The sequence below is a fragment of the Brachycentrus maculatus genome, unplaced genomic scaffold (genome assembly GCF_059751285.1).
Source record: "Brachycentrus maculatus isolate JH-2025_06_01 unplaced genomic scaffold, ASM5975128v1 h1tg000914l, whole genome shotgun sequence".
NCBI classification, from domain to species: Eukaryota; Metazoa; Arthropoda; class Insecta; order Trichoptera; family Brachycentridae; genus Brachycentrus; species Brachycentrus maculatus.
This window is the reverse complement of record NW_028281639.1, coordinates 62086-123033: the sequence shown is the minus strand read 5'-3', so window position 1 is coordinate 123033 and position 60948 is coordinate 62086. Positions and strand designations below refer to the sequence as shown.

Sequence of the window (60948 nt, the reverse complement as noted above, 5' to 3'; positions counted from 1 at the left end):
TGTAGGAGAAAATCACGAGTGGTTTAAATCCAGATTTTTGAATATGCAACCACGTTTCGTTAGCCGCCATTTTATTCAATGAATGAATTAAGTTGATTTTCCACCATGAACTAACACTCCAGATTGTATTCATTGTATTGATCACCTTGCCTTCATGTAAGTAACGATCAGAATAACACTGTGTCAATACGATTCAGTGCCCTACGCACTATTGGATAGGGATAAGGGTATGAAAAAGAAGAATTATTATATCGACCTTAGAAAAAACATAATAAACCTACGTTATTGAAAATCAATTTCCTACATATGAAGTGAATCATTTTCATTCAAAGATGAAAAATGACGTAAATCAAAAGAGAGATAATGTAACAATATATGAAAAGGATGGGATTAAAAACAAATGTAAAGTATTTTGATTTTTTTATTAAAATAAATATTATTTTAAACAGTATAAAAAGTATAGCACACATATGACTCAAGTAAATTAATGACAGCATCTGTTTTAATATTTTTTTTGCATTTACAGTGATTTTTATTGTTTATATAAAGCAATTAATGAGTTTACAAAAAATTAAGTGTTATCGAAAATTCATAAATCACAAACTGTACAAAATATATAACTATATGTTATAGTATGTGCATCACGAATTGTTGATTTTGATAAATCTGACGCAAGACCTAAATGAGAATTTTCAAAAACCATAAGAGTTATGGTTTTGCATTTGTATATACGAAGTATAATATACTTAAAAAATATTCTTCTGCGGTAGGAATGTCAATAAAAAGGGCAAATAACTATAAACATTCATAAGCATTATCATTTCTTTATAAATATATTAGACTTGCACATATTTACTTCATGGGTGCCGATTTTATCTGTACCTACATACAGTAAGTATTATTATTGTTAATGTGTTTTTTTTATGGCCATAAAGAACTCACAATAATTATTGTAATGCTTTGAATTACATCTAATCTAGAATTTTACTCGTAAACAATTTTAAAAAGGAATACTTGTATAAAATTTTTCGAACGAAGTATTTTCATTTATCAAAAAATATTTTAATTGAACCCAAAATAAAGTTGACCTTTTGTAAGACAATAGGCAAGATATTATTATCTTTATCGGAGATCTGTATTTCTTATCGAAAATATATTGTTTCCATTTCGATAAAAATGTGATATCAATTGAACCGTTAATTTTAGCATTTCATTGTATTCCCGAAAACCTTGAAGAACCGGGAGTTACGGCACGTAAACATTCAATTGTTATATTTTTGATTGTCATTCAATAAAACAGTTCAATACACTCGCTTTGTTACGATTAAAAATCCTTATTAGCTTCATAATCTGTGACCTTTTATTGTGAATTTCTTCGTTTATTACACTTTCAAACACTTATATCTTCGGATACTAAAGGAAATGTTCCTCGTATAACAATTATCTTCGCTAATGCTTCGGGTAATTTCCAGGATAGAAGAATTGCTGGTTGTAGTACTGAATGGGCAGCTGCGGCACGAAAAACTGTAAAAATAATGACATCATTATGATTATGTGAAACCGTTAGACCCATTTCAAATTCAGATTTATTTTGATTTTTTTAAGATCGGAAATATTTTTGTCTATTTATTTGTTTTTTTTTTACTTATTTTTTCCTATTAAACATTCGTTTTGATTTAAATTTTTCTATTTTTTCTTTTAATACTTTGTTTGACCCGTGATCTTTTTATAAAGTAATGTTTTTTACAAATAAAAAAATCATTTCTGATTGCATAAGTAGCAAATATGTATCCAAACACACATAATTTCGTACCAAAAAGCGAATCGTACTCGTATGTACAAACCATACGGTCCTATTTACTTTAGATTCGCACGGCGCAAATTCTCAAAGGAAATATTTTATACCGAATGATTTATTTAGTTATGTTGTAGAATTTATAAGGCATACTTATCAGAAGTCAATAAATTCTTATGTCACTATCGACGAATATGAAATATAAGAGTTTTCTACACTATTGCCTATACATGGTCTATTACGTTAACACATTTGGCGCATGTTTTACATTTATTACCTTTCCTCGACGAGTCTCCGTATTCGGCAACGCTACTCACCGATTGCTAATTCTATAAACCTTAACACAGAATGTGAAAAGAAGTTTATTTTCAGTTAACGCGTTTGAATACGGCTGATGAATAGAGGGAAAGCAAGTGAAATATTTTTGAAAAGAAACTCTCATACTCGCAAACACCGCATAATAATATCTACTAGAATGAATCAACAAGCGGGCTAAAAAAGCTTTTGTTGATGAACTTCTTGATCTCTTTAGTATTTTAATGAATAGGATTATGTCAAGCATAATAAGCTTATTAATTCGTCAATTTGTCAAAAGATTGTTAGGATTTTTGAGATGGATGAGAAAATATTGCGTTCGAGTAGTACCTACTTATTTGAAAATTTAGATGCTGCGTTAGTAATGAGTGTCGTGTCTTAAGGACTTATGAATTACATAATACGCGAGGTATTGCAGCAACAACAAAAGATCACATGGACACGTAGAAATACCATTATTAAAATAACGGATGCATAAATATTGCCATGATTATTACAATAAATTGTGTACAATTATTATTTTATTGAAACGTTATTCGCAGACTATTTTATATACGAGTGTTTAAGTATATACGTATTGATTTTTCATCCGCAATAAATTATAAGAAATTGAATTCCTCAATACCTGCGTTGGTGACTTCTTAATTCTCAGAGCCATTTCTTTTTCATAACTCAAATCCAAATCATTCTGGTGCTGTCTCTCGCCAAAAATGTCATTAGAATCCAATGTGTTGTGCTTGTTTCGGATATCGTATGTATAGGATTTGCTATATTTCCTCGGATCTGCGTCTTGTTCTGGAGTGAAGTATTTATATCCAAATCCTGGAATATATCTGACTCCGAGTTGTGGCACTTGGTAACTGCTGCCGAAATAGTTGGAGTCGCTCTTGGATTCCAAGGATTGGTAGTTGGGTTCGGGTCTGTACTCTTCTTGGTTGGTCGGCTGGGCATTGTTGGTCGGAGGTTGGGTGCTCTGCACAGGGGCTTGTTTGGTTGGTTGGGCGTAGGCGTTGACGAACGATTTGAGTGGCGAGAGAGTCGTGGTGGCAGGCTGGGATTGTGTTTTGGGGAGAGGGTTGTACACGATGTGGGTGTATCTGTTCCTCGAGATTGGTTGTGCGGGGGACTGCACGGATGACGGTACATGACTCGGGGCCTTCGTTGTGAAGAAATGAGCGAGTTGCGGCAGAACAGGAGCCCTGAAACAAATGTACCACAAAATTGTAAACATACACTTGTACAATCGATATGAAAATGAATGCACTACTCGTGTTTAATAATAAAAAGGATGATAATTCATATCCTGTAACACAAAGACCTTTTACCACTATAATAAAAGATGATTTTTTTTATTTATATACTTAAAAGAATAATTGAATGAAGTTGATATTCCAGAATTAAACGAATCATCATTGTTTTAAAGCATTCAGGATTACGTATTTTTAAAATTCACAATTTATTCATAAATATCAAATTTACCATGATATTCTGTTTACCATCTTTTACACTATGACACTAAGAAAATCTAGTGGCTTTATAAATTTATGTAAAAAAATATATTTTTCATGAATAAAATTTGTATGTGAAAGTAAAAAATCTAACGCTTTTTAATATGTTGACATATTGTTAAATGAATGAAATCACTTCGTCTAAACTAATTAACACCGAATATGCTGGCATTAAATTGGATTGATCTTTGAACCCTTGTTTTGAGTGATCATCACCAAAAAGTAGCTAAATAAATGATACGTTATTATTTCTTCCAATTTCTAATTACCTGTAGGGATTAGGGTTGGGAATGTCTCCAGACTGGTCCTCCCACGCGGGAGCTGGTGCTCGGTAGGGCGGCTGGGGAGGGGGGGTGGGGGGCGCGGGGGTAGGGGGTACTATGGGACCCCCGCTCGTACCCCACTTCACCGATATCCCCCCCGCCCCTGCTAACCACGATACGGAGATGAGGAGGAATACCAGGTTCTGTGAAAAAAAACTTAAATCAATCATCATACGTATTGAAGGGATTAACACAAAATAACATGTTAATAAATTATGTTACCAAGAAACATAAACAATGATTAATCATAAGAATAAGTGTAAGTCACTCTCCAAACACAACAGCTTAGTCTCTTTATTGGAAAGGACTGCGTTATTAATTTTAAGATTGTAAAAGTAGATATGTGTAAAAAATTCATTAAAATCAGTAAAAAAAAAAACTTTTGTAACCATATTAAATAAATAAAAATATTACATGAAAATAAAAACATAGCATGACCCCAATTAATATGTTTCTAATATATTATTAGATTAAAACCAATATTTTTAGCTTTTCCACTTTATTTTTATTTGACCAGCGACCGGGTTTCGTCGCTGGTCAAATAAAAAAAAGTGGAAAAGCTAAAAATATTGGTTTTAATCTAATAATATATTAAAAATGCAATTCCATCACGAAGTGTCAGTGGATAATATAAATCTAATATGTTTCTTTTTGTTAATGTGTGTGTGTATGATCCTACAAACCGATAAGTACTGAAAAGCTCATATCCATATTTTAAATTTCCTTGAAAGTGTTAGAAAAGAGAAAATATTTTTTAGAATAGTAAATGGTAAAGTGATCACTTAACCAGGTTGTGACAGGATTTAAACCCTGTATACTTCCATATTCTTCTTCTCCTAAGTGGATAAAATCCCAGATTTTTGAACACACTCATAAATGCTGTGAACAAATATAATTTTTTTCGTAGGTCGTTGTAGGTAAGTAATTATGTAGGGGTAGAGTCTACCCAAAACATGAAAATCAGCTAACCACGTGACCACAGCTGAACTCTTAATAAAGTAATCTTTTTTTCATCTTACTATTTACTGTTATTTCGAGAATTCATGCTTCTTTTCAGCTTTTTTAGTATCAAATACTTAATTACGCCAGTGCCAGTGTTAAGATTACATTCTTAATTTTAACAAGCATAACAAGATCTATCCGTGTAGTTACAGACGTGAACATTAATTTATAATGCTACAAATTGTGTACTTAATTTAGATTTGACTGATTTAATTTTTCTCGAAGAATAATCGCTCTCCATTATTTATCTTTAATTAATTTTGATTGCCCAAAGACTTAAATTGGTATTATTTTGTGAAATACTCGCAGTGTCACTCCGATTCAGAGGAGCGTTTGCAAAATCATTATGTATGAAACATCGAGCAATACAAATTTCCATCAAATTATGAGAATTTACCAACGTACAAATTAAATCGTTGTTTATGATTAATGCTAACGTATTTTACAAGATTTGTAAGAACGTCCATTAAATGAATATGCCCATTTTAGTTTGAAATATACCAACATTTATAAGTATAGCCGCAAGAAAGGCTTAAACGTTTATTTATTTATGTAAGTTCCATTGTAATTTATGTTTCGATGAATACGAAAAAAATGTTGACTGCATCAAGTTTTACTGAAAGGTAAATTTTAAAAATGTGCTTATTGATATGTATTTTGTGTCTATACTCAATAAGCCGGTAACGAATGTTTTATCAACTACGACCATTTTTATAAATATAGGTACGATCTCTTTGATTTTTTTTTAATTTTGTGTTTTTACAAATCCTCTACTTTTAAAAGGCATGTTTGCAGGTAGGATAGTAAGTATGGAGAAGGTTAATGTGAAAAATACATCATAAACACCCAGAGCAATCGAAAATAAATATATCTTGAATTTATTTTGCACTTAGCGGGAATCGAACCGGCGACGCCAGTTTCGCAGTCGAGCGTCTACCCAACTACGCCACGGCGCCTGTATAATATTTGTAATTAGCGGATTTTAATTTATCTGTAATTAAATAGATACATTTAAAAAAAAATACAATTAAAAATGATATTTGATTCATGCGACAGTTTCTTTTCATTGTATTTTATTACTACTGATGGTGCATTTAATTTTTAAAGCTTCATAATTACTTTTGATTTATTTAAATAACACAAAATATTACTGAATCAGCGATTCTAATTTACGCTCTTATTTTTTGAAGAGGAGTTTCCCATCGACATAATGTAATCAAATATTCTATTTTATGTTGAATTAATTTCTTTTCTCATAAGATACAATAAGTAAGGTGTTATAAATTACCTGCCGATGGAATGACTACTCCTCCAAAAACCTAGTCGTATAAATGTTAAACAAAATAAATGAATAATATCCTTAGTTTTAAATTAAAGAAAATAGAAAAAAATCTCACTTTTATATTAAAACATTACTATTATTTTATCAAGATTTCAAAACATATATACACAAATACATATTTTACAAGGATATTTCCATACCCTCTATTTTAAGGGAAAGCTAGTCGTTTGGAAAAGTATGAATGGCTTCATATAAATTCTTTATTTTAGTGCGTTCACACATCATGGTTAGATTAACGCAGAGAACATCATAGTCTATGCTTAAATCGAAGGTGCACAAGGTATATTATGAGATAATCAGTATAAAAAAAATAGTTATTAAATAATTTAGATTGATATAAAAATTATTTTACTAGAATACATTTTAAGACATACATTTCAGATTAAATATCATCCTAAGTGGGCCGCGGACTCGTATTCAACTTTTTTTTCAATTCTTTTGTAAGTTATGAATGACGACAAAAAAGCAAAAAGTAGAATAAAAGCAATAACTGGCTATTTAAAAAGCTGTTTTATGCTATCACAAAGAACTTTGAATACCGTTACCGTTTTACTAAATGTGCGTGTTTTTTTGGAATGATTTAAACCCAGATTTTCCGATGTCCGCAGTTTCCGTTGAGTAATCACAAGTTACTATGTAGCTGTTTCGCTTAATTATTTTAGATTACAAAAGAGTAAATAGGTTAGCAAATATCTAACAATGCAAATTAAATTTACGAAATGTAAGTTTGGAAGAAGTCTATGTACCTGCTATTAATTTATTAAGTAGGCGATATAGTTTGTAAGTCATTCGACGGAAATTCTCACGCCGCGCGCTGAACCGTTCACAAAAATGTCAGTTCGTGAATAATGCAACCAAAACAACACAGATGTACGAGTAGAATTATAGTTTCATACTCTTAATCCACTTTTCAAACTTAGATTTTAAAAATTGTTTTATTTTATATATTTTCCTAAATATTTTTTTACATAATTTATATTTGAAGCACTAAGTTTGTGATTTTCCATTTTGTAATTAAAATGTAACTTTGTTTTAAAATCAATTTAAATATTTTATTATGACTAAATTATAATGTCTACCGGTTTCGAAGCTAACCGCTACTTTATCAAGACTGATTTATACTAATTAATTATAAGACTGATTAATCCGTCTTAGTATTGGTAGACATTATAATTAAGTTATAATAAAATATTTATAGTGATTTTAAAACAAAGTTACACTTTAATTATATATAATTTTTTTACATTGCATGTTTTTTTGTTGTTGTTGTTTTTATTTCTTACTTTAAAATTATTCGAATTAGCTTTATTTCACTTGGTATGGGCATGTGGAGCGAATGGATAACGATATATGACTAATAACGTATGTTTAGTGAACGAAAGCCGAATGTGTTCTCCCGAACAGAACGAGGACGGCCGAAAAAAATGTCACGACCTGATCAATCAAAAGTAAAATCTGGTAGTGTCAAAAGTCTGCGTAATCAGAGGGCATGTATGACTAGACATATGCATGTGAAGGAAGCTAGGAGTGTGTTTCAGGACAGAAGAGTGTGGTGTTGAATTGGCGTGATGGTTGTAGTAGTAGTAGCTTTATATGACAGTGTATTTGCATATTGTATACTGGTATACCTACGCACACGCCACATAAAAAATGAAAATCATGTTTTCAGGCTTTTCCCAGTATGTAAAACAATCCGGGGCTTGGATCTTTCACACATCCAAATAAAATGTGTTTAATCCAACAAAGATGGCTGTTTTGAAATCATTTGTACCTACATATTGTGTTAGATTGATTATATATACAAGAGTTCCAAAAAATGTAGTAGTGAAGTTGTCAATTTTCGGTGAAGTGGTTAATGTTGCACGTGTGTAAAGCATAAGGCCTGTAAATACCCACACTTCCATATTCATCTTCATTTATGCTCAGCTGAGATGCAAAAAAAAACTAAAAATTACTCCCAAGTAGAGAAAACCCTGATTTGTGAACAAGTATTTGGACACACTAAAAATGTTGTGAATATATAAAAATGCAATTTTTTTTTTTTTTAAATACAATCTAATAAAACCATTAAGCGCTTCGAATACAAATTATTTAGAATGTACATTTTTTTAATAAAACATTATATACGTACGTATATACTGGTTATATTGTTGTTTTTACTTTAATTTTAATTAATCGTAAATAAAACAAATAACATCTTACGACTATATCGAATACCTACTCAAATTGTTATATACTCGTTTGGAAACGAGTTATTAAAATAATTATTTTACGCGGCAGGTTTTTCAGTAATTAAGTATAATTTACCCATTTGAAGGGATTTTAATTCATCATCTTAACGTTATATTCTCACCCTATTCTATGGTGAAGTATTGCAACATTTTATAATATTAATATTTTAAGGAATTTTAGTTCACAACGAACGTAATTAAATGCATATATATATATATATATATATATATATATATATATATATATATATATATATATATTTATATATATATATATATATATATATATATATATATATATATATATATATATATATATATATATATATATATATATATATATATTTATATATATATATATACATATATATATATATATATAATATATATATATATATATATATATATATGTATATATATATATATATATATATATATATATATATATATATATATATATATATATATATATATATATATATATATATATATATATATATTAACGTTAAAGATTTTCTTATTACAAATTATGTACGGTTAAAGTTAAAACTTAATAATCTTGAGGTAGCATTTTACGAAAGGTGGTCGTAATTCTAATTATCTAAATTAATTATCTTTTTTTTTATCAAAACCAGATCATTTTAACGATGAATCTTTAATATAATTTTATTATTTATTCGTCAATTAATTCAGACGGACCAGCATCGTTGACCTAAGTAAGTTTTTTTAACAAATCCTAAAAATCGAACTAGAATACCATAGTTTTTTTTTACTCAGCGATTCTTTAAAAAATAAATATAATGTCGACGACGTGCTGAATTGTTAAACGTGTAGACGACAATGACTAAGATCGATGGAATCAAACTAAATGTCTGAATCATTTAACATATGATTGGGTTTTCATATCGGATCAGCGGCTCAGTATATCTGAACGAATTGTTAAGATTCGGTCGTTTCCGAACCATATCTATTATGAATAATACTATGAACGTACTATATCTCCTATTGTATTTTCCCTCTTATTAACCAAATTCATTAATATAAATAAAAAAAATAATTCGCCTATCGGGAAAACAGGAATAAAGCCCATAAGCTCCCAATACAGAAGATAAAGCATTTGGCGACAAATACAAATTACCCATCAACAATTTATTTTCAAATGACTGTCTAGATTCCTCAATTATATCTAACCCCTCATTCACTAAAAATAAATTACTAAACGCTTTTTGAATTCTTGGTAGGGATGAGTTACTGGCAATATTTGATTAAAAAATTGGCAGAGTAAATGGTTGGTAACATTGTGTTCTTCTACTCGGTGTTAAAAAATATTTGTAAATTCAAGTTTGGTACGTTTGGTACGAATTTTTATATAGATCGGTTGGATATAAATATTTTAAAATATCATTGTACGAGAATTTGTGTTAGATGTCACTCAAACTATCTTGAAATATAAACCATCCGAATCAAGTTTCGTCTGATAGAATTAGATTAAAATTTAAAAAAAATATATTAATTGAAAACAAAATATATATCTACATATATGTTTAATCTTTTCCATAACTTCATGTAATTAAATCCATTTTAAGATTTAAAATAATGGCAAATGTTGTCAATGGATGACAGAAAATGGTGAAACTTATTTAAGTTATGGTGAAAGTTGCCTTATCGAACGATGATATTATTATGAAGATGGCCTCGACATCGCATTCCTCGGTGCACAAAAAGAGTATTATAATATTATAATACTTAACCTCTTTACATTTTATCCACGGTTCACTTATACATGGTTAGATCGATGGCACATATTTAATTGAATAGACTAATCAGTGTTACAAACATTCAAGGCTTCGATTATCATGAAGATCGTAATTTCTAACCACAATTGTGATTGTTTGGATTAATATTTTAAAAATAATTCATCAATGCTCAATCTCAATTCTAGTTAAAGTTTTTTTATAAATTTGGTTGATGTTATGGTACCCTTATGAATATACTGTTATACAAAATATACCCTTTTGAAATATATGTTGATTTTTTTTAACAGAGGGGAATTGAAACCGCATCGTCATCTCACCAGTTAAATGTCTACCTTTACTCACGTTCCCTTTAAGTATATTACGTAAAAAGTTAATAATGTTCATTGTTTTTAATTAATATACAAAATTAGATATAACGATATATTTTAATGAAAAGTCATAACATGGGAAAATAATTAAATAAGATTTGATTTGAATTCAATGTTAATTATAGAACCAACATAACTAACAAAAAAATTCACAATGGAATCACGTCGGGATATATACCACGACGTAAACATAATTACTTGTAAAACTACCGACTATTCATACCAAAATGACACCATTATATCGGCACTTATACAACTCAAATACCACAACATTAAGAAAACATTTTATAGATAAAATTCGGTACTTTTCTGAGCGGTTGAGTTTATATTACAATATATACCGCGATCCGACTCTACTGTGATTTATCTACACTACGTAGATAGCACGTTTTCCAATACATCCACGGGCAGTATTGGAAAACTTACTATCTACGTAGTGTAGATACATTTAACATTAATTCTGGGTTTTAATTTCTAACGAATTATTCAGGAGTTCATCAAATGAGTTTTTTCTATAACATCATTTCTGGTTGGCAGTACCAAAAATATATTAAAAAAAATAGAATTCACCGAAAGAAGGTAGCATTTATTTTCACTGCGTATACAATGCTTTTGTCGAACCACTCTCTTTACTTATCTTTATGCATATTAAAACTATAAACCTTTCATTTTTATTTTGATGCTTTAAAATTATGTCAGTTCAGAAAATAGTATTTGAAAATATCACTTAGACCTTGAAATTGACAAATCTAAATAATACTTTCAATAGATTGTAGTCTGGTGGTACCTTTACAAAAAAATTGCAAAAATCTTTTTAAAAAAGAAATATGTATATAAATATATATATATATATATATATATATATATATATATATATATATATATATATATATATATATATATATATATATATATATATATATATGTATATATATATATATATATATATATATATATATATATATATATATATATATATATATATATATATACATATATATATATATATATATATATAAATATATATATATATATATATATATATATATATATATATATATATATATAATTACATATATTAATTAAATTTAGCATCACTTTAAGTAAAAAAAATAGTGACTTTAAATTTAAATTTTGCTTGGTAGATACCACACTTTTTTAATGTATATTTAAAAATATATTTCTTAAAATATACACGTGTTTCAATCCATTCAACACAATCCATTTACCATAAATTAGAATATTAAACATCTAATTTATGGTATCTTACTATTGAAATAAATCAAATCAAATTAGTTAACGTTTGTATTTTTTTAAACAAACAAATAACCAAAACCATAATTTATTATTACATTTTTATCACATCTTTAATGTTTATAATCAATTTAAAATGGTGTTTTTATCAGAAGTGCTATTAGAATTGTTGTTCAAAAACGATTTTACGCTAGATAGTGAATAGGGCTAAATGGGAAAACAACATATGTTTACAAAAACATAACACTAAACGTTAGATTTAAAAAATAATGTGTAAAGAAATATTATGAACAATACAACTAATTATTTGAATCTACATCATTACAAATTTCAACCTTTCCTCAAAACATTTCATCCAGCAATCATTAAAATAACATGTCAGATATATTTATGTACTTACAATGTATGTACAATATTATGCAACACACGTGTAATTATTATTGTTAACAATCTGCAGGCCAAGGAAAAATAAAATAAAATAAACTTACCATTTTCGGATGTATGAAGATTTCCATTTTATATATTTTTGGAACACTTAAAGTTATTTATTACACATTCACTTAATAAATTATTGATTGAATTACACTACACATTAATATTAAATCGCTGTAACACGGGTTCAAAAATACATATTATTACGCACTATTTTTTTGTGCTGTGAGAGGTTATGTTACGTTTGAAAATAAGTTACTCATATTGCATATGAAATATTATATTCTGAGTACTGAAATATTATATCCCTAATTGGAATTCAGTTAAATCTTAATTTTCATAAAAATAATTGTTTTTCTTATGGATTTACAAATGTCAGCAGATTGTTTTTGTCTTTCTTTCTTGTTCAAAATGAATTACAGGCATAAATAACTGCAAGGAAAGGCAACTAAATACATATTATGAAAGATAAAAAATTACTTCTTAGTGTAGATGACATTAACTTATCTTAAGACTGGATTTTTATTTCTACCTTTGCCATTCTTGAAACGGTCGTTGATCAGTATTACCAGGAAGTAAATGATACTGAAAAGAAAATGATGAAATATTTGATTCTTACTAAATGGAAGTAAAGTTAAAGTTATCTTATTTGCGTTTTTATGCGTTATCTTTCATATGTAATCGATGTCCTGGATTTTGTTTTGCTTGATGAGTATACCAAAAGCTATTTATTATTTTTAAAGAATTGACATAATATTATATGATTTTATGGACACGTGTATTATAATTTATACGAATATATAATTCATCAGGAAACTCACTATTAATAAAGATAATATGGAAAACTTTGCTCCATATTTATGACATTATTTACTATTGAACCGTTTATTACTTCTACCGCAAGAAGACCTTGTTTCTGATACTAGAAGGCAGAAGGTGACGCGTGACAGATTTATTCAACTAAAAAACTAAACGCATGATATTTATGAATTTTTATTTATCTTCTTAAACTAACAGTGATCGAAAGACCCTGCTATAAGCAGAAAAAATATGTTGTTCCTTTTCGGGCTTATTGCTAAAAATGACGAGTCTTACGCATCAGAGCCAGTAAGTAAGCAAAATAGTGAAGTTCTGCAGACTGGGGAAACCTAATAAAGAGACTTTTATTTCTAACTTTGCCATTTTTAAACCATTTTAATTTTTTTGTCAATATTATCAAACATCCATCAGTTTTGTCAGTAAATTATTGATACTGAAAAGAAAATTTTGAAATATTTGTTTCGTACTAAATGGAATTACAAATAACATTTTATTTTTCATACGTTATCTTCCAATTCTAGTTTGCGTTTTTAATGCGTTATTATACAGCGTATATACGAGTATGTAAGCCCCTTTAAACATATTTTAATGAACCAAGCCGATAATTAATTTTAAAAAAATCTTTAGTTTCATCATTCCCGTGATAGATTAATATGTACATACTTTATAAAACGTTTGCATGACACCGGAAATTACATGTAAACATTGGTATATTATGTGAAAAATCTACTAACTATTCAAATGATTGTATTTTGTTTTTTTCGTTATTATATTTTATCAATAAAGTTTTATAATATATCACATAAAGTTCTAGTAAAAATAGTTTGAAGCATCTTTACCTCTCAAGATTTTACCTTATTGAAAATAATAAAAGGTTAAGAATTACATATAATAAAAAAAAGGAGGTGAATAAATAATTCGCTTTTTAATAAATAATTGTTTTTGTTTTCAAATTATTAAAAATGACAAAATCGTAGATAAAATAAATATTAAACGTTTATTTGGTATCATTCCTTTTTAAAAACTGGTTATAATTTATGTATGAAAATATTGAAATGAATAAAATTTAACCAATTACTTATATGTAAAATGTTTTTCATTATTTTTTTATTATGATTTTTAAAATATATGTTAAATATACCAGACAATTTTTTTATTGTAATTATTATTAATCATCTTCGAGATACGTTTTAATAATGGAAATTAATATATTTTTTTAATTTCTTTATTCATTTTTATATATTAAGATAATTTTGTGGTAACATGAAGATATAGTCGTAAATTTTATTTGCACTAGAATTAATATTGAAGGCGCATTGTAAAAAATAATAATACACAAATCTTATGTAATTACGTGTTTATTTATCTACAATACGCTACTGCACTTCAAGTTATGCATTTTATGTGCATAATGAAACTTGGAGGTCAACTGGTCCATCGTACGTATCTCGTATCTTCGTAAGCTACAAGTATGGATTTCTTGTTATATATTTTGTACTACGTACCTCAATAATTTAATGCAATAAAATAACGTATTTATTACGCATCAAAAAGTTAACAAATGGCTGTGTAAACAAAGTTCGCGTCATTTGCAATAACCACTTGCTTAATCTAGTATATCTCGTCTAAAATCAAAATAAATAGCGTTAAATAATTTGTAGTTTTATTAATAATTACATATAAAATCGGACATTTTTGGACATTTTTTGCAAAAGTAAACATGCTAATTTTGACAGTTTTCCTGTAATATTACTCATATGTTTATAAATGTTGTATTTTATTTATACTGAAAAAATTGTGTCTACTTAAAAACAAATATAAAAAATAGATTTGGTCTTTAATAATGCAAATTATTTCAATGATTATGATTAATTTTATATCAATTTAAAAACTCGTTATATTTCAATTCAAAACTAACAATATTAGAAATTTTAAATGGATTAGTTTTTAGGATTTCATTTTACATGGATCATTAATATTTTTGAGATTGTGTTTTAATGTTCTTACGTCACAATGCATTTTTTTCTAGACGCCAATATTTAAAAACGCCATCAAGAAAAGAATATTGTGAATTAATTATTTCATAATTTGATCAACGACATATATGATATATTATATAAAATACATATAAGGAGGTTCTGTTATAGGTAAAACTCAAATCATATTGTAGGTAAAATATTTTACTAAAAAGCTAGTAAAATAAATCATAAGTTCTTCATTTTATCGTTACAAAAAACTTGTTGAATTAATACATGGGTATAAAATCGTGTTAACCTCTGAAGTCATTACGGAAATTAGTTTATTGAACTTTTTGGCTTCGACCATTGACATTTTGAAGATTAAGACTTCAATTATTGGTTTGCAGTTTGTTGCAAAAGTAGAGGATTTTTTCATCTTCGAAATGGAAAAAAATCGATTTATATAGCAAATCTATTAACGGTGTTTGCCCACGGATAAATTTTCAATAGTATCAAACATACGAGTAGCTTTATTTTTAGATGATTAAAAGTTACTTACTTTCCTAAGCTTTTATATTTGGCCACTTCAATAGTTTATTCAAAGGCAGTAATTTTAATCGCTTAGTATAAATATTACCCACTATTCGACAATCATGGGAAGAATGTTGAATGTTAAACGTATCTAAACCAGCCTATGACAAGTCGTAAGGCGTGTAAATGCTCATATATGTTTTTGCCAGTCGTTTGCACGAATAACTAATCATAGTTCACCCTACTCCTTTTAACTAGAATGCTGGAACACGTTTCTGAAATATACTCATAATTTAATTGTTAATGTATATTGAAGACAACTACTCTTTGAGTTTACCGTTCATTAGCACTTATTGAATATACGTGACCTTTATTGATGTGTAAAAAAAGTAATTACTTACTAAATGAGTGTTTTGGACAATTTAATATTATGTAAAAAACGCATCAAATCGTGCTATTTGTATCCTTTCTAAATCGTAACAGAAGGTTTCTCAGCCATTTTCAAGTAAAGCGATATATCTTCTTGATGTAACAAAGTCGTGAAGCGCATGCTAAGCAGAATGTACACACGAGGTACATTTTCTCGATCATTCCCATAAATTACCCAAAGCTTAGAACCATTCATAGTCATCACGTACCACCGTGATGACACAACAAATCATGCAGCGTTTAGATGGTCACTTTTATGCAAATTCGGAATAAAAAATTGTGAAGGAAAAACATTTTATGGTCTTAAGTTTGCGTTATTCTTAAATATAGCTATGAAGGTCTGGTTTATACTCGTCGCTAGTAATTCATTACCTACCATTGATTTTATGTAATACATATTTCGAGCGTATCCAGCTTTTTAAACAAATTCATGAGTCACGGACGTGAAACGTGTTTACAAATAATTTGTTTTTGTTTCTAGAAGATGAGCACGATTTTTTAATACGGTCTATTATTTTTTTCACATTGATATGCCTTTGCATAACACGACTACAGCTCGGGGTCAATTTGATTTTTTTTTTAAACCACTAATTCGATGGTGAAAATCCTAAATTAAGTATTTATAAAAAACATAGAAAGTATCTAATTACTATATTTTGCTAGTTTCATAAAAATCATAAATATTCTAAAGTTATCACCGAATGCTTTGAAATTTTGACTGTTAAATATGCCCGTGTTTTATCTGCCTTTTTAAATATAAATATAATAGTGATATAATAAATGGTGAAGGGTAAATCATGTATTATTTTGAAAAACAGTATTTTTACCGTAACAGCACCATCAGTTGAACGTTACAGCAACACAGCCCGTACCTACTATTGCTCATGACGTATAGCGTATTTGTTGACATTTGCTGTCATTTTTTAATGTTTTTTAATGCACTTTTGTTACATAGATTTTTAATATTTGCATTACTAGCATTGTGAAATTAAACATGTTAGATATGTGTGCTTTGTATTTTCTTTCTTTTCCATTTAACCAGACTCAGTCAAAGTAACGCGTAGTCGCAGAGCTGGCAATTGAAAAACAAGTATTTTTAAACCGGTCGACGATCTATATTTTCAGGAAGTTAATTTCATAAAAAATTGCATTATTATTTGTTACCAATTAGTACTTAATTTCATCTAACATACACTACGTACGAGTATTAACGTATTTGGAATCGACGTACTGAGTTGGGATTCTATGCGGAACTTAAGTATTTTTTAACCGGTTGTCGACCTATACTAAAGGAAAATAAATGAAACCGATTTTTAAATAACCTACAACACCTACAATACCTAGCAAACGCATCAACGTCCGTATGGAATCCCAGTCTCGGTCAGAATATCTACGATTTAAGGAAATTCACCGTCGAATTAAGACATTTTTTGTAATTATATCTAACCAATTACCCCCTTAATAAAAGAACACAAATATTCTATTTCGTTATTGCGATGGAATCGTGCGAACTTCTTTAACAACGAGTCAGTTAACAACTAGTAGTTACCTACATATTACATTACGAATGTGCTCAGTGCTCACCTAGCATTGTATCATTGCCTTCCTTGTTTCGCTGCTATGATCTAAGAAGAATTCAACATAACATACATAAAATTGCAGGTAACTCTACCAATGAACATAATGATCACCTGTGGTTTTATACCATCAGCAAGACCATATGTGGAAGCCATACATCAATCTAACGTGCTTTCCGAAATAATTAGTTGTTTAATGTCAAGCTGGGACCCAAATGTGGGCGGTAACTTATTTTACTGGTGATGATGCAATATATGGTAAATATTTAATGAAAATTATTCATTTTGATAACATTTTGAATGTGTCCAAATACTTGTTCACAATCAGGAATACCTCCAATTATTGCAATTATTTTTCATATTATTTTTTGACATCTCAACATAGATGAAGATGAATATAAATGTCCAGGCATTCACGGGGCTACCGACCGTCATAGGCTGGTTTAAGGGATAGAATTGCTGGGCCAGTTGGTGAATGTTACACGTGTGTAAAGTGAACACTTAAACCAGCCTATGACGGTCGCAAGCCCCGTATTTACGGGGCTAGGCATTTGTCTTGACTTTCATATTCTTCCTCATCTGTGTTGAGATGTATTTTTATTTAATTCCAATTAAAACATTTATATTTTCAAAATAAATGTCCGTAATGCAAGTATTTGAAGACTTTATTTAAAACGTTGTGTGGTTTGTTATCAATTTTAGTGAGATGTTTTAGTAAAATGTGTTTTAGTTAAGCAATATGACACAGTTACCGAGAATATTAACTGAGAAATAGAGAATATGAACAATTATTTTTTTCACGTTTTCTTTTCTCATCTTTTGTTTCATACCTGAAGGTGATCAAAGTGTTTTAATTTTTCTTTTTAAACATTTTGTATTTTTCGAAAAATCATTAAATCAGCAAAGAATGATAATTTTTTAGCGTTGTCACAAAAGCGACAAAAACAATGATTTTTTCTCATTGTCAGAAAAATAGTTTTTTTATTTGAAAACGAGCGTGCGAATAATCATTTATGACCTTAGGATTTACCATAATAATTATATTCCAGGTTTTTCTAGGAAAAATATCATGGTACCTGACAGCGATCCTCAGGCATTGTTGTCTTAATTAGTCACGCTATGTATGAAATCATCGTTCGAATAACTATGGGAACTAATGAATGCCTACGTTTAACATGTTTTTTTTAGTTAATGCTCTTTTGTTGGTTTGGTATCAATTTATCAATCATCAGATGATGTACAGTGTACACAGCCCGATTCAATGACCTGTTTACGAAGCAGTGAATTTGTAAGGAAGTATTTCTTTAAGAAATACACAGTTGTTCAATTCACAAAGGCGATAAAAATTATGTCAGTAAATACATCACTTCCGATTTCTTAGATAATATTGTAGATTTACAGAAATATAGATACATTTTATTATGTTGCAGGAAAAAATTGTTTCTCATAAAGAACGACAAAGTAAGAAGTTTGTAATATTTTTTTCAATTCTCTTATTCAGTTCCTAAAGGAGATTACCAAATAGTGAGATCGTTACTATTGTAGGGAAATTTACTATGTTTTTTTTTGGAATCACAGAGCAAGTTGTAGTAGGTACATGAATCAATCCCTTTTTTAACACTCGTCACGTTATTTAATTTTAATATCACTCAATTCGCCAAACTCTTTCGAAACTATATAACTGCTATTTAACTACTGAAGCATGGAATCAGAAACTTGCATGTAAATATATATAAGAATAAACAAATTCACATTATGTAATGGGAAAATTGTAAGAAAGAAATAACCGGAACTGAAATCAGTTTAGTACCCGCATTTCGTGAATTTAGGCAAACCAAAGTATAGCTTAAAATCTTTCATTAACGCCAGAGAATAAGTAAAATTGACTAAAATTATGTAAAATAAAAATACAAAATCATTTGAATTAGTGGAACGATATTACGAAGCACTGATTTTTTTTAAATGGTAGTGTACATTTAAGTATCTGAGAGTTTCCAGAATAAATCAACAAGTTACTGCCACCCTATTTTTTTACCCGCCCATCCAAACTTCTTTGGCTCATTCTTTCGTTCGCTCTCGTTCTTCCCCTCTCAATCTCACAGGAGAAATGTTGTAGGACAAAGGAAACGTATCATATAAATGAAACTAATATTCTTGTTTTGGACGAAGGGATTCGTATGCTATCTATTGCACGATGATAATTTTGTCCCGCAACCGTCATGTGGTGTTTCAGAAATGTGCCAACGGGGTAAAGAGTTAAAGTGTCCCTGTGTTGCGCGCAAATAAAATCTTTCCCAATCCAACCATAGATGGCTCCAGTGAACTCACATATACAGACAGTATCATGAGATTAAGGATATACAAGTACGTAAGAGTTTAAAATTTTTAAGTAGTGTGGTTGTAATCATGGGTAGAATGAGGAATGTTGCACGTGTGTAAAGTGATCACTTAACCAGTCTATGACAGATCATAAGCCCTGTAAATACCCAGACTACTTCCATATTCTTCTTCAACTATGTTGAGATGTGAGAAATGTTACTCTCATATATTTATAATTGACGTTCGAGTTAACACTACGTGGATCGAAGTTCTATTATACATTGAAACGATTATACGACTCAAGATTTGTGTGGTTGAGCAACTTTATTAAGGTTAAATATGTTTAAATACATATTTATTAAAAATCTCGTTTTAAAATCCATATTAATAAGTAATCCATAAGTACCTATTTATTATCATGTAAAGTGTGTGTCGACACGCAGCTGACATTCTTAATACACTTAATATTCCACTTTTTTCTTCCAACAAAATTATCTTTATCAGTCGAGCGGTAATTATATATATTTTAAATCGATGAACGATAATTATAATGAAAAAGTTGGCGTGATAAATACTTCTGCTTGGTACTTGCATCTTTTCGACACGCTTCTTTTTGTATGATTAGAAGATCTAACGATGCCCATTGTCTGTAATAAAATCAATTATAACGTCAATGCGAAATTAATTGGTGGCAATGCAAATGGCGGTCACAGTGACAGGGTTAGAGTATTCAAGATGGAGCGCAGAATCCCAAGGCAGATGAGCGAAGAATCACGAATTTGAATCGAGATTAAACAACTTTTTCCCCTTTTTGTTCGACATTCTATTTTGCGAAGGCTGTGTTCGACTTTACCATATACATGTATCACCAATAGTAGATGTCTGTCGATATAATCGTAATAACATGGATTTGACTTGTAAGTGATGGATAATAAATGTGGAAAAGTGGATTCAAAAGTTGTCTTAATATATTGGTACAAGTTTTAATTTATTTACACGAATTTCTTGTACTAAAAGAATGTACACTGAAAGGTATACACCCGTATTCACAAGTCCTGTTAAAATTTAGATTTGTTAAACTATAAAAAGGGATAAAAACATCCTTATTTTCTATGTCCTAACCTCATCTAATTGTGACCGATATTAGAAATTTATTTTTACACAGGATGCCTGTTCTAAAAATAAGAAAATTCATGGTAAAACACGTTAAATGGTTCACATTGAAAGATGAATAATTTATAACATAACAGGGTTAATTTTAAACTGTTTTTTTATGGTAAAAAATAAACGTAATTCATTTCTTTATAGATTTAGATTTTATTTGTAGATCTCCATTTTAATTTATATATAAAATGCATAAATCAAGCTTTGATTTTTAGAATCTACTAAATCGTATTTTATTGTTAAAAACACATTAAAATAAAATTTGTGACAATTGCTTCGCCTAGTTATGGCATTTTCAAACTAATGTCAAAACCCATTGTAATATTTCTTAAAACAAAATGTTAAATGATATTTTAAAATTGTTTCTCCGAATAGCTCACTTAATGGTGACACTGCATCCGTACTTTACTCGTTTATTGAATAAAAGTTTTACGGAAACAATGATGTCATTTAATAAATTTTGGAAGGTACATTGATACTATCTATTTACCTATTTTGAAAGCAAATCAATATGAATGGTTTATGAGAGCTTTCTTTATGACGTCAATATATTTATTTTTAAGTTTCTGCTTCGCTTCTCAATATTTTCTTATCGTAAAATGTCATTTTTTATTACATCTATTTGAAAAGAAAGTTCTATTCCCGTTGATATTTCAGCACTTATCTACTGTTAACTACTGTATCAATGTTATCAAATTGTATCGCTTGTCACGATTTGTGTTTGTGTATATATATATATATATATTTTTTTTAATTTTTTTTATTTTATATATATATATATATATATATATATATATATATATATATATATATATATATATATATATATATATATATATATATATATATATGTATATATATATATATATATATATATATATATATATATATATATATATATATATATATATATATATATATATATATATATATATAAAACATTATAAATACTTATGTATTTGCTATTTTAATATTAAAAAAAAATAATAAAATGTTCTTTATCTGAGTATGTCCAAATTTAAAATTTATCTTGTAACTACCTGTAAATCAAAGACTGACTAACGCTAATAATATAAGTTTTCTGCATTACGAATTAAAATCCGTTAAAATAAACATAGTTTACCACATTTTGGGTGTGCCTAAATCCTTGTTCACAAATTTGGATTTCTCCATTTAGAAGTTATTTTTATAATTCGACATCACAACGCAGAGAAAGCATATGGAAGTTTGGGATTATGAGGGCTTTTGACCTGTCTTAGGCTGGTTAAGTGATCACTTTATACACTTGGAACATTCACTCTTGTGCCTTTGATTGACAACTACACTTCTCAATTTTTTGTAACTCATGCATATATTCATATAAATCTCTCGTCACTTAATGTGTGAGTTCGTGGCTGTATCTATCGTTGATAAGAAAAAGCTTTTATTTAGCGGAGACCCTTTTATTTAAATATATCCCTCACTCCTTTCAACAACGTCATATATCAAAAAACGTCAATTTTCAGTTGTGCATGTTTTCCAAATGCCCAGAAAATGTACTATATACCAGCAAAAGCGGCATATTTTAAACTTAATATTTACCCGCTACAGGGCAGAAAGTGTTGTTTTTGCATTTTGAAGAAAAGGTATCGTTCAATAATTTTTTTAAATATACTAAATATGTTTCAAATAGAGAAAAAACCTTCAGGTTTTACCTAAAACGATCTGTTGCAAAGTAAAAAGTTCAATAAGTGGCTTGATATTTATTTTTAGTACATTGTATTATATTTTTAAACTTTAAAAATGTTCTTCTGAAAAATCAAGTTTTTTGATTTATGACGTTCTTGAAAGGAGTGAGCGAAATGTCCTAATTTCTGTATGGAGGTATTTCGTCTTTTTTATGACCAAAGAGATATATTCAACAAAATGCGTATTTCAAACCAGTATATTTAAAGTATCGCTGTGTTGACAATGCAAAAATGTTTTATCTCTGTTCGAACTATGAGAGATGTTGCTTTTAAAATATGCTTTAACCTTCAAAGCCAATGTCGTTGTTAAAACTGGAAATGTGTTTATTTTCCATACATCATCCACATTACAAAAGGTCGTGTCGATGTGTTATGTTGGTTATAATTTACATATCGGCAACTTATTTTAGTCAGAAAGAAACTTTTAATTACTTTTTTAAAATTCATATGTAACTTCCTCATTATAAATCTAAATACGAAGTTATGTTGGTTCTATTTAGTAGGTTATATACCGGAAAGCATAAATATTTGAAGAGACATTTTTATAACTAACGCAATATGGATTTTTAAATTCGAATTTGATAAAAGTTATGTTATTATAAAAGTAATCTTTTCGCCACTATAATGTAGTGGTTATCACGTTTAACTACCGTACATGACGCTCCTGGTTCGTTTCATGGTGGGATTATCATTAATTTGTATTTTATTTGCATTATATATAATATTTCATGTTACTCGAAGGGCAAGACTTGTTTTTACGCTCAAGATAACGTTGCTTTATCAGTTAGCACAAAGAAAAACTTTGTAATGGTGAAAGTTTTATGGTAATACATTGGTATTTTATAGGTTATTGTTTTAGCATTCTGATTCACAATACAAATTTACATAAACGAGTAAGATGAGTACTGATTTTTTTAGAATTGATGAAGAATAAATGTTGCTAAATTTATGATGTCACAAAAAATACATCATCGCTTTTCTCTTACATACAAATATTGGTTAAGTACACTAATGTACGTTCTGTGGTATCATGAATATCTGGCGAGGACACAGGATGTCATACTTAAGCAATACTTTTTTATGGTCCATACGAATACGATAAAAGGTTTATGTATCGTGTATCCCTACAAACTTTATTTTGAGGGGTTTTAATGGATTTTTTTCTTTTTATCCCACGCATACAACATCGTGCGATAAAAGGCCTATGCGCATTGCAAAGACTAAAATGTAATTTTCTTCTTTTTACTGGTAAACGAAAAACGATGAATAAATAAAAAAAAAATAACCCAAAAAGATCATTGTATATTTTAGTTAGTATGGTAACAGAAACCTCATAATACTTAAGTATTTCCCGACTACTATAAGTCTTCCTCTAACCCTTATCCACACCTAATGGTTCATAGGGCACTGCATCGTATTGAGGCAGTGTTATCTTGATCGTTATTTAAATGATGGCAAGGTGAGTATTAAATAAACATTAGGGTTTGAAATCAACAATATTTATTTTCACTCCCCCTTGGAAATCGAACCCGGGACCTTCTACATGGTAGCCAAACAAGCTAACCATTACACCACGGAGGCGGACAAATATATAAGTATGTATATAAGTAGTCTCACCTAAAGGTGAGGACTGACCGGAGCATTTCGCGGAGCACGTTACGATGCGAGCATTCGTATATTCAGTACAGCGACTGAATATACGAATGCTCGCATCGTAACGTGTTACGTTACAACGAAATGCTCCGGTCAGTCCCCACCTTTAAAGATGACGGATAACTTTTAACAATTATTATTACATTTTAATTAATAAAAATTTAACCACAATATTTTTTGTATACACTGTAGCACGACCATGTCATGAGATATCTTATAGCGGTGGGAGTAGAATACTTCTAAAAAAATTGGCGCCCCCTACGTCTACGAACGTTCTAACAAATGCTAGTGAAGTTAGTAGATAACCAGTAATCGAGATTTTAGTATACCAGTATCTGAACATACCCGTCTCTTCGTCAGGACTAACACTTGATTAATAGTGTGGCTAATGTGAGTAATGTGAGTGATGAGTAATGTAGTGCTAGTAGATCTTATCGTCTGTATGCTAGTGTAGTGATTGTTCTGCCGAAGAGATGGGTACATCTCAAAACTGGTAAGCTAAAATCTTGCTACTGGTTACATACTAACATTTTGTAATAATACCTGACCGCAAAGTTAATGTTGTTACTTTTAATAAAGTAATAATTTAACGTTTAGTTACTCGATGTGTTAAGGTTAACAAACTCAATTTCGGATATGGACTCATTTCACCGAACCTATTATTTACCATTAAGCAGGCACTAGATATAAAATATTAATTATAATCTTGATATTTGTGAGTCACTGAATCAATGAGTTATAACTATTAAATCGTCACGATGCAAATGCATATTGCAATATATATGTGAAGCGTATTTCGATGTATGAAACAAACGGGGGTTAAAAATAAAAGAAAAGTTATTACTGTTAATTAGTACATTACATTAAAAATCAAACACTGGCATAAAATAAATAGTATGTTTTTCATGTTTAAAAGTATCTTTATATTTTTAGCATTTCTTTTGTATTATACTGTTATTATTATTTTATATTATTTTTAAAACATATTTTTTTAGTACTTGCATAGTTAGTAGTCGTCAATTAGAACGCACAATACGAATTATAAATAATAATTCTTAATGCTTCAAATACTTTTTTTACTTTGTATTTTGAGTAAATAGTATTAAGTGTTGTTGTTTATGTTAAACTACACACATGAATCTCTTTCCCAAATGAAATGGGTATCAAGTTGTATAAAATTTAGTATTTTATTCCAAATATTGACCAAAAACAAAGTTTATGGAATAAACAAAAAAAAACTACAACGTAGAAAATTAAGTTCATAATATTTTGAAGGATGGCGTTATAAATTAATAAACAGATACATTGCTAGTAAGCTCTTGTTAGAGTTATTGGTAATTTGAATGTACCGAAATACCAATATGTAACCCTGAATACAAACTGATTTATGTATTTTTTTTCGTTCGAAATCGTTATTGAAAAAATAAATTAATTAGCAACAATTTTAAAGATTAATCAAAAGGATGAAATGTATCCAGTCAATCGAGAATATGCACAAAAATATGTTTATTTTAAAATCACAAATAAAATAGTTTTAAAAATAAATCACTGAAATGTCACTGTCACAAATGCGATGAATATTTGAATATTTTCCAGTGCTTTCATTGTCGTGAGGAGTAATGACATAATACACTTACAAATGATAACGAAACTAACCTAACCTAACCTCTTGCAGCACATATAAACAGCCAAGTACAGATTGTATGGAGTAATCTATTTACCGCGGAAAACTTTCCAATGCACTGCGCATGCGCGTAACTCTTTTCCCGCCGTCAAACGCGGACTGATGAGGTGAAGAGAATCCCAAGGCATCTTGGAAGCCGACCGAGCACCGCCGAGTGGGGAGACGATCCACTCGCAAAATAACGAGCCGGAACAAAAAACCTTCAACCGATCCCTTGGAATACTTCAATACCAACTAAACATACGAATGATCTTTGTACACAGAGCCTTCTGCTTTTGCCTTCGTTATTATCGGTTGGATGACATTAATTTTTGCATATGGGTGGAGGGAGGCTGCATTGTTTTTATGATAATGAAATTAGACTAATGGCATTCCTGACTTTTTGTAATATACATAATAATAAAGGTACTCACAAACTTATGAATTATAATTTCTTATATGTAAATTGGGCTGCGGGTGCAAATTGGGTCGAATTATAGTCCTACGTCGGTCGTGGTCGTAGACTGGTCGTCTTAAGATTAATTACTCGCTGTCACTACTTGATTACGTTACACTAATTAGTATTATTTTGATGTGTTTTTTTTACCAAAAATTAAAGGACTTTTTAAACTGGATGTTAATTATATTATGTTTGGTAAATGTTCAATATATTTTTTTAATTTTTCGCATTTAACAGTATGAAGTACAAGGCTGTTTGGAGATCGGATTTATACTCGGTGAAGACCAAATGCCGCCCATACAATGCCTGCATTGCTCCTGTTCTCTTGTACGGCTGTGAAACACGGCACCTTACAAGGATCCAGAGCAGCCGTGTACTAAGCTTTAAAAAAGGAGTGTGCGGAGAATTTTAGATGTGCGGTGGTTTGACTTTGTGAGGAATGAAGACATAAGGCGTAGGACGCAGAAAATCTTGGTCACAACTGTCTTCGAGAAAAGGCGATTCAGTTGGCTTGGCCATGTACTGCGCATGCCTCCTGAGAGCCTTAATCAAGCTTGCCACTTTTACAAAGCATTAGGTTCGCGCCGCCCAGGACGACCACTGCTGACAATTCGTCGGCAGTTCTCGTCAGAACTTCGGGACGTGGATCTGACTTGGGAGGATTCAAGGGAGCATATCGGACACTAATTTTATTTTAATAAATTTTCAAAAATTCTACTTTCTGGAGGCATTTACTGCTTTTTATTTTAAATACTGTGAATATATATATATATATATATATATATATATATATATATATATATATATATATATATATATATATATATATATATATATATATATATATATATTATATATATATATATATATATATATATTTATATATATATATATATATATATATATATATATATATATATATATATATATATATATATATATATATATATATATATATATATATATATATATATATATATATATATATATATATATATATATATATATATATATATATATATATATATATATATATATATATATATATATATATATATATATATATATATATATATATATATATATATATATATATATATATATATATATATATATATATATATATATATATATATATATATATATATATTTATATATGTATATATATACATATATATATATATATATTTAAATAAACTTTTTTTTTACTTTTATCTACATGTATTCAGTTGGATAAATTATTTAGTTAAAAAAAAAACAACAACAATTTTAAAGCGCTATAATTTTTTATTTCAGAAACGTGTTCCAGCATTCTAGTTAAAAGGACTCGGATGAACTATGATAGTTATTCGTGCAAAACGACTGAAAAATATATCTGGACATTTACACGCCTTACGACTTGTCATAGGCTGGTTTAGATACGTTTTACATGATTGATGACAATATGATTGTCGAATAGTAGGTATTATTTATACTAAGCCAGCTTCCTTACGTGGCCAGCAAATATAGTGTTTTCTCTATTTACTCTTTTCTATATATTAGTTTTTTATAAACAAATTTTCAGGTGTCTTTTTAGTAAAATTATTGATTTCTCCTTTGAACATCTGTGCGTTATTGTATTTTAATGATTTTGTTGTATAATTTTTAAGGCCGATGATATGAATACAATGGAATGTTTTAATATTTTTAAAAACGCTATTGAATTTTTTGTGTTAAATATTATATTTAATCCTTCGAAAGTTGTTACCACAATTTATTTTTGGCAATTACGTACTAACCGACGAAATTAAAATACATTTAATTAAGCACGTATGAAAGAAATGATTTATAAGGGAAAATATTCACTGCATCAAAAAAATAAGGACATCGTATTGGCAGTGCTTTAATGTCTTCCGTATTCCATAGTAAATATAACCACGGGAAAATTTTCAAGTTCACAAACCTAATAAATTAATATTTTTCAAAGTTTTACGATCATTATTATTTTATCGTGTCGGTTTCAAATGTAAGAAAGTATTTTATTAATTGCTTTCATAGTAAATAGTTTTATTATATATAGGCTATAGATTCGAGTAAATGAATTATTCAGCAAGCTCTGTTAGTTTATAGGAAGGTCATTATGCTATCTACGTACTCGTACTTGCGTAGTCAAGATTTACTGAGCAACAAACGTGGCACACGTTTCTCGTACGTGTAGAAATATCAGCAAAATGACTGTATTTTATTTTAATTCAGTATACTTTATAAAGTTACTTAATATTTTTAGTCTTTATTAATATTTGTATAGTTTTGACTTTACCAATAAGCTAAAAAGACGATATCTATGATAGTAAAAAGGATACACTGAACACGTTGAAAATATTTTAAAATATATATTGAAGACAAGTTAAAAGCACTCGTACCGTTGATTGGTTTTAGTACAAAATCTTCAAAGAGTCTTTTAAAGTATCATTTAAATTAAGAAAAAAAACTACGTTATGTAATACTTGCTTGCATGTAAAATGACCTATGCCCTTAAGTCCAGGAGTCACAAATGCAAAATAATTGTGAAGAGCGCAGCGGTTTGAGGTTTAGCAAATGATGTAATTTACAAAATAACTTTGTTTTAAAATCACTAGATTATCTTATAATAACTTCATTGTAATGTCGAGTAGCTTCAAAACTAAAAGCTTAGCAAAAATGTTAAATATTTGACAACTAGCGGGGTTTGGATAAGAATCTTAATTTACTATTTTCGTTTTAATAAGCATTACAGACTAAAGAATCAGGGATGATTGTGAAAACATTTATAAAAAAATTTATTTATGTTTCAAAAATATTGATAGTCAACTTCGGTGTACGGCATTTAAAAAACATATTAGGTATTTTTTATAATTCATTCATGCAAAGGAAATTCACTATACAAGAACATATGTGGTTATATATAGATAGGGACAATATTCAAGAAAATGGGATTTTTTATGTTACCAAAATTTACTTTAACACAATGTATACAATACGCTTGTTTTGATCAAATATATGTTTCTACTATTTAAACCCTTATTGGACACTCAATGACGAAGAACTGCAAAATGTCGACCAGGTCCACATGAAATTATTTAAGAATTTAAATAATTGTATCAGCACAGTTGTACAACGATACCAAATTATTTCATGATTTCGTTAGATTTCATGATCCCTAAATCAATGAGTTGGGAGTTACATATTGTCAGCTGAAATACCCCAATGTTATTGAAACTTGAGCTGACCGCCAAATTACGACTTTTTAACATTATAATAACAGCTTCAAAATTAAAAACTACGCAATGAAAATAACATACATTTCTTTTAAACATTAATTTTAACGACTATTTTTGATTTTGATACTATGTTGAACCATGTTATCAGGAAATTAATGCTACGGAAAAAATACCGAAAAGGAGTATTAAACTTATTTACGCTACATAGTTGAGGTATTTGTAATACCAGCTCTAGCTGCAAAAGCTAAAAATAAATAATCAATAAAAAGTGAGATATGGAAAAGTCTCCTGATCCTTAAATGAATAAAGATTCAATTTTCATGTTTGATGTCAATTTTCATATTATACATAGATAAAATAAAAGGATTTATCAGAATAAAGAGTATTATTTTAAACGTATTATTATTATAAATTCCTTTTGGAAACTGCTAAACTGATAACCAGAAATTTGAACAACAAATATAAAAGATTAAGTTAAAAGATATATATCAAAGTTTGACGCATTGTACACATTTCACTGAGCAAACATTATGAAAACAATACTGTATAACGTATTGTTGTCTAAATTTGAGTTTGTATGATTAGGCAGAAATTTTGCACATAAAAGCATGGTGCAAGCTAGCGCATATACACTATTCACACAGCACAATGATAATCTCATTACAAAAGACAAACTAAATACATATTTACCGTGGTTTCTTGTAAACAATACTCATATTTGGTAAGGTGTGAACATTTCTTTATCAAATTTTTGTGTCATAACTTCTAACAAGTGCAATCATTATTATACAATTGCCCCAAATCATTGTCGGGCATTGTATATATTTCCTAAGTATATTATTTATACTACAGACTATGTAATTTGACTGTAAGTTTAATTTTCCATTTTGAATTTGAAAAAAGAACAGCATATTTAACATACAAAAGCGCTGTCTCTCCACAGACATGTCAATAAGGAATAGATAAACTCAGAAATAAGAAAAACAAAAAGGGGTTATTTGACAAAATTCACAAAATACATGGAAAATGAACCATATGGAACTCCGAAAAAAGTATGGAAAATGCTCAGAAATGAAAAAAATATCAATAAGCGAATATATGCAAACAAAGAAATGGGAGAATGGAGGAATGGGAGAACTATTTCCAAAACCTTTTGATTCGGAGAGGACTGGGATAGAAAATCATAGATATTGTTTTCTATGCGAATGATTATTATTCGTTAAGACTGAGGGGGACCTGCAACTACTCTTGCACACATTCCATCTTGCTAGTTAAAAATACAACATGACTAAAACAGCTACAACGACTAAGAGCATGGTGTTCTCTCTGACTCCGGTGGGATGTAGCATGACTGTGGATGGCGTCTTCTGTAGGCGTAGAACAGGTGGAATAGTTCAAATATCTAGATGTGGACCTGTGTGGTCAAACAGATCTGCGATTTGAAGTTATGGGGCAAGTAAACAAGGTTGAAGTCATCTCAGGATACCCGATAATTTTGTATGGAAAAACCCTGAGATGAACATTCGAAGCAAATATAAAATATTTAAAACTTGTTTGCTCCCCGTCACGACATATGGGATCGAGTGCAGAGCGGACACTTCAGTTACATAAAACGCGCCAAAGTGTTAAAAATGAATACTATTAGGAGCATATCTGGCAAGAGTCTACGAGATAGAATAAGGAACGCCAGGATAAAAGATATGTGCGATATCCAAGACGTTGTTAGGTGGGGAAAACAACGAAGAACACAATGGTATGCGCATGTGAGGAGAATGGAACCATCCAGACTCCCCCACATTGCACTGCACGACCAACCCGGGCAGACTACCTGAGAGATGGATTGACAACGGGAAAACATCGCAGGAGGCTAATCCCTCTTAAAAACAGGCCACAAACTCTACACACCAAGTATAAGAAGAAGAAGAAGACTTTACAAAAAATGTGTTCACTATGACCAGCAATGAATATGAACTGAAGAGAAGAAGAACAATAAGGTAAGGAATACTAGTGGTAATTATTGTAACATTTCTTTTACCTCAAGGTGTAATACTCCTACACATTAGCAACATCACGTTAATTGATTTTCCTCTTCTTAATTAATGGCACGCATTATCCCCTTTCATTTTCATTTCTATAGCAGTAACGTCCTTCGTTTTTATATATTTTAGCTTGCGTCGTCTGTATCCTATCAAATGTATTCCACTTGTAGATTGATGAATCTGGAGCGTAATACGATGATTTAAAAAAATGTACTTATTTTTTAAACAAATGATATATAATACATAAGTACATTTTTTTCTAGTTCCAGGTACTTTTCCGTCTTAATATAACGATCATGTAAAATTTAACCAATCCGTTGCAGTTTCCTATGCACCATTTGAGTGCAGATGAATATCAAAGAAAAAAATCAGACTTTATCATTAATATTTCAACGGCATTTTTTTATAAATTACGATACTTGAAAAACAAAAATAATTACTACCACTACTCGGTAGCCATTGTTTTGATAATGTCATAATATGTTTCCTTATTTAAAAAAAAGTAATGAGTACTTGGTCTTGGGCGAGCGCACGTTAACAATGACTTATAATAAAAATAAATTGTCTTACATTATAAACGAAATTTCCTTTTTTGTATACTTCGGTTTTGTATATTCGGGCCAACTTTTACCGGCTCTTCGGCCGTTTTGTGGTCAGCCCTTATGGGCCTCATTTGTTTAGAACAGAGATCCCCTATTAGATATCACTACTTTTTTTTTCAGGTACATTTTAAATTTTTATGCAGTAAAATATTGTTTTAATAAAAACGATGCACATTGCATAGCCTCCACTGCGGCTCTACTATGCATTTAAGTGCGAAAAGAGATCATAGAAAACTATTCAAAGAAGAGGTAGACCGAAACAAGTTTAAAAAAGTTTTATCTCGAATCGATCAGTTTTTAATAAAATTTAATATCTAAGAATAACAACTGCTTTTAAGTGCTGTATATAATATATAGAAGCGTGAGCTTTTTTTAAAAAAAAAAAAAAATATTAGTAATGTAATTAAAATGGAAATATTAAATGCATTTATACGCAAATGCTCATAATAGATTGCTGTTTACGTTACCAGAAATTTTACAAAATCGACCGTAGTTATCCAAGACAATATATAACAGAATACCTTTACCAAAAGCGGACTGAATTATCAAATTTATTTGGGGATTGAATCTGCAATTAGTTTGCCGAATGTCTATTTATCTACCTACATCACGACGTATGTTTTAAGACAAGATTCATTCATATCCATCTGTAAATTGCTTTGTGGTTTACATTCTAGTCATCTCAATAGTCAGCCACAACTCCTGCAATTATGACGTTGTGCGTTGGCATTAAATTTATTTATAGATACCCGAAGAATTTCAATATATTCCGGTTGACGCATGGCGGATTAATATTACAATTCTACTTACTTTAATTCAGTGTGGGAAATTAACATTTACAACATTGAGGTAATATATGTGACTGATTTGGCAGTCGTGAAAGATCAATAAAAGAATTAGTGCGAACAGATACGATCTAAATGGATCTATGTCGATCAACCTTACCGATGCAGGTTGTGTATTAATAATATCAATTACGTTCTTCCGAGGAAATAATGTGTTTTCCGAACTCCATCACGGTCCCAAGGCTTGAATATTAATTTGTGAAATAAACAAGCTGAGATTCATCTTTATTACCCATTATTTAGTACCAACGCATATCTTGTATTTTTGCGTTTCGTAAACAACACCGCGAGAAGATCATTTATTTTAACTAGTTTGTATTCTTTATTACATGCGTTGAACTATTTTTTTAAGTTGATTTAATCTATAAAACCATTATTTTTTTAAATCTTTACCCGAATACTTTTAATGTTTAAAGTTTATTCGAGTATAAGAATATTCTTTAAAAAAATTGTTCAACACATCAGCACGTAGTGTAGTGGTCAGCGCGTTTGACTACCGTAAATTAAAAATTCTAATAACATGTTGGTCTTCGGGCGCCTTGATACGAGTAAGTGTCAAAAATATTGTTTGTTTCGAAAATATAACATCTACGTTAAATACAAGTATAAGTTTTCGTTTTGAGTACTTCCTATTCAAATGTATAATTTTAAGTAATTTTACTTGACAAAAATATAATTTCCATCTACAAAAAACATAAGAAAACTGTATTTATTGAATATTAAAAAATATATCACAAAAGTATATCGTTTAAAAATAACGTATTAAAACATTTTAAATTTACTCGCGGCTATCCCGATGAGATGCGCCAAATAGATCGGTGAAGTGTTGCGACAGGAAGGTTTCCTGCACCTGGTATTATAGAGGGAATGATCGAGGGAACAAACGCCAGACGACGCCTACGCAGCGAATATCTTTGCGACTTGTACGAGGATATGGGCTGTTCAACGCATGAGGACCTAAAGAAGGTGGCGCAAAATAGACAGGAATAGCGAAGGAGATGTCACTTGTTGCTGCAGACCAATCCACAAGATTGAGACCACAGAGATAGATTATTCATTAAACAATTTAAAAATTACTTTTACTTGCCTATAATTTGAGTTTAAAATGGGTAAATATAATATATTGGTTATCTTATAAAAACATTTTAAATGGCGTGCCATTTTAAATATCATAAATAAAATTTTACAAATCATCTTAAGAATGCATTTATTTATATTTATTATATTACCTTAAGATTATAGTTATTAAGATTTGAATGGAGCTAATTTGCATTGTATGAATTACGATTTTTGTTTTCATCGGTTAATGATACGTTATATGAAGATAGTTAGGTGAGGATTGATGAATTTATGGTGACACACAGCCTCGCGGCGGAAAGGCCAAGGCCAGCGTTGTATTATGATGTCTAGTTTAGCGTGTGTACCTATAATGTATGGTGTGTGATCCTCCCGGCATGCGGCATCCGCCTGAGACGCAACGCGGGGCCTTCGCCAGCCTCACGACAAGGATATCCGCGTACCGCCGCTCGCTAGCAACTAGCTCACTGCAGATGAAGGGAACATCTTCAGGCAACAGTTCATTCGCAGTTGTACATCTCCAAATGCCGTGTAATAGTATGACCTTAGCGTCTGATATTTATAATTAGACTATCCGCACCTTGAACACTCGATACAATGAATATGTGTAAGTAGAATGCCGTAAATTCATGAATAATAACGACAACATGATAGTTATTGAGTGTCATCGTGAATGAAGGTATAATTGTATGCCGTAAGAATTAAAATATTTGAAGAATTTGCGTTTACAATTACACGTATAATAAATAATAACGAGATACATCTAAATTAATTTTCCAAAAAAAATAATCTAACAAAATTCTTTGTTGATAATTATTATATGGGATAGAAAATCGGCGATGATTATAAGGTACCATAATTAAAAAATATGGCGGATAATACCGGAAATGGCTGGGTTATTCTTGCAAATCTCGCAAATTGAACGTACAAACCATGGGAATTCATAGACATAGGAATTCAAGTCCTTTGAGAAACTACTAAGTTCACATAAGTGCCAAAATCCTACAAAATTTCTTTTTTTGTCTTCTTCATTAATGTTGAAGCTAGAAATAGCGAAAACAAAACGCCTTTCATATTCTACAAGTGTTATTTCCAATGTTTATTGCTGTCCTTTGCTATCCCAATATCTCCCGGACTCCTGCAATCCCATTCCAGTGCCATACATTCCGAAGATGGTTGGCTTCAGCTAATGCCATGCCTTCTGTCTTGCCTGTAAGAATCAGATGAAGTAAATGGTACGTCTCACCACGTAGTTCTTCACCTTTGTTCATGGTTTATAGGATTGAGGATCTCAATTAAAAGAGGATAATTTATAAATCATAAACCCCTTATCCTCACCCCGATGGTGCATAGGGCACGGCGTCATATAAACGCAGTGTTATCTTGATCGTTTACACACGAGGGAAAGGTGATCAGCCCTCCGCTTCAGGTATATTGGTCGAGGGTAATATTGTATAAATATTACAGTGAAAAAATCACATTTATTTTAACCCCCCTGCGTGCTGACCATTACACTACGGAGGCGGACATAAATATAAATCATAATACTACATAATTTCGTGACAAATAAAAACAGTTGAGTTAAACCCCTCTGTATGAATTTCAATTTTAAATATTTATTTTTGCATATAAGAATCACTATAACATATAACAAAGGGAATTATTTTCTTTTATTTTTACACTAGAACGATATAATAACTGTATCTTTGACAAATCTTAAAATAAAGATTTTACAAACCTGTAATTTAAATTCAATTATTTCAACGTGGATATTTTTTAACCTGATTTAATGTGGAACAGTCAGATAAACAAATATTAAAATAATAATATGGTATTAATATTAATAAGAGAACATAGCAATATTTTGAATGCATTATATTTAGTGAAAATTAGTTCAGGTGAAAGTATAGTGGCAATAAAAAAAATCTTTAATTAGAATCCTCACAAGAAGTGACCTTTTGAAAGGTGAGAAACGATTGAAATTAAATATACCCAATTATTTTATGCAAGTGTTTATGATTTTTTCTACTCACCTACCTATATCATGCTGATTTGCTAAATTAAATGCTGTACCTAGTAATAAATAATAAAATATTTATATTTGTATTTATATAATAAATTTAGAAATTTTATATATATTTTTGAATAAATTAAGATCGAAAATAAATTACACACCTTTGTGGAGAAATATTTTCATTATTATTTTATACTGAATTTTTGAATTCATACCTTTTTCCAATGCCTAAGCATCCCAGTATTAAAAGTTAAAGGATCAAGAATCAATCTAAATCAGAAACTCTGATTCAAAGTCTGTGATACTAACCACGGGACCAAAACCAAATTTATTTTTTTATTTTTTTTATTCGGCGGTCACTTTTGAGTAATTTCAATTTTCACTTTAACTTGGTAAATACTACAAATTCTTAAAATCTATTTTGACACGTGTTTCGATGCATTCTGCATCATTTTCAAATACAGTCATTTCGCCTTTTTGAATCGTACTGTCGACAATAATTTCATTGATTGATTCAGCAGTCACTCTGTAGATACTTATCTATTTTTTTTAAATAAACTTGACCGAGTCTTTACAAATGATCCGGAATACATCAAAATGCGTGTTGTGAAATATAATAGATTGTAATAAATAGTGATACTTACTAAGTAAAACTTAAATTACTAATTTTATTTGTTTTATACAAACGATGTAATATTTTTTGTATTAATACTAGTTTCAACGTCATACAAGAAATAAATGCTTGTATAATAGTATTTTCTCAATAACTCGTGAGTAAGTAAATAAATAGCAGTATAAGAAATCTAAGATATCCTTATATTTCTTGGCGCATTGCATAAAATAATATAAAATTCATAGAATACCTAAAATTCAAACTTAAATAAAATAAAATATAAAGTTTTCGTTATAATGAACATCACAAAATTGTTTAAAAACCAATATATAAAATGCAATATTCAAACAAACTATCTATCAAATATTGAAAAAAAATAACATGATAACATGAGATTTTTTTTATACATTTGCAAATAGATTTCATACATTCTCTCATATTCCCCAGATTGAACATGCTAGTGAAAAGGGTTATTACAGTTCTATCAGCAACGTAATATGAAAGCAAATATGAAGGAAAATCCGCCTGCATATAAATCAAATTTTCCATTTCCCTCCTATCCCTGCCAGTTTGCTCTTTGAAAGGAGTTTGATGTAATATCCGATGCACTCGCTGCGATAGACGTGTTTATCAGATATTCATATCCGGAAAATAGGGGATAAGTAGATTTATTATTCTCGACTAGCTATTTGTATTTACTAATATGTACTTTGTAAGCTCATAAAAATAAAACCATTATTATTCTATATTCCTATTTTAAATTAGATAAAACGTCTTTTTCACATATTTTAATAAATTTATGTTAAATTTACGTAACTGACTCATTGTTTTCCGGAGTCATAAGAAAAATTTAAAGCCTATTTATTTTTCGTTAAAGAAATCTGGTCGTAGTAATTTACGAGATAAACTGTAATGTAAATCGAACATGTCTGGTAGGTACTCCTTATTATCCATTACATGAGAAAAAATATTAGTATTCATTTGTAATGTCTGTGTTCGTCAAGGATCAATAAATACGATTTATCTAAATGAAACTTTTTCTCGCACTCATCATTTGTATTTGTTAGTTTGAAATAATTGTGCTGTTTAAAAAATTTAGTCATTGTCATAAATTTTTATTTAAACAACTCGGTGACACGATCGACTAAAACATTTTTTTCCAAAAAACAGTACCGCCATTAAAAGTTTCTTAATGACTAAGTGAAAAATGATGTGATCACGTTGATCTTGGCTAAATAATGAATATGAAGTACTTTACCTAATTTCCGTACAAAAAACATCACATTTTTGCCCGCGGTAAAAATGATGCTATATAGCATAAAACATTACGAGGCTTTAAAAAACCCGTTCACTTAATCCACAGCGTAGCATCATTGCAACACGATTGCGAGACTACTTGATGGATAGGACCTATCCCAAGCATGATCGAAAGGTACGAATTATTATTAGTTGCAAAATTTAACGAGTTCTTTGATCGAAGGGCGAACTGTAATAGTAATTAGGAAAGCCAGAAAAGCGTAGAAAATTCTTAAATAGTACTTTTCGCAATCTAATCGGGCAAAAATATTTTATAAACATTTTCTGCGCTCAGTATTAATGTTCCATCTACCTACTACTACTTATAACTCTCTTAGTTCTACTATTGAAATCATTATTTTTGATGCGATACATCAATATGTTTTCAAAAGCTTCATAAGCTCAACAAATGTTTAGATACTGCATACTATTCTGCCTTCATCCATTTCAAATCATCTGTGCACCTACCCCTTATTGTATATTGACCATGGTATCCTTGATTTATGATCGTTTTCATTTGATCGGTTCAATGTACATGTATATCACTTGTTTTCTGTTATAAAATATAATTTGAATATGTAAAAATAATTTAATAGTGCACATAAAAAATCATGTCAATATAATTTAACAATTCAATTCATGCTATATATATATATATATATATATATATATATATATATATATATATATATATATATATATAAATATATATATATATATATATATATATATGTATATATATATATATATATATATATATATATATATATATATATATATATATATATATATATATATATATATATATATATATATATATATATATATAGATAAATAAATAAATAAATAAAAATTAACAAAGAAGTAAAGTAAATGAAAGAATAAATAGTCACGCGAGTAGGATTAAAAGACGAATACTAAATCAATACGTCATCAAAATTAAAGTGAAAAGTAGAAACCGTATCAAATTAATAGAGACAAAAGTTAGTAGTCAAATTTTATTTTCCTTCTCTGATCAAAGCTGAACAAAAATATAGGTACCAAAGTTGTAGAACATCAAAATTCTAAGTTTAATTATTACCATTTACAGTCTAACGTTCAAAATGGGTCTAGTAAATAAGGTTGAAGTCCTAAAAATCTGGATAACAATCACAATCGCCACAAACGATTACAACGGAAATTTATTACTGAAATTAACATTACAATTTTAAAGTAACGTAAACATTGGTCATTATTTCAATATCGATGTTTTGTTCGACCTCGAGATCACGATTATCGAGAGATTAAAAACGGTTTATTTAACTTTTTGTCACGTTTTGAGATACGATTTATTAATAAAATGTATTGACCCTTTTAAGAGTAACACAAGTATTTAAATTTGATGGAGGTATTGATGATCTGCCTGAGATTGGATACTGTACTACATATTTGCGAAATACGATTTTAAGCAGAGAGGTATAAATAAACAGTGTTTGTTACGATGTATTAGTACATCTTAACAGCCAGGTATTTTTCATTGAATTTCAGCTAAGGTAAATAATCTACATTTAATCTTTTTAAAAATTGCAGTATCTATTTATAAGCTAATGTGATGATGAACTAGATAATTGTGTAATGGTTTCCAATAAGGCGGCAGCTGATTGATCAGCAGAACGCTTCTATGAGAAAGCTTTAACCTTTTGACAAACGGATGGAGTAGGTCGAGACACATTATTCCATATTCAAAATTTATCTTTCGCATTACATTCTCTTAAAAAGGTATTGCGTGATGGTACAATAACATCTTGTTTGGATTTAAAGAAAAGTATTATTTAATAATAACACTGCGTTGAATCATTTATAATACTCTTCTGTAATAAATACAATAAGGCATATTTTAAAGAAATATTTTCGACTTTTCTCACGTTTTTGGTTGATAATAACTCACTTTCCTCCGAGTTCCTGGTACTTATCTAAATTTCGGAGCATGATATTCAATAATTATGTGATTCACTTGTTCCCAAACTCTTTTTGCCCATGCGCCACTTTGAAATAAGCTTATTTTTCAGCGTCCCTTTTGTGTCACTCCTGTAGATAGAATTGTCTTCTATAGGAGGGTAGAAATAAATCCAATTTCCCAAGGGTGGGATAAGGAATCGACAAGTTTTTTTTCTCTTTTAGACAAAATGTTGTCATCAGGTATCAATAGCTCACTAACTACATACTGGGATCTCCCTTCCTACCGTTCTTTCTAATGTCCCCTGCAACCTCTCCAGGTTCCCCTTAAGGGGCGATATCACCTACTTTAGAAATCACTAAATTTGTACCTCATGCATATTGGTTATGTGTTATTGTACGAAAAAGTATATTTTTTGGGAATTTACAGATCAATAACAACATTTTATATATAGGAAACCAGGTGAACCAATAATTAAAAAATATGTTTTGAAAAAACAGGGTTAAACCATCTTAACAGATCTCGTTTACAAAACATATCGATTCATCAATGCACAAGTTTTACAAGCGGTCGTGTATGTAAAATCAAATCCTATTGTTCGAAAATGCGACGTGCAGGAAGTTATCATAATTATTTGGGAAAAAAAATAATTCCGGGACAAAAATAGATTAACCGGGAAATTTTTTTGGTTTCCATCGTTTCATAGGAGGTTTTATTGCCTCAAAACTTACACACAATTTTGCTTGTAAATAGCGTTATTACACCAGAAACAAATTTTGCCATCCCTGATTAAGGAGTTGCTGCATTGTGTAATAAAACTAACATATTTAATTATCGAATTGGCGTATAATCATAAATCATATTTTGATCTACATTAATAAAATTAAATATTTTGTATAATCATTTTAACGAGAATGGTTGATGTCTATATTAAAATAATTTGCTCAAATTTAAAGTAATAAAAATGGGAACAACTTCCAAGTACAATAGCCTTGTCAAATGAACAGCCACACATAAAATACTCAATAATTGTTTTGTTTCATTATTAATTTTCAGTCAGATTTGAATCTTTCACCGAATGCTTAATCACAATTACATCGCGGGGCGATAAACTCAAGCTATAAACTAAAAATACAGAAAACTACGCAATTATCTCGTCAAGTCTATAAAAATATCGGCATCATAAAAGCTCTCAATTGTTTGTTTGTCGATTTTAATAATCGTTCGCTTTTTGTTGGGTTTTTGAGTTTATATCGGCATCAAATTCGTATTGCCACTCAATTTGATAGCGATTGAGCCTAAGGGCTGCGTGTATAAATACTGTAACGATATGGATAAGTATTTATTTAGGAAATTCATTCAGAATAATACAAAAAAGTATCCCCTAAATCTTTATTCGGCATCGTCAATATCTGGAAAATACGTATCAACAGCTGGTTACAAAACTCCTAACCTAACCTTTCCTAACCTAACCTAACAAAATCCAAACTGAAATGAAAGCAACTTACAACACAATACTCATCGATATCGACAGTGTTTATGATGGACTTCCACTTTAGACCTGCCAAAGTGAATTTTAATAATTTTACCAAAATACAAACATAAAAATGAATTCAGGTCATAATGATAAATGTACAAAATAAAGTCAAATATATTATCAACTTACTAATTTAAAACTCACGAAATAGCATTAAATTATTGAATGTTTAAAACTTAGCTTTGATAGCTTATTTCAAAGATTTATGTAACTCATCGTGAAAATATAATTTATAAAATCACACGCCGCTATTAGATAGATATGTGCAAAAAATACAATAAATTTGATTACAATCTAATCTGATCTCGAAGTACCGCCTACGGATTTAAAAAAAATTAATTTATTACTGTTTTACTAGAAACTGAAATAGATTTTACATTATTTTCATTGTGGGCTTCATTGATTTAATCATAAGACAGTAAATAAAATATTAAGAAATTGAGTTTATTGTAAAAAAAATGGTAGAAAACTGCCTAAAATGGTTTTTATTTTCTTAGACATTTACTCTCTAATTTTTGAAAAAGCATCAGGAACTAGTTGATAGAATCTGAATTTCTATCTAAGCATGTATAAAAATATGCCAATCGGGGACTGTTATCAGTCATTGCCGGTCTACTCGCGTTAGTTGTTAATGAAATATTAAAGAATGAGAGACCCCTCTTACAAACTCACAAAGGTTTTCTGTTAGTATTTCAAGGTTAATCCCAAATTATTAGGAGTAAAGTATTGATGTCCAATAACGTGTTGTTTCCCAAATATTAATTGAAATTAAAAATCAACTACATATATGTAGTATGGTATTTCCATGATATAGTATACGAGTATATATTATTTCAATTTTATTGAATAAATTGCATTAAATCACCATAAGATAATTGTACCTTTATCATTAAAATCTGTGAAAAAAATAAATAAGGGAGTCATGAAGAATATTGAAAATATGGTTTGTATTGCAAATGGCGCAAATACAAGCAAATCGTGACATTAGTTGAGACGTTTGAATGTTTGTTAAAATTCAAGAGCTTCCTTATGTTGACAGTTTACAGAAAGGGATATTTCAATTACAAATGGGTAGCAAGGTAACAATATTCCACATACGAGTATTATATGTATATAAACATGAAGTAATTGCACGAGTGATGATACAATATGCCAACAAAGTAAAATGCTATTTTTCGATAACCAAATTTTGGGAACCATTTAAAAAAAATAACAGTATATTATATCCATATGCAACTAATGAATGACATCTTTGTTCATTATTTACATGTATATTTTCTAACTGAAATTTATAAACTAAAATAACAGCACTATCGTTCCATAGATGGCGCTGTAGAAATTCATATTAATTCCTGTAATATGTTTCCACTTTTTATTTTATTATTATGACATATTCATAATATACACATGTACACAGCAGACTCTTGACTTCCGATGTTGGATCAATCGGTAAACGGATTATCTGTGTTATTTAATGCCTCAAAAATAACTGAAAAATTAGATTCAAAATTATGAAATACGAAAATGTATCACGTTTTTTGATGATGCCGAAACACGTGACCGAGTGCATCATTTATTATTGTGATATTCTTGAAGAACTGAATATCTAACGTTTTTGCTATGATTTTTGGATTCACTTTGTTTTTTTTGGAGGAATAAAAGGAAATAATTGTAAACATATATTTTTTTAATCCTTGGATTAAATTCTTCTTCTCCTTAACCCTATACCGGGATGGGATTTGGTCTCCTTAACATGTCTGTAAGTATGTACATTCCTGGCCATCCATTTCTAAATCTCTTCCCTTTCTGCTTCAGTATTCTTTCACATATGTAGTCTACATATCTCTTCTTAGGTCTGCCTCTGGGGCGCTTCCATTGGGACACCCTTACATCCAGCACTCTTTCTAAGTATCTTTTCCATCTAGGCTTTAGGGTTTACAGAATCTTGTTATATTTTCGTTCTCTATCAAGTTTTATTCCTTGCTGTTTACTTTTCTTTTGTATTCAGAAAAGGTATACTCCACTCTCTAGTTATCCATTCCAAATATTTTAAAAGTATTTTTCATTCGAGCACTCTTAGGTTCTGTTAAACACTTTTCATCGGGCCCACACCCGTAGGTAACGAATGTGTGAAAAAAAAATATACGACTGATTTGATAGTGAAGATGTTAGAAAGGAATGAAAGGTTAGGTATTAATTTAAAAAATATTACGAAAGGTTATTTGTGATGGTTTGGACATGTGGAGTGAACCGATAGCGAGGGAATGTATACAGTAGTCATTAATTCGCTATCCCTCGAGAGTAAAATTCGCATACGCAAATGGGAGAAGAGAACAAAGATGGCCAAGAAAGACTTGACACAACCATATAATCTAGTACTTAAAATCTAATCGGATCATAAGTCTGCGTGATTTGAGGGCACGTATGACTAAATAATAAATGTATGGATGTATAAGAAGCTAGAATTGTATGCTGATACATACTATCTACATCTACATCTAGATCTACAACTGCAGGGAAACAGCGTAATGGTAGAAGTACAAACTTAGTATATTAACGTATAATTTGACTACCAAGATCAGCCAAACATGTTTATTCTGCAACCCGTAGAGAAGACAACCACATTCGTTCCATTAAACAAAAGTTTCATACTCGATAGACGAAACAATAAATAATTATGAGCGATATAACTTTAACGCTCGGAAACATGATGACGTCTAGAAATTAAACAGTATACATACGTATAAAAAAAACATTTCTCATACGGATGTACGCGGCAGTAAAGATCTTTGTCACTCAAAATTGAACTTAAATTAATGTACTTTGTACATCTTTTTGTTACGGCGGGGAAGGTGGTGCTATTTGTAGTTTATATCATACAAAATAGGTTATTATTATACTTTCATGTACTGCTTAATTTTTAGATTTTCGCATCATCACACTTTTTCACAGGATTTCGTTATCATCTTGAAATTTGAATTGCAAGTAGATATTTTTTCAATCGTGATATGCCTAAAAAGGCCAGTAGAGTAGTATAGATTATTTTTCTATATTTTTTTAAATGACTTATTTTGGTATCATCTACTTCCTTGTTATACAAATCGGATTAAATCCGCATCGGATCCAGAAGTAAAATCAAATTTAAACACCCAAAATAGTTAAAGGCATTAAATACTTACCCTACGTTGAGATTTTGTACTTCAGTTAACATTTTAACTTCATATTTTGTATATTAAAAGCATTGTTAACGTTGTGGTGTGATATTAAAACATTCTTCTTATCATTCATCATTCACTTTGTGTAATATCACTTAAAAAGTCGAATTATTCAATACATTAAGTAGTATTACACAAAGTGAACGATGAATGATGAGGAGAGAGTTTTTAACTTCACTGTGAAAATAAGGTTTACATTACTTATAGTCGGTAAAATAAAAACCATTAGAATGGGTTATTTTTGTTGCCATACATTTCCTGATAATACAGATCGACAATCGGTTTCAAAATGCCAAAGTCTAGAAGCTAAGTTGAACTTATCTACACTGCGCGGATAAAGTATTAACTTCCGTATAGAATCAGCCCTGAAGTGGTAGTACAAACGCGTTTACTGCGTAGTGGGTACAGTAAATACAAAAATGTTACGCTACTTTTTTGCTATTATTTATAATAACTTTGGCATTTGATTGTCCATCTATATTCTATAATGGCAAAACTGATTGTCAATCTATATTCTCATAACTTTTTTTACCAGTCTTTTTTATGTACACTGCGTAATTAATGCGTTTGGAATCGATGCCCTCGTGGCTATAAGTCACCTCTTTCATAAATGAATATATTTATAAAATTACAGGTAAAAAATGTTTAAAAAAAACACATTAAACAAAACTATTCAAATAACTCTTAAATCAATTCAAATATTCATTTTCCCGTTCAGCTTCTATCACATTGTCAGAATGAAAATATCTTTGGAAATATTAATATCAATTCACGGGTAAATTTTATATTTATTTCATACGCAAAAGAAAATATTGATCTAATATTTTTTTCAAACATTTTGCAATGTTTCGTGTGAAAGTGAAACAAGGAATTCTTGCAGGAAAATTGGAGAAAATTTCATCGGGTCGAACATACTTTAGTTTCCAAGGAATTCCTTATGCAAAACCTCCAGTTGGAAAACTTCGTTTTAAGGTACGATGTAAATCTTATTTGATTTGTTTTTTGTAATTTTTTGATTAGCTACCTTGTGTTACATGTACATTTTTCAAAATCAATATTAGTATTACTTATATAATTTATAAGAATATTAAATAAAACTATATTGGATTTAAATTTGTGAGAGTTTTACGACCGTTCAAATTCTCATTGCTATTTTTAGATTGTTATTATTATATGATTTCATTGTGTAGGATGTAGGATAAGGGATACCGTAGGCACATGCTTCGTCCTATATTTAATTTTTTTTAACTCTTTCTTTTGTAAAAAAAAATTCAAATGTACTTATTATCACCTTACGTAAATATTGTCGTATTACATGAAATTGCACCGATTCGTAGGCGCCTCTTCCCCCCGAAGAATGGAGTGGAATCCGCGACGCAACTAAACACGGTGGAATTTGTCCTCAACTCGATATATTATCGAAAGGTCCAGATCGAAACATCTTATGGGGCAGTGAAGATTGTTTATATTTAAATATATACACACCGGATTTAAATACATCATTTCTCCCAGTGATGGTATGGATTTACGGAGGAGCATATTTATCCGGTTCTGGTGACTCGTATTTATACGGACCGGATTATTTCATGGAAGAAGGGGTTATTTTGGTAACGTTCAATTATAGATTAGAGGTTTTGGGTTTTCTTTGTTTGGACATTCCGGCTGTACCTGGTAACGCCGGAATGAAAGATCAAGTGGCAGCCCTGAGATGGATTAAGGGAAATATCCATCTATTTGGCGGAGATCCAAACAACATAACAGTATTTGGTGAAAGCGGCGGTGGTGCATGTGCTACCTATCATACGGTTTCACCGATGAGTACCGGACTTGTGAATAAAATTATAGCACAGAGCGGTTGTTATTTAACCGAATGGTCAACAGTAGCGAGACCCGTTCAACGTGCATTTGAACTTGGAAGATTATTGGGGAAAATAACCGACAGCGCCGAAGATTTGCTCGAGTTTTTACAAGAAATACCAGTAGAAAACATAATAGGCGTTTCGCTGAAGTTAACTACGAGTGAAGAAAAAATATCCGGCAATCCGATGTGTTTCATACCGACAGTTGAAAAGATTTTTAATCATCAAGAATGCTTCCTTCCCAAATCTGGAAAGCAATTATTAGAAGATGGGAACGTTCAAACTGTTCCAACAATCATCGGCTATTGTGATAAAGAAGGATTAGGGTATATTAAGAATGACTTAAGGAATTCCTTGATATTGGATAAAAATTTCGAATTTAAAGTTCCTCGTCGTATTAAGGAGATGGTACCATCCAGGCAAATGAAGGAAATTGCTGGTTTAATTAAAAGATTTTACTTTGGAAATGCACAAATTGGTCCAAATACAGCTTCTCAATTAGTTGATCTGGAGACAGACGTCATGTTCGTTATTGGGTGTGTCGAGTATGCTCATAAAATGATTCTTCAGTCCTCGTCTCCCGTATACTTCTACCGGTTTTCGGCTTCAACAGAATTAAATATACCTAAGCAAATGGTGGGACAGAGTCATGTTGAGGGAGCGTGTCACTCAGATGACGTATTTTATTTATTCAAAGGATTTGTAGATGTTGCTGAAGGATCAGCATCTTCGCTTATATCGAAGAGAATAGTGAGATTATGGAGTAATTTTGCAAAACACGGGTAATATATTTTTCAAAAACATAATTGACTTCTCTTGATATTACTTGAACTAAAGGGTTTTTCAATAAGAGGTTTCATTTTGAATAACCCGCTATCTGGGCAGCTGCCACTTTTGAAGTTGTCATCTTTTGACATTTGACAAGTAAAAACTAAGCAAATTATAAAAATGCAACGATACACGCTTCAACAACGCATTAAAATTGTTAAAATTCACTGCAGAAATGGTAAAAAAAATTGCAATCACAGTTCGCGAAACTAAAGCACTTTTTGGTCGTCGTGAAGCGCCTTCTCGGCCAGCAATAGTAAAACTTGTTAAAAAATTTGAGCTGTTGGGACAACTTGGTGATGTGAAGAATCGAAACCCTCAACGTGTCACTGTTTGGTGCGGTTTTTGGGCTGGCGGTGTGATTGGACCTTACTTATTCGAAAATGAGGCTGGAGCAACTGTTACGGTGGATGGATTGGGCTATCGAGCTATGATTAATGATTTTTTATAGCCGGAGTTGGAAGATATTGATGTGAACGACGTTTATTTACAACAAGAAGGCGCTACATGCCACACAAGCAACGAAATAATCGCAATTTTGCAACAAAATTTCCTGGCCGTATTATTTCTCGAAGAGGTGATTACAGTTGGTCCCCGAGATCTTGTGATTAAAACCTTGAGACTTTTTTCCTTGGGGCCACGTGAAAGATAAGGTCTATGCCAATGCTCTACAATCGATTGAAGACCTTAAAGATGGAATTCATGAAGTTATCCAGGACATACAGCCGCAAATGTGGGAATTGGTCATGGAAAATTTCATGAAAAGGATATGGTGCTGCAGATGTAGCCGTGGCGGCCATTTGGCTGATATCGTTTTCTATCGTTAATCACATACTTTTCTCATAACAATGCAATAAATATTCATTGATTTATCTTAAAGTATACCAGTTTTTTTCAAATATCAAAATGAAACCTCTTATTGGATAACTTTATACTAGAATCGCCCCAAAACGAAATCGAAAATAAAAAGATGGTTCAAAAGTAAAGATTTAAATTAAACAAAAATGGATAAGTTATACTGAAATTTGTCATGTTAAATTATTGTATTTTGGTGTATATTTTAATTTTCTATATTTATTGTAATTTTTATATTCAATAACCCAGAATTATAACCTTTGTATTATATTTGATCAGTATAATTATGTTTAATATATATACTTATATGTATTTTTTTAGGAATCCAACACTCGTATTGGATGACGTTATTCAAGTAAATTGGAAACCTGTGGATAAAGACCAATTTCATTACATTGATATTGGCGATGAGCTCGTTCCGGGAGTGGATCCTGATAAGAAAAGGATGTCGTTTTGGAAAGAATTATTTAAAACTCTATCAACTACTAAAAGTTCTTTGTAAATTTAAGCAATTAATAATTTTACTTTGAAATAATTTTCAATTGATGATTTTTATAACATTTAGTAAAGTGATTTATCAATTCAATAATTTTTATTTAAAAAACAAAAAAATAAATTAAAAACCTCGGCATAATTTTAGATTTTCGAAATAACAAAGACAATATAACTTTCAAATTATAAAAATATTTCAAATTATAATGATAGTAAGACACGTATTCGAGTGCATCTACTACTATTATTAGATTATTATTATTATTATTACATGTTTAATTTTCTAGCCGAGAAAAAAAAAATATTTATAAATTTTCCACATTTTCAATATCCTGGGATAACCTTGAAAATTGATTATTGAATGAACATATTCACTGTAAAATTTTGTCAATACTAACTAAAATAATAATCAACAACTTTATTCATGATCTTCGAGCCCAATCATAATAATATTTTTTTAAAATGAACTAATATCGCTTACATGAAATTACACAAAACAAGCCAAGATTATCCCCGCAGCACAAATATTTTTACATTATTTTATTTCATAATCTAGATATTGATAACATATTGGTATTTACACAATACCGTTATTTTAACGATATATACTTGTCAAATATTTTTTAGATCTTTAATGCTGATGATAATTTTTTTATTCGAAAATAATAGCAGCTCACAGTGTCTCTTTTCGTATTTTATTTTAGAAGACTCTCAACACACCAAAACGTTTATTTTTCTAGAATGTTTCACTGCTTATATGTAAAACAAATATGTACTGTACAATTTGTAATATTTTATTCACATATTTGGAAATAATTGTGTACTTTGGTATTAATGTCAACAATGACGTATAATTTAAATAATCTTATTGACTTTATAAATATTATAATTTGATTCAGTTAGGATATGAACAAGTAAACTACATACAAAATTTATGAATTATCATTTTGAATGAAAACACGAATATGGTGAGGGTGGTATCAATGAACCAGGTGCACACAATTGGTCACCCTATCTAACTTCGAAACGTGGCCTGCTTCTTACATACAGGGATATGTTTCGGCCGCGTATCTGCCTTCACCCAATTACCAGCGAGATTATTCGTTTTGGTGGTCAACAAAATAAAGAAAAACTGCATGCATTTTTTCCTAGCCATATCTCAATTTGTGATGTTGAGTTGAGACTTTTTTAGAAGTATTTGTGCAACTGATACGTATTTCTATAGAAAGATACTTAATATCAATGTCATTTTTTTGTATCAATAATGAGCCATGAACAAAAATGTTGGTACCACTTATTGTATACCATGAAATAGAACTAAAAAAATACAAGACAAAAATACCCACAAATGTAAGCATTATTAGGAAAGTCTGTATAAGTTTAAGATTATTGGTAATTTTTATATAAACATATATTTACCAATAATATTTAATATTCATAGTCATAGCGCATATATTTTTTTATAAAATTTTAATAAATAAGGAAAATTTAAAGATCGTTCTTTTGTTGTGTCTATTTTTAAACAAAAGCCTTGAATTAATATTCATTGCATGCATAATTCACTGTGCACCCCTTCCCGAACTATTGTCTTTCATGAGGTGTACACAATTAACCATTTTCCAATTTTCAAAAAAACCTTTATACTTTTTCCATTATTGTCGAATTGAAGTCCACTTAAAAGTCAATTTAATTTTTTGGGCGTTGATTTATACACATTTTGGTTAAATATACGGGTACAGAATAATAATAATAATAATAAACTTTTTTCTGGCTCATTGTAGTCCACATTACCCTATATTTTGTATGATGACGATGCACGAACCTCAAACGTAATGAGGCAAATTGTTTACTCTTCCGTGTATTATAATAACGGAGACATTGTACTAAAAGTGATATTTCACATCATAACGCAAAGGAAGGGTCTTCTTTCGGATCGAATATATTTTACAATACTTTAAGCTGTATTATCATTACTTTTTTTAAATCCAATTATTTCACACTTTCAGTAAAATGTTTTTAGAAGCAATGAATTTGCTTATTAACGCGGTGATTCAAAAATATTTATTGAATTCGTATTGTGTAACTGTTTTCTTATCTGGAAATAATGATTTATTCAAAAATAATAATAATTCGAGCACTCCATTTTTATACTATTATTCCTCATCGTTAGATGATGTAAGAATGCAAAATTTCGTTTTGGAATCGTTGAACATGGGATGTTCCGATTTTATTATAAATCTGAAAAATCCTGTTGTATTCGTGAATGCTTTTGAAGAAAACATCCACGTAACTAACCAGCGCAGAGGAAACAGAAAATTAATATTTTTACCGATTGAAGAAAGCCAAAACTCCAGAGAAGAACTGATTCAGCTCCTTAATATATCAGCCGTTGAATTCATACCAGACATACTTTTGATTTTACCTATAGTTACTGATGATACGAACCATACGTCTTTCGAATTAGTTACTCAGAAGTACGTAGGAGAACGCGAAAACAACCAACCGATAACATTGGATATATGGAATTTTGAAAATCAATCTTTCGAAAAAAATGCAAATTTATTTCCGGATAAAATAACCAATATGAAAGGAAGACATGTGAAAATGGCAACATTCGACTACAAACCTTATTCTATAGTAGAAGTCGATGATAATGACAATATAATCGGTATCGATGGAACTGAAATGAGAACTGCCGTAGAGTTTTGCAGGTAAGGTTTTTAAATAACCTTTTTTACTAAAAAATCACATATTTTGCTTTTGGCATGTGTCTTTTTTCCTCCTAAGGTGGAGTAATTGCACAATTGAAATAATAAGAGATGACATTCATGAGTGGGGAGAGATATGGGATAATAAAACTGGCAATGGAATTATTGGAAATATTGTTACTGATAGAGCTGACCTTGGCTACGGTAAAACTTTTTTTTCTTAATTCTTTGTATTTACATAAGCAATAGTTCTCATTTCATCATTTCAGCACATGTATACATTTTTTAATGTTCATTTGTATCAATTAAAATTATTTTCTGTGAGTGTTTTTGTGTATCAAATTATTTATTCATTTGATCCGCGTAGTGTGCAAGAACTACCATATACTAGTGGGACCCGAAGAAGAGGAAAGTAAAGAATAACAATTAAGTTGAATATTGATAATATTATTTTACAATGGTAGATAAAAAAAAGATCCTTGTTTTTCTTACAGGTGCTCTTTACTCTTGGTATCACGAATATCAATTTCTAGATTTGTCTATGCCAGTTGTTAGAACCGGGATAACTTGCATCGCTCCCGCTCCTAGGTTTGTATTGGTCCTTTAAAGCGCCTTTTTAAGAATATTTCACTATATAGCAGAATAATTGTTTGTTTTATTATGTTTCCAAGGTTGGTGGCAAGTTGGCTGCTTCAGGTATTGCCATTCAACTCTGTGATGTGGCTGTGTGTCTTTATTTCGGTGGTATACTGTTCTGTAGCAATGTTCATAACAGCTAATTCTGGAAAGCATCATTTCTCCATTTTTCAATCAGTTATGGGTGTAACTGGAATCTTACTCCAACAGGTAAAACATCAGATTTAAATAATATTAGTCGGTAACTATTTTTTAAAAGTTCAGTCGATATTAACATATAAATGAATTGAAAAATTAATAGTATCTTATGTAGGAGCAGAAAAAGATTGACAAAACTTGGTATGGTCAAGCATTTCAAATATTTGAAAGCAGTCAGGTCAGGAGCCGGAATGTTCAGCAGGATTGTTTTGTAAATAGAGATTGGTGTAGCGTTCCATTCCTTTTGCCTACCCCTGCGGGGAAAAGGTGTAATGATTATAAAGTTATAAAATCAGTTATAATATTTCTGAGCTTTAGTGTACACAAGATAATACGATAATTAAATTTTACTCCTATTTTCTGTTATACATAAGCAGAACTATCACAATCACATCTAAAATTATAAACAATTAAAGTTATCATTTTCAGTCTTAAATATCATAATTTACGATGGTAGCTAACTCGGTAGTTTAGGATTCCTGAAAATCTGGATTCCGGCTCCAATCTTTTGAATGATTTTCAAACAAAACATTGCTATTTTTAATGGGTTTTTTCATTTCAGCCCCCTTCGGTGAAGAACCCGCCACCATCGCTGAGACAAGTCATAAGCCTGCTATTTTTATTTAGTCTGATGTTATCGAACATATACTCCAGTGGGCTGGCGAGTAGCATCACGGTTCCAATGTAAGATAGTTTGACAGCCGAAAAAGAGAATGCTCTTTGAAACTCTTTTTTTTTTTAATTTGATTTTATTGTATTACTTTGCTATGGAGGGAGAGGTCTTGTACAAAAACATAAGAAATTGAGGTTAGCATGTCATTCGATTCCGAATTTGCATCTTATATTATTCAAATCCATATAAATGTCCAACTAAAAAGTTTTTAAAAAAATACAACAAAAAACATACATTCCATATAAAATTTTCTCAAAGCGATCAGATTTCTATATCCATTTACATATTTATAGCTTACTATTAAACAAATTAAATTCTTGATTTATTTATGTTTTCATCATATGATTTAAAAAATGAAAATACCAGGTATATTTTTTTAAATTTTATACTTTAAGACTATAGCAATTAAAAAATATATTATCAAGAATTATAATTGATCCACGTTTCCAGTTACAACCAGCATAAATGAATTTTTATAATAGGTTTTTGTGACATACGTTTTAACATGACGTTTTATAGACTTATATTTTTCCTAAATAACACCATTTATTTCTTCATTTCAGATATGAAGATCCTATAGATACTGTTCAACAACTGGTAGATAAAAATATAGATTGGGGTGCAACACATGACGCATGGATATTTTCAATATTACTATCTACTGAGGTACATGACATTCATTAATTTTGTTCTACGGTGACTTATTAGCTATTAAATCAAATCCTACTTCTCGGAGTTTACTTTATCTACATTGACAACGTATAAACATAGATAGCCCGCGATTGCGGGTGTTCATTATAAAACTCCACAGGAAAGTCTTCAATATATATTTTGCCTTAAAACAAAAATATATGAATGAATTATAGTAATATATGTATAAGTACGCCATCACTGTTTAAGCAATAATTTTCAGCCAAACATGGTACATCTTGTGAACAAGTTTAAGAAATGGCCCTTTGATCTTTTAAAATCTAAAGGAAAAACGGGAGATTTTGCTTACAGCGTTGAAAGACTTCCCGCAGGTAATGTACATTTTATAAACGTAAGTAAGTACCTAATTAGAAATTTCATTTTTCTTACGCTCGCTTTGATGTTAACGTAATTTTCAATTTTCATTTTGAATATTTCAATTTCGCATATTTTAAACAATCTCGGAACGATGTTTGTGAAAACGTGACCCTATGAGCCATCGTCACAATGATCTTGTGCTTTCAGGATATTTCGCGATAGGGGAGTACGTAACGGAGGACTCAGTACCATACCTGCAACTAATGCAACAGGATATATACTGGGAGCAGTGTGTCGTGATGGCAAGGAAGAGTTCCCCCTTCACTGCGAGACTCAACCGGCTCCTGGGCAGACTGCACGAGGCCGGCTTGCTGCTGGCCTGGGAGACGCAGGTCAGATATAAGTAGACACGTGACGACATGACTAGAATGTGTCCAGCGTAACTAAAGGGACGTAACTAGTAAAGTAATATATTCAATAATCAACGTTATAAAACATCCGACGCGAATGGTTTTGGTCTAAAGTGTTGTAACCTATAAAACCTATGCCATTTAATTTTAATCTCAAAACAACAGCAAAAATCTATCTATATGAGATACGTAGAAAATTTAAATAAGTAAACTGACATAATATTAAATATATAATAAAAAATATTCATAAAAACTACATAATTTTTCGTGAAACTATTCTTTTTTTTTTTACATTCCAACGATCGATATGAAAATTTTCACATCTAAAGTATACAAAAAATATTATTTAAATGTATCATAATAATGACAAGGTAAGGATTGGTTAATAATGTCAATAAAGTATTTAAATGATGAATCTTAAATTTGACTGTCAGTTGCCTTTTGTATGCTGACGATGCTGTTCTTCTTGCCGATAACAGAGAAGACCTGAAGGCGTTCCGTTCGTGAAAAAAATGTATATTGTGTGCAAGGAAAGTGGGTTGCTGATGAATGTTGGCAAATCGAAAATTATGGTTTTTTAAAGAGATTAATGTAGATTTGGGTGTGAAATATTTGTAAAAGGGGCAATTATGGAACAGGTAAATGATTTTGTATATTTGGAAAGTATTTTTTCTAGGCAATGAAAGATTGATAAAGATAAAGAAAGCAGAATGGATGCTGAGAACAGAGTGAATGGTGCCCTGAGCATGGTGAAAAAGCGAAACTAAACTGGCAGTACACAATCGAGTCCTGGTACCAACCCTGATATATGGAAATGAAGCATGGAGTTGGCAAAAGAAGAATGAAAGTAGTAAAAATAGAAAAAGTGGAAGAGGCAAAGAATGCTTGCAAATAGAAGAATAGTGTAGCGTTCTTTTCCCTCTACCTTTTTTTCCCTACAAAACATCTTAAACGTCAATGAGTTAAAGACCGTTTTATTTTAGTAAATACATAAACTAGAAGAACACATGCACATGATATTTTTTTTTAAAATCGTTCACTTTATAGCTACCACTCTAAAAACCTTGGACCACTTTAAGGTGTAAGATTTTTCTCCAGATCACACTTTTATTTATATAAGCGGATTTACTTATATTAACATATAAATGGTCAACAAAACGATCTTAACCTAACTGATGTGCAAAGAAGCAGCCAATATATATTCCTTTAGTTTTATTTTATTAATAGTGACGCCAAGAATAATCAATTAAAAAAACGAAATGTAAAATTTTATACTTAATACCGCTATTATCAAAATTTAAAAAAATATTAAATAGTAATATATATTTATTTTAAATGGATGAAAAAATATTTTGAATCAATGTGTAAGGTAGAGATTTCAACGCTCAAATCAGAACGCATTCGGCCGCGCTGAGGGCTAGACATATGTATGTCTTTCTGAATATGTATAGGAATTCGACTTTTTTTTAAACATATTTTGAAAAAAAGAATATGTATTTGAATTAGACTTTTTTTTTAAACATATTTTGAAAAAAAATATGTTTATGTATTTTGAACTCCTAACGTTTCAATAACCGTTTTTTTTTCAAAACCATATAATTATTTCGAAGAAAAACTGTTTTTTCAGTAAAATAATGTTTTGAGAAAAAAATCAATTACGTCAAATGTTACCTGTGTTTAAAGAAAATTTAATTGTGATTTATCGCATATTGGGCCTTAAAACAATTTAATAACAATTTAAGGGTTTGTAATATTTGTTCGAATGATGAAACAAGGAAAGAATGTAAGGCTGAGATAAGCATTATCGATAAAATTAAGAAAGGTGTGTTGAGATGGTTTGGACATGTGGAGCGTATGAGTGAAGAAAGAACGGTTTAACAAATTTATGAGGCGAATGTAGTTGGAAAAAGAAGCAGAGGACGACCGAAGAAAACTTGGCACAATCAGGTATGTCAAATACTTGAAAGCGGCCGGGTCAGGAGTCGTAATAATCGTCGGGTATGTATGAGGAGATGCATGAATGTAGAAGAGGCAAAGAATGTTTGCAAGGACAGAGTGGTGTGGCGTTCGATTCTCTCTGCCTACCCCTGCGGGGAAGCGGCGTGATGGTTAGTTAGTTAGTTAGTTAGTTAGTAATATTTGTTTATATAAATTTATGGGTGCAAAATAACACAATATTTATATTTTATAAAACATGGTGTCAATTTTAATTTTGCAGGTGGTTCTAAATCATTCCAACTACGCGGTCCAACTGGGAGTCCGTCTGTCCCCGGGGCGCAGGAGTTCGGAAGGGCCGCGGGCCCTGGGCATAAGCCACATGCAGGGCCCCCTCATGCTCTGGGCTTTGGGGATTCTCTCTGCGACCGTTGCTTTTATTGCGGAATTATATTGGCTATTAATCAAACGCCATACGACCAAAATATTACGCCTTTAGAGAAAGTAATACCGGTGAATCTGATTTGTAAAAAATAAAATTTTAATTAAATACAATTTTTTTTCGAATACGTAAATTAAATTTCATATATTACATATATGCATTAAATGTTCAGCACTTCAATCAACGCTTTATTATGTACGATGAACATATCGAAATGAAATTTAGTAACTACCACTAGACATATATTTTTTCTTGAATGTTTTCCTAAAATTTCTGCACAGTAGGTTTTTGTGTGTGTTCTTCACTTTACGTATGCGTGCGCAGCTTCATACTGTTTATGGGTGATTCCATTAGTTGTTATTGGGGTTTGCTTTGCAATGAATAATAAAATAACATTTAGGATTTTCACGGAGTGTGTGGAAGTTTTTTAGAGTATTTTAATGTTCTTATTGTTTTTTTATTAAAATAAACCCTGATAACGACAAGGTTTTCGTCGAAACCGGTAGGTTAAATTGTATTAATAAAAAAGTGGTTCAAACTAAGTTATTTAATTTTACAAACACATATATTTGTGTATTCTTAAATAAATGGAATATATTGTAGAAGAACAAAAATTTATACCGTTTTACCACTCGTTTAGAACTCACACAAAAAAAATCATAAGCATCTTTCCATCTTCAATTCAATAGACTAATTTGAAGTAAATGTATCTACTTTTTTTTATAGTAGGTATGTTCATTTGAGAGAAAGCCTCATAGAGAATCATAGAAATAATACTACACAAGCTTAAATGTATGGAAAGCGACAGAGGGTAAGAAAAAATGGCATAGAACTTATTGTAGTTAGGAAGCAATATTGTCATTTTGTATATAAAAAAAACTATTGTTAAAGTTTTACAACCGAATATAATTTTATCAATTTTACCCTTTTGTCCAATCATTTCTTTTTTCTTTTTTTTAATTACACCTAAAGGTTTATAAACCTCTGCAGCATATTGATGCAGTATATACTTGATCATTAATTATACCAAGGCAAGGTGACTCCAACGGTTCAGGCATCAGTCCAAGATGATAATTAATGAAATTAAGAGTGAAATATCTCTGATATTTTGACCCTCGCCTCTCTTGGGAATCGTACCTTTGACAGAGTAGCTAAACGCCCTAACCACTACAATGTAAAAAAAAAATTTAACTTTCTTCGATGTTACAAACACACAAATCTAAAAATGCACACCAAAATTTCCCGCGTTAACATGAAAACGACGAAAATTTAAAACAGTTATAAATTTTTAAATTTTGTTCGCTTTTTAAATATCGCGATAGTATCAAAATCTACCGGTAGTAGCGCACGAGTTCCAACCCCGAGCGGATCAATAATCCCGCGCAATCTCCCCTATTATCTACGCGGGGATAACCGAATGAAGTCATTCTGGCAGCCGCGCTCCAACATGGCGCGTGTGCGCCTGTCGCTCATTTTTCCTCTGTTGCTAGTCGCTTGCTTGACTTTGGCAGCCGCAAAGTTCGAATGGAAACATCACAATAACGACGAGTTGTACGAAGTCTTGGAAAATGTGCATAAGAAATGTAAAAACATAACCCGTGTTTACCACCTGAGCGAACCATCTGTGAGGGGAGTACCTCTACACGTCATCGAGTTCTCGACTCACCCTGGCCACCATGAATTGAGTAAGTTCAATTTTTACATTCAGTCATCTACCTAGCCTTGAATTTTATTGTTTATTATCTACGTTTTTTTCTGAATACTCGTTTACGAAATTTAGAAATAAAAAGATTTTCAAAAAGTATTTTTTTGTCCAATATAATAAAACAACAACTATATAGATACTTATTCCCCTTTTTCATTTGACCAGTGACCGGGTTTTATCGTTACCGACATCACCAGACTGGGGATGTCAGTATAAAACATAAATCTACATTAATCTGATGCGAGCTTTACTAACGTATGTATGTGTTCAATATGTAAAAACGAACTTATTTACATATTAAAAAGTGGACACAACGAACAGAATATTTGTAATTACCTTAAGTATTTCATAAAAAAATGTCACAGCTTTTAATAAAACAAAACTGCATGCTCTAACATTTATCGTATATTTACATATTTATTTAATTATATTATCGCATTCCATTGGCGCCCGCAAGGCGGGGCACTTGCCCCCCCCTGGATTGATTGAAAATAGTCAAATAATGTTACATTTATTTTAAATCACTTTGTTTTAGCATAAAAAATTGTTGCTACAGTATGCCCTTCATTACTACGGTGTCCTGTCAGTTCATTCACCATACAAATACGCTACAATAAATTAAATCTAAATTGCAATAGAAAAACACTTGTTTTTTTACCACTTGAGTTTATTTTATTATGACGACTATTTTTGGTAGCTATGCTTCCATCTTCTGGTCTAAATATAAACTAAAACACAAAAATAATTATCTGTTCTATAAATAAGAAGAGGGGTAAGTAAGGGGGAAGGGGTTTAGTCAAGGGGGTAGAGTTTAACTTGCCCCTCTCTTTATTTATAGAACAGATAATTATTTATTTTGTTATTACTTGTATATTTTTATAATCCATCAAAATGATAAAATATGGAATAATATGTATTTATTTTTTATTCGGGAATAGTTTAGCTTTACATTTAGCAAAAGTATATTATAAAAAATAGTTACATTAATAAAAATAAAGCCAATTACACAATTCCACACTTATGTTATAATAACGATCAAAAACAACAAGAGATAAAAAATAAAATAAAAAAGAGTGGGAGTGTGTGTGTGTGAGGAAGGGAGTAAAAGGGTAAGGGTATGGTAAATAAAATAGATTTTGCAGGAAGGAGAAGGAATAAAGGAATAATAAGGTTTTTTTTGTTTGGTAAAAAGCTTCACAAAGTTCCGTGACCATTTTTGTTTTTTTTTAAAAAAACCCTACTTATATGTAGCGTGAGCAAAATGCTCATATATCAACTATCATGGTGCTTATATGTTTTTAAAATTTTATTTCTAATTTCCAGTGATTCCCGAATTCAAATACATTGGAAACATGCACGGAAACGAAGTATTGGGAAGAGAGCTGTTACTCGGGTTAGCGGACTACCTCTGCGAGCGCTACTTGCAGGGGGATGCTGAGATTCGCAGACTAATTCAAATCACTCGTATCCATCTCATGCCGTCCATGAATCCCGACGGCTGGCAAACCGCCACAGAGGCCGTGAGTACATACGTCATTTTCAATACCCTCTTTTGATATCCACGGATGTTTAAACCTTCGACATAAACGAAACCAACTCGGGTTAGGTTCTGTGTTCACGATCGGTCAGCGCCGTCCTTAGGGTATGCAATAGGTGTGGTGGTACAGAGCCTAGCGCCTAGTGAAGCTTATTTCTTTGTTAATTAATGTATTACTTAGTAAATACCACTTTTTCTTAAAATCTACTGTGACACGTGTTTCGATGCATCGCGCATCATTTTCAAACACCGTGTTTTTTAGCAAGTAAACAAAGTAGATTTTTAAAAAAAAAGTGGTATTTACTAAGTACGTAATACATAATTAAAAATGGATAGATTTTACCACTAAGTGACTGCCGAATCAATTAATGAAAACTTATTTCTATTTTTTTATGTAACATTCATTTGGTTGTTTTTTTTTACATAAAAAACATATTTTTGTCATTTATTTTATCAGAAATTGGATTATTAACCCTATTGATAATTTAATTGTCTAGGTGTATTATATACAAATATTATGCTTGTTCGTAAGCCCTAGAATGCTCTGAAATTCATCATCTTTTATTTAAAAACGATAATGCTTCGCGACATCTATTGGCATTTTTCATTTTTTTTTTTTTAA

The 60948-nt window shown here is 30.2% G+C and overlaps 4 protein-coding genes across 9 annotated transcripts in view; 3 read left to right on the top strand and 1 right to left on the bottom strand.

Moving 5' to 3' along the window:
- Positions 1-406: 406 nt before the first annotated feature.
- LOC148299855 (uncharacterized) lies at positions 407-32332 on the bottom strand. 6 transcript variants are annotated; one of them, XM_088275603.1, is made up of 5 exons: positions 31902-32332; positions 12860-12912; positions 3888-4084; positions 2736-3309; positions 407-1524 (listed from the first exon to the last, which is right to left on the bottom strand). In XM_088275603.1, the coding sequence occupies exons 2-5, from the start codon at positions 12866-12868 to the stop codon at positions 1450-1452; spliced, it is 855 nt and encodes a 284-aa protein (XP_088131729.1). In that variant the 5' UTR covers positions 12869-12912; positions 31902-32332; the 3' UTR covers positions 407-1449. The 6 variants fall into 6 exon arrangements, with proteins under 6 accessions (XP_088131729.1, XP_088131724.1, XP_088131725.1 ...); XM_088275598.1 differs by lacking the exons at positions 12860-12912; positions 31902-32332 and adding exons at positions 12384-12501; positions 26142-26289; XM_088275599.1 differs by lacking the exons at positions 12860-12912; positions 31902-32332 and adding exons at positions 12384-12501; positions 26161-26289.
- A 13408-nt stretch (positions 32333-45740) lies between these two features.
- LOC148299854 (carboxylic ester hydrolase-like) lies at positions 45741-50555 on the top strand. The gene is made up of 3 exons (XM_088275607.1): positions 45741-46012; positions 46378-47681; positions 48904-50555. Exons 1-3 carry the CDS (start codon positions 45884-45886, stop codon positions 49082-49084), a joined length of 1614 nt encoding a protein of 537 aa, XP_088131733.1. The 5' UTR covers positions 45741-45883; the 3' UTR covers positions 49085-50555.
- A 529-nt stretch (positions 50556-51084) lies between these two features.
- On the top strand, positions 51085-57351 carry LOC148299853 (glutamate receptor 2-like). The gene is made up of 9 exons (XM_088275604.1): positions 51085-51785; positions 51862-51986; positions 52277-52370; positions 52454-52628; positions 53179-53300; positions 53853-53955; positions 54203-54311; positions 54505-54689; positions 56926-57351. The coding sequence occupies exons 1-9, from the start codon at positions 51085-51087 to the stop codon at positions 57139-57141; spliced, it is 1830 nt and encodes a 609-aa protein (XP_088131730.1). The 3' UTR covers positions 57142-57351.
- A 1170-nt stretch (positions 57352-58521) lies between these two features.
- The window catches only part of LOC148299852 (carboxypeptidase E-like), an 8735-nt gene continuing 6308 nt past the window's right edge, over positions 58522-60948 (top strand). Inside the window, exons 1-2 of the mRNA XM_088275595.1 lie at positions 58522-58769; positions 60113-60309. Of these exons, the coding sequence (XP_088131721.1) occupies positions 58532-58769; positions 60113-60309 (435 nt within the window). The 5' untranslated portion in view covers positions 58522-58531. The remainder of the gene's footprint in view (positions 58770-60112; positions 60310-60948) is intronic.

Excerpts from the sequence above, each read along its gene's own strand:
- LOC148299854 (XM_088275607.1), top strand. The coding sequence starts at position 45,884 with ATGTTTCGTGTGAAAGTGAAACAAGGAATTCTTGCAGGAAAATTGGAG. Across the intron at positions 46,013-46,377 it reads TTGGAAAACTTCGTTTTAAG|GCGCCTCTTCCCCCCGAAGA; the intron begins GTACGATGTAAA and ends ACCGATTCGTAG. Across the intron at positions 47,682-48,903 it reads AGTAATTTTGCAAAACACGG|GAATCCAACACTCGTATTGG; the intron begins GTAATATATTTT and ends GTATTTTTTTAG.
- LOC148299853 (XM_088275604.1), top strand. The coding sequence starts at position 51,085 with ATGTTTTTAGAAGCAATGAATTTGCTTATTAACGCGGTGATTCAAAAA. Across the intron at positions 52,371-52,453 it reads TGCATCGCTCCCGCTCCTAG|GTTGGTGGCAAGTTGGCTGC; the intron begins GTTTGTATTGGT and ends TATGTTTCCAAG. Across the intron at positions 53,301-53,852 it reads AGTAGCATCACGGTTCCAAT|ATATGAAGATCCTATAGATA; the intron begins GTAAGATAGTTT and ends TCTTCATTTCAG.
- LOC148299855 (XM_088275598.1), bottom strand. The coding sequence starts at position 12,410 with ATGGAAATCTTCATACATCCGAAAATG. Across the intron at positions 4,085-12,383 it reads TCTTCATACATCCGAAAATG|AACCTGGTATTCCTCCTCAT; the intron begins GTAAGTTTATTT and ends TTTTTTTCACAG. Across the intron at positions 1,525-2,735 it reads TTAAGAAGTCACCAACGCAG|TTTTTCGTGCCGCAGCTGCC; the intron begins GTATTGAGGAAT and ends TTATTTTTACAG.